The sequence below is a fragment of the Triticum urartu genome, chromosome 2A (assembly GCF_056163025.1).
Source record: "Triticum urartu cultivar PI428250 chromosome 2A, HENAU_Tu73, whole genome shotgun sequence".
In the NCBI taxonomy this organism is placed as follows: domain Eukaryota; kingdom Viridiplantae; phylum Streptophyta; class Magnoliopsida; order Poales; family Poaceae; genus Triticum; species Triticum urartu.
In genome coordinates, this window is record NC_141874.1 from 664227002 (window position 1) to 664299090 (window position 72089).

A 72089-nucleotide genomic window follows, 5' to 3' on the forward strand; every position below is an offset into this window, starting at 1 on the left:
CGCGGGAGGCCGCGGCCTATTTTCCCTTTTGTTCTGTTCTTGTTTTCTTGTTTTCTGTACTTTCTTTATACTTTAAAGTATTCTACATATATGTATATATTACAAAAAACACTCTTCAAACAATACATTTTAAAAATATTGAACAAGTAATTTTAAAAGTTGAATAAGTATTAAAAATGTTGACAAGTATTTGGAAATGTTGATTATGGGTCTATTTGGTTGGAGACTAGTGTGGCCAAGTCAAAGTGTGGCCAGCCACACATGTATAGGAAACCACACAAGTGTGGCTGAGAAATTGGACGTTAAACTTTGGTAAAAATTAGTAAAAAAAATTGTCTCTATGACAAGTGGGCCATAGGAACAATAAAGTGTGACAAACCAAAGTGTGGTAAAAAATAAACACATGCCAACTAAATTGTGGCTGCCAAATATTGGCTTGGCAAACTATGGTTGGGAACCAAACAACCTCTAAGTATTTAAAATGTTAAACGAGTATTTGAAAAATGTTGAATAACTATTTGAATTTTTTTGAATAAGTTTAAAGTGTCAAACAAGTATTTGAGAAAAATGTTGAATAAGCGTCTGGACAATGTTGAATATGTATACAAAAAATGTTGATCACTTAAAAGAATGTTCATGACATATACGAAAATGTAGAGTGAAAACGAAAACAATCATAAAAAAACAAATAAAATGGAGAAGAAGAAAATGGAAAAGAAATAAAAAAGGAAACAAAAAAGGAAAAAGAGAAAAGGGGGGAAACAGAAAAACCTGTTGTTCTCCCTCAAGTAGATATGGGAGACCCCCGACCCCCGACCCCCGCGTCGCCCTTCTCCCCTGGCGACACGGGGGAACCAGCCGCCGCCCAGCAGCCCTCCTCCCGCTCGCCGTCGCCGGAGGGTCGGCCGGCGAAGCCGCGCCGGACCCCAGGATGGCGGCGGCCGGGCGGATCTGACGCACTGCTCGGCGGGGCGCCTCGTCAAGCTTCGGCTCCCCTGCCGGCCGCCCTCCGCCAGCCGTGCCCTGCGCCAGCGTGTCCCCGGCGGCCTCGTACACCCCAGCCCTCGGCCGACCTCCTTGCCATCGGCCGCTGCGAGCTCCTGCCGCCGGCAAGGTGCCTCCGCCTTCCCCGTCTCCGCGTCAGATCTATCCGTCCTGTCGCCGGCATCCTCTCTGCTGACGGCGCCGGACCCGGGATTGGGGATGGTGTGCTCCTTTGCTGGTCTCGGGCAGTCCTTGCGGTGCCCGCGACGGCGCTCTTCTCCTTCCAAGCGGCGGCCATGGCTTCAAGGTGCGGCTTTTTGATGTGCTTCCGGTGGTGCCTCCCCAGCATCGGCCGGCCCTTGCGGCGTGCCTGCTGGTGTTCTGCGGACGCTCGTGCCCTTGCGTTGGAACCCTCGCTGGTGTTGCTCCGGACCCGGCGGCCCTCGACCTGCGTTTTCCAGTGTCCTTGGGTTGTCGGTGCCTCTTCCAACGCGACGCCGGCCCCGGAGCTAGTGAGGTTGCGTCTCCTCCAGCCTCTATAGCTTGCTGGTGTCTTGACGGCCTCGGCCCCGGCGGCCCGGATCTGCATCTCCTCCAGTTCCTGGCTTGTCGGCGTCGTCGGGTGCCGTCGCGTCGTCGGGTGCCGTCGCGTCCACTGCATCGACCCCCTTTGCCCTGCCAACTACCCCAACCCCGGCCACCTCGCTGCCCCACCCCTCGTCATGTCCAAGGTTCGCGTGTCCAGTGTGGCTCCCCTCTGGTGATGGTGGTTCTTCGATCTACGTGTGGCTTCCGACTCCCGGTTCCGGTCCGGTGGCTCTGGGATTGCTCAAATATAGGCCAGGGAGAAATCCCTGCTCGGCTTGCCAATGCTGGCAACGGCAACACTCGCGAGTGTCGTCCCCTCCCTGGAGGCGTTGTCATGGCCCCTCTTCATGCCCATCTTCGAGCACTATGGGAAACCGTAGGTCTGATTCTTCAGATCGGATGACGATGGCGCCACGGCGTTGTTCACCTTCCTGAAGGCGTCGTCTTGTGTGCTCGCGGCGCCCCCGGTGCTGATTCGTGGTTGTCTTACTTCACGTTGGTTTGGACTTGCCTCTCTAGTTAGTGGGCTTAGCTGTGTCGTTTGCTTGTTAGGGCCAAGCACCTTGTCTCTCTTTTCTATTTTTAGGCACCATGTTCACGCCTTGCGTTTGTGGATGTGTTATAACTTATTTGTACTCATTCTCTCTTCTTCTATCAATGAAAAAATACGCATGCTTTGTGTATTCGCGAAAATATACTAACACGAAGCCAACCCTACCGCAGTGGCTAGAGGCACACGGCACCATCGTAGAGACCCGGAGGCTTCAGCGACAACAAGCTATCGTCTCGCTTAAAGCGAGGAATAGCTCTCGCGGCTCCCGGAAACTTCACAGCAATGTTTCTGGGAATCTTTCCTAAGCTTTTGGTCCGTTTATATATATATATATATATATAGGAAAATGGTTGTGTACTCCCGCTCCTCATATACCACATAGATGAATTTTTTATACCTTTTTATTATTTTAATATACTTCATTAGTAATTATTAGATACCCCAAAATGAGTTTAATGAAAAAATTCATGTGAGTCTATGTATTTTTAAATATTTACGTATATACTGATGTGTTTATACGTGAAAAGATATATTACAAAAAGTACGTCGCAGATAATATTTTTTGAACTAAACTCATGTTGGGGTATCTTAGAATATTTAATAAAATATATTGAGAATAATAAAGAAGTATAATTAATGCGTATATGAGGTATATTGAGGATGGGAGTACATACTCCCAAGAATACAGAAGAGAAGTTATGAAAATGGTTGTGTACTCCTAGGAGTATGTACTCCCGCTTCTCATATACCACATAGATGAATCTTTTATATCACTTTATTATTTTTAATATACTTTATTAGTAATTATTACATACCCAAAATGAGTTCCATGAAAAAATTCATGTGAGTCTACATATTTTTAAATGTTTACGTATATACTGATATGTTTGTACGTGAAAAAGGTATATTACAAAAAATACGTCACAGATGATATTTTTTCAACAAAACTCGTATTGGGGTATCTTAGAATATTTAATGAAGTATATTGAGAATAATAAAGATGTATAATTAATGCGTATATGAGGTATATTAAGAATGGGAGTACATACTCCCAGGAGTATAGAAGAGGAGCTCTATATATATATATATATATATATATATATATATATATATATGTTTATTTTCTAGGTTTTCATTTTTCCAAATGCACATTTTTTTAAATTCTGCATTTTTCTTAAATTCCTGAACATATTAAAAAAATTAAACTCATGGACTTAAAAAAGAAAATATTTTCTAAAATTAGTGATTTTTTCAAAATTATGTTTTCCATTTTTTCCTATTTTATCATAATTACGTTTTCTCACAAGTCAACGGTCAACCAGTCACAAGAGAAAAAAAAACAGGCGAGAACAACACCAAGCGCTAAATCGGCCAGCCCATACAGGCGGTTTCAGGCCCTATAGAGGCAAACTGCCACCTGAAGCGCTGTATAAGAGCTCTCAATAAGCAGCAGAGTCACGCAACAACAGCCGTTCCTATATGGGGTGACAATGTACGGCTCATTAAGGAGTACTTTTTTATTTTCTTATATAAACTTGAAATTATAAAGGTCAAAATCTTGTTCACGTGCTGCAAAATGGAAAATGTTCATGCACTTTTTTGTAATGTCTATATACAAAAAAAAACTATGTTGACATCTTGTGAGAACATCCTTGTGTACCTAAAAATGTCCATGCAATGTTTTTAAAACATAATGGATTAAAAAACCACTTCTGTAGTTGGAACTTGGAACACATTCTTTAGATATTGAAAGAAGATATAAAAATAACTACTTTTTAGAAAATGTTTATTTTCATCAAAAGGATTATTGTATATAAAGTTAAATGTGCATATACATCAATTTACCCAAGAGAAGAAAGAAATAGAACCAAAGGAAAAAAAATATAAAAATAACTATAAGAAAATAACAGAAAAGGTGAGCAACGAAATGGGAAACAAATCTATATGTATATCTATACCCCTACTCATAAAGTAAGGTGCGTTTCACCAATTTTTTCATCCGTTTACCGCTGAAAAGAATTTTTTTATCCGAGGTGGTACTAAATTCTTATGCATTTGTCTCCTAGAAAAAAAAGGATTTTCCAGAATTTTGTACGTGCGCCGCGTGCTGTGGCCTAGCGAAGTCAGCCCACTTTTTTTCTGCCCAGGCAGCTGCAAAAATTCTATTTTCCGCACGAGACGGCAAATAGGAGGAGATCGCACAGGACGGCCAATTATGGGTTGGCCCACTTTTCTTTGTTTCTTTGTTTCTGTGTTTTAGTTCTATTTTTATTCTGTTTCCCCTATCTCTTCTTTCCCTTCCAAGTTTCTTTTTCTTACCGAATTTATTTCATAAATGCAAAATCCTCAAAAAAAGTTCAGACTTTCAAAAAGAATCAAATTTTGGAAAATGTTCAGAATTCCAAACTTTTGTTGCTATTTTGAAAAATATTCAGAACTTGAAAAAAGTTTTCCATTTTTTTAAAAAAATTATTGTTTTCAAAATCGTTTGAGATTTCTAAAAAATATGGTATGTTAAAAAATGCTTCAAATTCGAAATATATTGTCTGTTTAGTGAAAGAATTCAAAATAATGTTCGTGTATAAAAGATAAACTTTTTTCGAAAAATGTTATGAATTTTCAATACATGTTCCTATTTTAAAAAGATGCTCACAAATTCAAATGGTGTTCATGTTTTTATAAAAAAAGTTGGTGTTATAAAAAATGTTTGTGAATTTTAAAAGATGTTCCTGTTTCAAATTTTGTTCGCGTTTTTCTGAAAGTCTACATAATTTTCAAAAACTTGTTCAGGATTAAAAAAATTGTTCATGTTTCCTACAATATTAAGAAAATTCATACCTTAAAATCTCCTCGGTTCAAAGGAAAATTAGATTGAATAATTCATGGGCCTTCTCTGAGGTACAATGACGTAACAAAACTCTTAAATTCCCTCGATCAATGAATGGAAAATAGCGGATTGATTACTTAACAGCCCGCGAAACTGAGAAACTAAATGTTCTTTTTCACGTGCACACAGGGTTTTGCTTGTATAGATAATTCTCACTAACTTTAAATGTATATTGTCTTTTCTCCCATTGCAACACACGGGCATATGTGCTAGTAAGAATATAAAGAAAGTAAATATAAAATAAAAGATAAAAACCTTTCTTAAAATAAGTAGAAAAATAAAGAGGGAATAAACTACAACATCAACAAAAGAAAATGGTAAAAAAATGGGAAAAAGGCAAACAAATCGGTGCTACAAGGCCAACCAGTGTAATAATGCATGGGAGCGATATATACTGTTTCCAATTTCGGTTGCCATACTTGGTGGTATTTGATATTTTTTATGCTAAAAATAAATATTTGATTTTTTTCAGGTTACAAATAGACCATATATCTACCATGTGATTCATGTGAGCAAAATTTAAAACTGCACACACAACATAACATGAGAAACAAACAAAGTAGCAAAATGGTCAAAATTCACATGTCAATTTAAATTGGCTACTATTCACTTTGAGAAATGTCTTTTTTATGGACTTGTGTTTTGGGTTTAATTTTTCTTTTCTTTTTTTCCGCAAAAAAATTGAAACCTTGTGCCTCCTCATTTCCAGATTATTGGAAGTATCTGGCTTTGTCATGGGTCAAACTGCTCTATATTTGAGCAAGTTTACATAAACTTGCCTCTATATTCGACCAAGTTTATAGGTAATGCGCGAATATTTACAACATCATTATATATAGTATGAAGATATAGTTTATGACGAAATAATGAAACAAATTGAGTAATATAGATGTTGATATGCCTTTCTGTACACTTCTTGGTCAAACGCTAAAAGATTTGACTTAGGATAAAACTAAAAATTCAAATAATTTGGAACGAAAGAAGTAACATGGTACATATATGTTGTGTCTACATCGATTTTTTTCTTTGGATTTTTTTGAACATTTCTAAATAGGGTACGTTGTCGGGTACAATCGGTGCACCACGGTCCCAATTCACACACATTGCTAGCCCAATGAGCCTAGAGCTGGTTTGGATAATTTTCTTGTGTTGCCTGAGATAGCAGTCAAGATGGCGATATCCAAAAATCTAGTTTCTGGCATCAACCCACATTTTTAATAACGAAAAAACACTACCTAATGACTTTATAAAAGAAATTGTACATACAAAATTCACATGTTTTTGAGCAAAACCTATCCAGAGAAAGTTATAAAGAAAAACAATCCCTATCCTCCTAGAAGATAGTTCTGGGCCAAATCTTCATAAGCCAAATTGGCCACCTCCTGGTAATATAAATATCAGAGGAATACGATAGTTTCGTTTCCATCCAAATATTCTGAAACAACCTAGAGAAGCCACCCATTTTGCTGGAGCTTGAAGGGTCCATTCTGATAGTAAGAAGCATGTCGACAACATCAACTTACTACCTGGCATCCAGTTGATGAGATACACCCATGTTTCTCGATCATCAATTTGACCAACAAGATGAAAATTACATGCTACAAGAAGTAGACCACTTAATTCGAATTTGACCGAAGTTTTTAGTGAATATGTTTTGTGGCATATAACTAATATTTCATTTATCAAATTGAGTGAACGATTCATATCACTTAAAGAATAAACATGCACATATACAAGATTGTTTGTTGTTGCTTCGGCAAACAAGTGTGATTGTGTTTCATGAGAGATATACAAGCTTAGTTAACTATCTGAAATGGTGTCCTGCTTCATTTGTTCAAGGTGTCGCCTTACTAAAAAGTGCACCTTGAGAGATATACAACCTTAGTTAACTCTATCTGAAATGGTGTCCTACTTTTTAGTAAGTGTTGAGGTTAGATTTAAACCTTCCAGAAAACAACTACATATATATAGGTTGGGTGATTAGTGGAGATAATTGATAATTGTATCTCTGCTCCACAGGAATCAAACACCATATTTGACGACCTATATATCGTCTCGGCAGGACAGTTTACCAATTTACTGTAAGTGTTCTACATACTCGTCGATAATGAGACATGTATGATGAATTCTTTAATCTTAAAGCTGCATGCCTTGCATCCCTATATTCTTGCTCTTTTCATAAGAAAAATGTGAAGCTTCAAACATCCAAAAATATCAAAGCATGTGGCGTAGAGCCCTAGCTAGAGCACTAGATTTTTTGGGCTAGCCAACCAATAAAAAACGGTTTACGTTCGCCACAAGTTGACCCTATACAGGAAACCAGAAAAACCCTAGAAAGGAACAGATATATGCTCCATGGTAACACAACCACGTCGGCAGCCGTCCAGAACCCAGCCACCACCAGCAGCCGGTCGCGGCAGTTTTCAAAACTCAATTTGACAAAGCAAGCGCGACCAACCAGGAGCATGCATGTATATGTATACCTGACGATACATTCTTCTAGACTCCAAGGAAATTACATACTCTAGTATGGCTCATGACTAGAACTTCTGACCGCGACGCAGTCACCTGCGTCCAATTAGCAGACATGGAGCTGAGAGTGACTAAGCGAGACCCGCCAAGACATGGAGATAAGATGGACACGCACGCGACGTGCACGACGCGTGCAATCCAGCGCAAACCTATTACGTACCGGCTAAGTATTACAATACGGCTAGTTATCTAGCTGCATCAGCCGGCCATGGATGCTGGGTCTCAGAAACTTATCCTTAATTACATGTGTAAGATTTAACAGCGACGTGTAAGCAATACATATCTGTCCGCTAATCCGACATCGAACATGGACAAGTAACACACAAAAGGGGCTACACAGAGCCACGTACGAATACGTAATTGGCAGTATGAATTAAGGAACTGCAGCGAAGTCGACTGCAGTTGCACCAGGACCAGGCGTTTCAGTCGACAGGTTGCCCTTCCATACGCGCCACCCCAACCATATCTGTTCATTTTTTTGTATATTTATTTATAATTTCTCTAGACTAAGGAGGAGCTAGCTAGATCTTCTCATCATTTCAGAGAGAGGATCTACGGCGCTCCTAATTAAGGAGCTCGTTTCTATGTATGTAGAACACAAGTGAAAGACTTAATTACAAATTTGAATTAAAACCACGGCCAGTATTTTGGAATGGAGGTCGTACCCCCTATTTGATCGATTAAAGTTCGTTAATTTTCTGTTGGTGTGGAGCTCTATGAGTATACAGAAGAAAGACAACTTATCCAGTGACAGAACGAGTCTTCTACCGGTGGTATACAAGGATTGGACTCTTGAGAGTGCCGTGCAGATAATTCTCTCGTGAATTCAAGAAGAGATAATTCTCTCGTGAATTCAAGAAGAGACAATATCATACGCTCTCTTGTGGAATAAACTTACGTAAAACAGAAGAGGTGAACATGTGATGAGAGTTTGGGTGTTTATTTCTGTCCGTTCAACTTCCATACTTAGCTAGGTTTGACCACGGCTAGAGAGTGGATTATGTGAGCTTTAGACTCTTATTCCTCCCAATTTAATTGCATTTTCTATCAAGTTATGTGGGATTTTGGTCCTAGCCTCCTAGGCCAGGGCTCCTGCAGGCTGCACCTCTGTCTTTTATTCCTATATATATAGATATAGACTAGTATGGTACAGAGACATACTCTTCTTATACTTGAGAAAAGAAAAGGTCCATATGTTGCACTCCATCCTCGCTCCAACCTGCTGTTTATTTTTGGTCTCTAATTTATTGAAGATGTTACCATTTATGGATTGAGATATTGATTCTCTCTCCTTTAAATATTGAACTTAGGACTAACACCGTGTTTGGGATGCACCGATGCAGAAGACTACCAGAAGATGGTGAGGTTGCAACTTATACCAAACACACACACGTGGATGTAAAGAACGTACCTAAACAACACTAAACTACGTGCTCACCGTCCTCGTGCACCCACGTAGCAGCAGGCAAGTATCCAAGCAGGTCAGGAGCCTCTGGCTGGCAGCCGACCGGCCTCCGGTCTGAGAATTCAACTTGACGTCCGGGAGGAAGAATCAGGTGACCATGAGCATATACTTCCAAGTGAATCACGCCAAGCAAAAGCAATAGTCCCATTGTGATTGCAACGTACGCCCGCCACTTAGCATAGATCGACTTGAAAAGTGAGAACGGGACGGCCCAGATATTTGAAAGATGTGTCGAAATAATATCGATAGGATCGACATGCACGCGGCGTAACTGACGCGTCCAATACAGTACAAGTCGGTCGGTTACTCCATTGATGTTATGCATGAAGCTGTCCGTCGCAGTATGGACGAATTTCTGATTTTCAAACCGCCCAGTGTTGATTTACCACGGGATTATTCAAAATCGCCGAAATTTGCACCGTCCAACTACAAAACATGGCGTTGCTTTTGCCCTCAGATTGTCTTGACGCTGATTTTCGCTGATGCAGTGGTTTTTCTCGTCACCGTCCAACTAATATGTGCTCGCATGCCATGCTAGTACAGCCACGTAGGGAAATTATTCGAAGCAGGGAGGAGCTTCCAAGCCTCCAAGGTCTAAGGTCACGGCCGACTGGCCGAATTTAGATTTGAACTTGACAACCAGGAAGGAAGAATCCTCCGGCCGGTGACCGGCCACCGGCCGTGAGCATACTCCGTGTGAACCATGACAAGTAGTAGCCCCATCTAGATTGCGACGTACTCCCCGTTTAGCATACGTCGATATATACGGAAAGATATAACATATGAGCCTCTTTATTCCTAGAGCTTTTTTGCCGAGTTATTACGTTTTTGTGACGTGGTAGACGAGTGGAGTTGATGTGTCAGTCACATAGAGCTCCACAAAAGTACAATTGCAAGATCTAACTGGATCAAAGCAAGTCAGACCTAGGCATTACTATGAGAGATACTGTGTGAACACGCAGAAGTGAAAAGTACTCGTTGGTTTGGAGAACCTCGTCGAAAATCATATATATGGCCAATAGTTGAAGATTTTCTCTAGAATATATGTGCATCCATACATCTCTAATTTGTACGGTTAAATACAAAATCGCTAGCTAATCTATTAGGAAAATTAATATCATGACATATCACAGAACTTTTTTCATGATCATCTTACGGTTCGGCACTAACATATTTATCTCTACTTCTAATGGACAAATTGATGAATAGTCTCCGCGGTTTATTTCCGTTGGTTTTTTTCGTCTCTCCTCCCACCACCCCCTCCCACCCTAGTTCATCGGTTTATTTTCCTCTCCACTCTTTATTACAACCAGAACTTTCCTAACGTATAACAAATCACAGATCTAACTTCCTTAAATTATGCAAATCAATCGATTCCTTTTATTGATTCAATTTGTCTTAGGAAACAAATAACAGATTTTCAGGAAACAAATAATACATTTTAATCTAACTTTCCTAACTTATCTAAATCAATCGATTTCTCTTATTAGTGAAATTTGTTTTAGGAAACAAATAACAGACACGTCACAAATTTCCTCCCAATAAATAGTTTCTTAACATTTGCAAACTTTCCTAATCAGACACGTCACAAACGAGTAGGTACTGATATTACGTACTAAACAATAAAACCCCATTTGCATAGAAATCAGTTCAAAAATCCTAACTTTCCTAAATTTTTACCTTTCCTTTATAGCAACCAATATTTCCTATGTTTCCACCTATTGAAGGAAATCACCCCTCCATCGATATTAGCATTTTTTGGAATGAGATCTCCGGGTTATGATTTTTTTTGCGATTCTTTCCAATTGTGACCTCTCCTTTCACTCCGGCTGCTTCTCGCATAAACACCTCCACCACAGCCAGGTGACACCATCTCAGACCTCCTGCCTCTCCACATCTTCTCCGCCACCTCCTTCTCGTACTCCATTAACAATCCCTTCGCCACATTTGTCCACGGCGGTGTTGAGGGCATGTCGCAGTAGCATACCAGCGATAGACCAGCGCATAGCAGCAGGAAGCCGCACGCAGTAGGCGAGGCGAGCGGACGACGATGGAGGGCAGAGATGCGGCCGGCATGGCTGGGGGGCGGCCGGCAGAAGATGGCCACGACTGGAGGCGGCGCGAGGCAGGGGCGCGACAGCGGAGCGAGCGAAGGGATAGGCGGTAGCAGACGGGGCGAGCGCAGCCAGCGAGAGTGTGGCGCACGGCCAGGGTGTGTGTCACGCGGGGCACAGTGGTGCGGTGGCTGCGGTGAGCGCGACGGCAGCGGCGGGCGCGACCTACGCGGTGTAGCACGGGCGTGGGCATGGAGAGGGAGTGGCCCCGCGGGCGCGGAAGAAAAGCGGCAGGCTCGGGGATGGGCGTGCATAGGAGCGGGCATGTGCCACGGGGTCAATCCGAGGAGCTCGGTGGGTACCCCTGCAATGGCCATGGTGGACGGCGGTTCTCGGCCACGGCGAAATACCTAATGAGAGCAAACGAGAGGGGAAACAGGGGAAAGGCAAGAGAAGATCATGGCGGTGTCAATGGTGCCCTAGGGGAAGACATGGGAGCTTGGGGCGGCGCGGATCGAACGGCAATGTCGCGGTGGCCCAAGGTTGAGGAAGACGGCAGCGACGTCGATGCGGGGGTGCTGGACTTGATCTAAATATATCGACTAAATAGGCTATGCTGATTGGCACTAAAGTTGAGCTAGCACCGCTTGATTATGTTACATATAATCGCCAAGATCTCATCAGCGGCGTCATCTCTTTCATGTGCTTTACTGCATCACATATGTGAGAATTTAATGGTAAAAAAGGTCGTCAATGTTACTTAATATGTATGAGAATATTAAATGTAATATTAACATAATTGATATTGAACTCTTAAAGTTAATGTGGCCCCGTTGCAACGCATGGGCGTTCTTCTAGTATTCTACAAAGTACAAGCTGTCAAGCCACAAAATCAATTGTGTGAAGGGTACCTTGGCTCCTGCTCTCTATGAACTCATCTAGGGTTTCCCTGCCTCTCGTCGGCGCCGCCACCGGTCCGCCTTGTCTCCTATGATCCTTGGACCATGGAGGCGTGGTGGATCCCGATCTTTGCTGGCGGGAGGACTCCATTTTTAGGTTCTTTTCTGAGTTTTGTTAGGGTTTGTGATATGCTCAAGAAGACGAGACGGTGGCAGCTTCTTGAAGTTTGAATAAGGTCCTCCCCGTCTAGCCCCCGTCCCGGTGATGTTTCAAGCACCGTCGGAAGGCACGTGGAGGTTTGTCTTCGGCGGATCTCGTGGGATCCGGTTGGGGTTTGTCTTCGGTGGATCCGATTGGATCCGATCTTCGTTTGTCTATGTTTGTGTGTCTGCAGGTTGGATCTTTTCAATCTGCGCTTCTCTTCATCGGCGTCAGTTACTATTCTGGTGCGCTGGTCCTACGGGGCCTTAACACGGCGACTTACCGACTGTCTACCACAACAATGTTTGCTCAACTCCGACGAAGGAGGGCGATGACGGCGGCGCGCTTCGGCTCGCTCTAGTACTTGTAGTCGTCACTAAAGGAAATATGCCCTAGAGGCAATAATAAAGTTATTATATATTTCCTTATATCATGATAAATTTTTATTATTCATGCTAGAATTGTATTAACCGGAAACATAATACTTGTGTGAATACATAGACAAACAGAGTGTCACTAGTATGCCTCTACTTGACTAGCTCGTTGATCAAAGATGGTTATGTTTCCTAGCCATAGACATGAGTTGTCATTTGATTAACGGGATCACATCATTAGGAGAATGATGTGATTGACTTGACCCATTCTGTTAGCTTAGCACTCGATCGTTTAGTATGTTGCTATTGCTTTCTTCATGACTTATACATGTTCCTATGACTATGAGATTATGCAACTCCCGTTTACCGGAGGAACACTTTGTGTGCTACCAAACGTCAAAACGTAACTGAGTGATTATAAAGGTGCTCTACAGGTGTCTCCGAAGGTACTTGTTGGGTTGGCGTATTTCGAGATTAGGATTTTTCACTCCGATTGTCGGAGAGGTATCTCTGGGCCCACTCGGTAATGCACATTACTTAAGCCTTGCAAGCATTGCAACTAATTAGTTAGTTACGGGATGATGTATTACGGAACGAGTAAAGAGACTTGCCTGTAACGAGATTGAACTAGGTATTGAGATACCAACGACCGAATCTCGGGCAAGTAACATACCGATGACAAAGGGAACAACATATGTTGTTATGCGGTCTGACCGATAAAGATCTTCGTAGAATATGTGGGAGCCAATATGAGCATCCAGGTTCCGCTATTGGTTATTTACCGGAGACGTGTCTCGGTCATGTCTACATAGTTCTCGAACCCGTAGGGTCCGCACGCTTAAAGTTTCAATGACGGTTATATTATGAGTTTATGAGTTTTGATGTACCGAAGGTTGTTCGGAGTCCCGGATGTGTTCACGGACATGACGAAGAGTCTCGAAATGGTCGAGACATGAAGATTGATATATTGGAAGCCTATATTTGGATATCGGAAATGTTCCGGATGAAATCGGGATTTTATCGGAGTACCGAGGGGTTATCGGAACCCCTCGGGGGCTTAATGGGCCATAGTGGGCCTTAGTGGAGAAGAGGAGAGGCGGCTAGGGCAGGGCCGCGCGCCCCTCCCCCTCTAGTCCGAATAGGACAAGGAGAGGGGGGCGCCCCCCCCCTTTCCTTCCTCTCTCCCTCCTCTTTCCCCCCTTCTCCTAATCCAACAAGGAAGGGAGGGAGTCCTACTCCCAGTGGGAGTAGGACTCCTCCTGGAGCGCCTCCTCCTGGCCGGCCGCACCTCCCCCCTTGCTCCTTTATATACGGGGGTAGGGGGCACCCCATAGACACAACAATTCATTTGATCTTTTAGCCGTGTGCGGTGCCCCCCTCCACCATAGTCCACCTCGATAATACTATAGCGGTGCTTAGGCGAAGCCCTGCGTCGGTAGAACATCATCATCGTCACCACGCCGTCGTGCTGACGAAACTCTCCCTCAACACTCGGCTGGATCAGAGTTCGAGGGACGTCATCGGGCTGAACATGTGCTGAACTCAGAGGTGTCGTGCGTTCGGTACTTGATCGGTCGGATCGTGAAGACGTACGACTACATCAACCGCGTTGTGCTAACGCTTCTGCTTTCGGTCTACGAGGGTACGTGGACAACACTCTCCCCTCTCGTTGCTATGCATCACCATGATCTTGCGTGTGCATAGGATTTTTTTTGAAATTACTACGTTCCCCAACAGTCGCTAGGTGGTCTACGGACCTGGATGTAAATTTTACTTCTAGTATTCTATGTACTACCTTGAAAGTTGATGAATAGATCAGAAGTTTTCTCGGAAAAAAAGAAAGAAATACAAGCTGTCAAAGTTAGACGCTCAAGACTCTGTTTATGCTCCAAAGTGACACATATATTTACTCACCAAGAGCTGGAGTAACAAAATACATACTGTCTCAAAGTGAGAACTAAAAAAGTACAGCCTACGTAGCTAGCCATTAGGCGTGATGTGAGGAACTTCTCAAAGTCCTCCGGCCCTTGCTTACAGGTGTAAGGAATAACAGCGACCCCTGCTCTAATTAAGCTCCACTGGTAAACCTAACACAATGATTAAACTAGACGCACGATAGGGGCATCTTCAATGTCGACCCGCAAACCTCCCGCAACCGTTCGGACCACGCGGTCCGGAACGCGGGGAGCCATCCAACACCGATCTGTATCGGTCCGTGGAGTGGTCCGGACGGGATTTCTCCTGTAAACTGGAGACAAAAGTGGGGGAGGTTTGCAGGAGTCCAGATCGATCCCAACGATGCTTCTAACCGTCTTGACCCACCAAAACCCCTTCCCCCCTCCCACGCATTTTCGGTGAGCGCCACCCGAGGCATCTCGTCTGACGCCACCCGTACGTCCCTCTGCCGCCCACTGGTGCTATATAAACCGCTGCCCTGGTCATAGCCATAGCCATCCCTCTCTGCGCCACTCCCCACCATGGATCCCTCCGCCGCCAAAGCTCTCTGGGACGAGCTGACGTCGAAGCAGAAGAAAACCATGGCTGCCATTGCTGCCGACTAGCAGGCCGGTAGGCACCCGGACGACGCGCAAATGGAGGACGCCTCCGACGACGAGCCAGCGCCACCCTCCTCTTCCTCGGTGGCACCCTCCTCCTCCACTCCATCCTCGCCGATGCATTGTGAAAGGATCGAGAAGAGGTGTCTAGAGGGGGGGGGGGTGATTAGACACTAAGTGCCAAAAGTTGCAGTTTTTAATATTCTTAAGTTTAAGTGGAGTTTAAGCACAAGTTTAACAAACACAATACATATCAAGCAAGCATGCAATGAGTATATGAGCAGCGGAAAGTAAAGCATGCAACTTGCAAGAATGTAAAGAGAAGGGTTTGGAGTATTCAAACGCAATTGGAGACACGGATGTTTTTGTCGTGGTTCCGATAGGTGGTGCTATCGTACATCCACGTTGATGGAGAATTCAACCCACGGAGGGTAACGGTTGCGCGAGTCCACGGAGGGCTCCACCCACGAAGGGTCCACGAAGAAGCAACCTTGTCTATTCCATCACGGCCGTCGCCCATGAAGGACTTGCCTCGCTAGCGGTAGATCTTCACGAAGTAGGCGATCTCCTTACCCTTACAAACTCCTTGGTTCAACTCCACAATCTTGTCGGAGGCTCCCAAGTGACACCTAGCCAATCTAGGAGACACCACTCTCCAAGAGGTAACAAATGGTGTGTTGATGATGAACCCCTTGCTCTTGTGCTTCAAATGATAGTTTCCCCAACACTCAACTCTCTCTCACAGGATTTGGATTTGGTGGAAAGAAGATTTGAGTGGAAAACAACTTGGGAAAGGCTAGAGATCAAGATTCATATGGTTGGAATAGAATATCTTGACCTCAACACAAGTGTAGGTGGTTCTCTCTCAGAAAATGTGTATTGGAAGTGTAGGTATGTTCTGATGGCTCTCTCCACGAATGAAGAGTGGGTGGAGGAGTATATATAGCCTCCACACTAAATCTAACCGTTACACACAATTTGCCAAACTCGGTGGGACCGGATGGTTAAACTCGGTCGGACCGATTCAGCAAACTTACACTACAAGAAATATGTCAACTTATGACCTTCTGTCAGTGACCCTCGAAGAATTGGTCATAAATTTATGACCATTTTAGACCAATTGGTCAAAAGCTGCCTGGGGGGCTCTAAACTCTAAACCATAACGACCATTTTGGTCAGAAAGGTCATAATTTCATTAGAGGAAATGGTCATAAAGCAAATAGCGCTAGTCCACTGCCTTATTTCTAGTTGTTAACGACCAATATAGATGGTCATAGCCTTGTAAATTGTGGTGGGTTGCTATGACTAGGCGCCACCTCATCAGTTTTGCCTATGTGTCATGTCCATGTGGCAGTTTTTGCCCTAGGTTGTGAAGCAACCTATATTTCTGTCATTCCCAAAATTCCCAAAAAAATCTCATAAATTCTTTGGGTCATATCTTCGTCAAATATGTGAAAACCTTCCTTGCCTAGTTCAAAAATAATTCAAAAATATTCATTTTCCTATTCTGTTCAAAACAACAGTTTGTGAAGGAAGTACCACTTTGGCATGTCCAAATAGTATCCATTTTCTACAGTGCTTTCCTATGCCCAAATAACCATCCTCCACCAAATGCCAGCTCAATCCATTCATTATTTTGAGCCGAGCTTCAACATTCGTATTTATGTCCAGTGTGGTAGTTTGCAAAGCAAGTACCACCTAGGACTCTCCTTTTGAGCTGAAAATTTGTGAAGGCGGTCTTCTTAGTAACTGTTCATCCTCAGCCAAAACTCACTCCCATTAGCCATGTACATTTCCCGTACCGCTAATCAAACACTTGGCTACTAATTCATGTTTGAGCATCGATCGGTCTCCTCGTGAGAATCTTATGTTGTAATTTTCTTCCTAGCACCTACCTGGGGAGTGCCCAACCCACTAGACATGCCTAGGCCGCCCAGAACACATGGAAACACCACGGTCACGCGGTGACCACGTGGCGGGCATGCGAGTTTACGCGCTCTAGAGTTGGGGCCCTCGGCCACCGCCCAAACCTCGACGTATCGCCACCAAACCATGTATTTATGATTAAATAGGTACTTATGTAACTAGAAATGATTTTTGGAAAAAATAAATAACAAACTATGAGGCAGCTGCAGTTCAAATTTGACCCGCTTCCAACTGAATCGGCGGAAATTTGTCTTTTTCATGAGAGGTGGATCAAAAATTTTTACACCCAACAATTTTGTCAATTGTGCATTAAATATGTCCTAGTATTTTATAAAATTTATTTGGTACAATTTTGCAACAATTATTTGGGAGGTCCTTCACAAAAAAACCTCCTTTTGGGCACTCAAAAAATGGAAAATGGTTTTTTCGTCCAAAGAAAATGAAAACTTCCTTAGGCAACATTGTTTGGAATTCCAAGATGTACCCTTGTGCACAATATGAGATCATTTTAACAAACCATGCCATGAACGTGGCCATAAGATTGATCATTTGGCTTGAAAGCCATGAATCTTCACGCATGATAGCTCGTTTCTGAGAACACTTTTTTAAAATAATTGCCGTATTACAAGTTTGTTATTTTTCTTGGGAACTTGGCCACATATAATGAAACAATGCGAAGGTTTTCCATTTTTTTTGATTTTTTTTGAATTTTTATGCCCGTTTCAAAATGCGGTCAAAATGGCGGGAATAACCGTTCCTAGCTAGTGGTTGAATCTTGAATTTTTTTGGTGTTTCTTTGATTAAATAGATACTTATGTACCTAGAAATGATTTTTGGAAAAAATAAAGAGCAAACTACGAGGTAGCTACAGTTCAAATTTGACCCGCTTCCAACTGAATCGGTGGAAATTTGTCTTTTTCACGAGAGGTGGATCAAATTTTTTTACACCCAACCATTTGGTCAATTTTGCATTAAATATGTCCTAGTATTTTAGAAAATTGATTTGGTACAATTTTGCAACAAATATATGGTAGGTCCTTCACAAAAAACCTCTTTTCGGGCACTTGAAAAATGGAAAATGAACTTTCCGTGCAAAGAAAATGAAAACTCCCTTAGGCAACATTGTTTGAAATTCCAAGATGCACCATTGTGCACAATATGAGATCATTTGAACAAACTATGCCATGAATGTGGCCATAAGATTGATCATTTGGCTTGAAAGCCATGAATCTTCACGCTTGATAGCTCGTTTCTGAGAATATTTTTTTAAAATAATTGCCGTATTACAAGTTTATTATTTTTCCTGGGAACTTGGCCACATATAATGACACAATGCGAAGGTTTTCCAATTTTTTGATTTTTTTGAATTTTTTATGCCCGTTTCAAAATGCGGTCAAAATGGCGGGCTTGACCGTTCCTAGCTAGTGGTTGAATCTTGGAAAATTTTTGATGTTTCTCTGATTAAATAGATACTTATGTACCTAGAAATGATTTTTGGAAAAAATAAAGAGCAAACTATGAGGCAGCTACAGTTAAAATTTGACCCACTTCCAGCTGAATCGGTGGAAATTTGTCTTTTTCACCAGAGGTGGACCAAAACTTCTCACACCCAACAATTTGGTAAATTGTGGTTTAAATATGTCCTATTATTTTAGAAAATTGTTTTTGTACAATTTTGCAACAATTATTTGGTAGGCCCTTCAAAAAAACTCATTTCAGGCACTCGGAAAATGGAAAATGAATTTTCCGTGCAAAGAATAAGAAAACTTCATTAGTCAACATTGTTTGCCATTCCAATATGCACCCTTGTGAACAATATTAGATCATTTAAACAAACTATGCCATGAATGTGGCCATAAGATTGAGCATTCGGGTTGAAAGTCATGAATCTTCACACAAGATAGCTCATTTCTGAGAACACTTTTTTAAAATAATTGTCGTATTACAAGTTTATTATTTTTCCTGATAACTTGATCACATATAATGACTCAATGCGAAGGTTTTCCAATTTTTTGATTTTTTTTAATTTTTATGCCTGTTTCAAAATGCGGTCAAAACGGCGGGCATGACTGTTCCTAGCTAGTTGTTGAATCTTGGAAAACTTTTTGTGTTTCTCTAATTAAATAGATACTCATGTACCTAGAAATAATTTTTTGAAAAAATAAAGTGCAAACTATGAGGGAGCTGTAGTTCAAATTTGAACCGCTTCCAGTTGAATCGGCGGAAATTTGTCTTTTTCACCAGAGGTGGATCAAAACTTCTGACACCCAACAATTTGGTAAATTGTGGTTTAAATATGTCCTAGTATTTTAGAAAAATGATTTGGTACAATTTTTTAACAATTATTTGGTATGCCCTTCACAAAAAAACTCATTTTGGGCACTCGAATAATGATTAAAAATAGCTACAAAGATAAAAAAAATTGCATGCAAACTGGCTATCATCCATAAAATATGCTCTAAATTGATAGAAAATTTTAGTTGTGCCATTTTGCAAAATATTTTTGATGGTTGCTTCACAAAACCCTCCTAGTTTTAGTACATAGAAACTATTCTAAATCATAATTTTTCTGAACCAATCAGAGCTCTTCACGCGGATCACCCCCCTTAGCCGATCTGGACCGTCCACATCCGACGGATCCAACGTCTCTCAGGTCCCCTCTCAACCCAACCCAACCCAAACCCTAGTAGCCCCCCTCTCCTCGCTCGATCCAGATCTCGCTCCCCTCGTCTCCCACAACGCCGCCGCCACCCACCCCGATCCCATCCCCCCTCGCCTCCCTCCCAAACCTTGCCGCCGGCGGCCTCTCCCCCTCCTCTCTGCTTCCCTCCCACCTCGTCCCCATCTCCTCTAGTGCTATCTACCTCTAGTGCAAAACCACCGCCCGCCCGCCGCAACCAGCCCACAGATTTCCTCCCACCTTTCCCCTCCTCCCCTTCTCCGGCCAAGAACCTCGCCGCCGCCTCCGCCCCTTCCTCGTCGGCCCGCCATGGCGCTGTACCATTATCCCCTTCGCCGCTGCCGCTCATGCTCCCTTCTCCCCATCGCCGTCGCCACCTCTGCTCGCTACACCATAGCCACACGGCCATCCCCATCCAGATCCAACCGCCGCTGCACGTAGACGAGGCGGCGGGCGGGCGAGGCGCACCGGCGCGACCCTCCGTGCGCGCGCACCGGCAGGCCCTCGAGGTGGCGCCGTCGGGGATCGTCTCCGGGCTCGACCTCTGCCGCCTCAACTCCTCCCGCGCCGGTGGCTCGCTCCGCAAGGTCGCTGCCGAGGCCGGCGCCGCTGGGGCCTGCGTCTTCGCCGACCTATATGCCCTCGGGGGCGCGTCCCTGCCGGACCCGCTGGATGAGGAGGACAGGGCCAAGTGCCTGCACTCCATCGTGCTCGCCGGCGACGAGTTCCCTCCACGACCATGGCCTCGGCCTCCCTTCCCCGACCGCCAAGACGCCGGCGCGGAGGCTGCTCTCCGCCACCGTCAGGGCCATGGCGCCGGCTAGCCCCAACAAAGGTACTGCGCAGTCACGGCGGCGGATGGCAAGTTCATGCCGGTCATCGACAAGAAGGCCGACTACTCCTTCGTCTACCCATTCGGATGGCAGGTACTCCTCCATGAATCCTCTCCTCTGCTCTGCTCCATACGCATGCATACACTTGGTGATGCTGCTGAATGAATGAATGTGTGTGTGGGTGGGTGCAGGAGGTGTATGTGCAAGGGCAGGACAAGGTGTACAAGGACGTGATCGACCCCGCCGTCCGCGAGTGGACCTCAAGGGCAAGAGCTTCCAGAAGAACATGCAAGCAGCTCCGCTGCCAAGCCATCAGCCCAACCAGATGGAGTTGGCTGTGCTAACCTCTTTAGAGCCATAACAATAAGTTTACTCGAATCAGGGAAGATTCTGCATAAGTAACTAAATTCAGCAGCCCAATGCTGTACAACATAGCAAATGCCAAACTGCCCATTTATGCTCTGTTTTTCTAATCCTGGTTATGTACCTCCAGCTAAATGCCTTGCCTGTGTATTATATACTTTATTCTTCTTGCTGGAGTACTAGAAGAGTAGTGCTATCTTGCTGCTGGTGACACTCCATCGACTACTCACTGTTAATTTATTCTAAGTGGCCATAATTCCCTTCCTAGCAGCACCACAGAGTACCACCTGCTCTCTTGTCTCACCCATAACAACAATTTACTCGTAGTATGTGTCTTGGGTACTGATTCATTAGTCAAGCAAAGACCGAAGTCATCTTTTGCTACTGTTAGCTCTATGGATGTGTATTTACCTGCAACTTCTGCCAGCTCTAACTTGGTTATATACCAGTTCAATTCAGTCAATCTGTTGGAACTAGTTTGTCTATTACTTGTATTCGATTTCATATCCTGCCATATGCCATTGTCGACTTTCTTAGGTACATAATTGTTATGTCTTGCAATCTGGTATTGATGATTGTCAATGTATTCATTTATACCTTTCTAGTGTACCTTGTATGTGACCCAGCTGATCTGTATATCAATGCTCTGTTTCCAATAGATGTATGCTGATGCCTGATGGCTGATTCCTTAAAACTTCATTGTTGCAACAGTAGCATTTTTCCTTAGTGCATAGATGTATGAGCGATCACTTATGCTTGAAACCTTGCTCTCTTTCCCAGGAACCATCGTGGTCTGCATCACTACTGGGGCGGGAGAGGAAAGATTGTTGGTGTCTCCAAGAAGCAATAAATTGCTTCACAAAGATCCCCGCATAGCTTCACTACTACTGTGTTGGTCCATTTCCAGAATCTTAAGCAGTGTTCTTGTTTAGACGATTACCTTGGATGATGCTTTTGCTTAAGGAGAGGCTCAAGAAGATCAAGTATAAACTCCTCCCCCTCTTGTTTGTTTTTGCTTCATACTGTTTGGTGGTTGATACATTACTGTGCAAGTTCTATGGTATGTGAGTTCTTTCTGTTGCTGCAAGCATTGACACAATATGTCATGTGCAGGGAGCTCCGCATCCGAGTTTCAGCCATCCTCTACAGCAAGGAGCTTTGGGCCAAAGGAGCAAGCAGCGCTGCTAGTTCCTTGAGGCCAGATCGAGTAAGATGGTGCACCATGGCGTGTGGTGGTGTATTTTGCTTCCGAGAACAATACTGTTTATTTGAAGTGAGATGTACTCGTCTAGTGCCTGGCAAAAACTTGAAGGATGAAGTGTCATGTACTGTGTATGTTGTAGTGAGCTGTAGTAGGAGTGAAACGAAAATTTATCTGCTATTGTATGTGTTATTTCCATGTAATGTCTTGTGTACATTTTACTTGAACATTAAATTCTCCAGAAAAATGTTCTTACTAGACCTGGTAGTGGCCACGGCCCAAATATACTCGTACTATTAAGATGCCATGGCCCAAAATAACCTGGGCTGAAAAGCTATTCAGAAGTATTATAAGCAGGCCTCGACTCAAATAGAAAATAGAAACAAAAAGGAAACAAACTATGTGGAAGGTAAAAGCCCATTATAGAAAAGGCCCAAAAACATCAAGAAAAAAATCCTAAAAGGCTGAATTAATGGGCTCGGCCCATGTAAAACGCCGAATCGGACCAGGCTGAATCTTGTGCCACATCAGCTTACCACGGTGGATGCCTACGTGGCCTGGGGAGGTTGCTAGTGACCAAAACGCCACAGTAGACGTATTTTGGTCATAAACGTCTTCGACCATTCCAGAAGAAAGGTCGCTATAGTCAGTTTATGACCGCCAGCTTTTGACCTTCTGTTTTTGGTCACAAAAAGGTCGCAAATGAAAAACCATGACCTTTCAGTGACCAATAGTGGTGGTCACAAGTTGACATATTTCTTTTAGTGTTAGTGACCGTTAGGATTTTCGGTGGGACTGAGATGCAACTCGGTAGGACCGATATGGTTAGGGTTAGGGCATAACGTAATCTCGGTGTGACCGATTACACAAACTCGGTGGGACCGATTTTGGTAATAAGCTAACCAAAGAGTTGGTCAGGCAAACTCGGTGAGACCGATTACACAAACTCGGTGGGACCGATTTTGGTAATAAGCTAACCAGAGGGTTTGCATTGTAATCTCGGTAGTACCGATTGCTCAAACTCGGTGAGACCGATTTTGGTAATGGACATACACAGAGAGATTACAATCCCATCTCGGTGAGACCGAGATCCCTATCGGTGAAACCGATTTGCTAGGGTTTGTGGCAGTGGCTATGACATCTGAAACTTGGTGGCGCCGGATAGATAGAATCGGTGGGGCCGAGTTTGACTTTTGGTTTAGGTCATATGTGGATGTGGGAAGGTAGTTGAGGGTTTTGGAGCATATCACTAAGCACTTTGAGCAAGCAAGCCATTAAGCAACACCTCATCCCCTCTTGATAGTATTGGCTTTTCCTACAGACTCAATGTGATCTTGGATCACTAAAATAGAAAATGTAGAGTCTTGATCTTGAAGCTTGAGCCAATCCTTTGTCCTTAGCATCTTGAAGGGGTTCCACATCCTCTAGTCCATGCCACTCCATTGTTGAACTATTCTGAAGCATACTAGGTAAAAGTGTTAGTCCAACAAGAGATATGTTGACATTAATTACCAAAACCACCCAGGGAGCACTTGTGCTTTCATGTTGCACCATGACCATTGGCGAGGCCTGTGCCCATTATATGGACATGGTGTGGGAGGAGCAGCTCTGGGAGGCACTGGCCGACGCCAACTACAACCACAACCTCCTCTAGGAGCATCTGCAGGAGGAGGAGCAGTTCGCCACCAGCATGGCGGTTGCGCCGGATGCGAACTTGGCGAAGCAAGAGGCGCAGCTCGAGTCCTACCTCTTCACCCGTGAGATCCGCCTCGCCGATTGGCGGTACCGACAGCGGGTGGCGGTCGCGAACAACGAGCGCGGTGACGACGCTGGCGTGGCGTTGTTCGGCGACACCGAGGAGGTGGACATCGTCGAGGCTGCGCCCCGGTGACAAGACGACAAAGAAGATGGCAGGTCTGCGGGCGCCGCCGGATGCGAGGAAGAGTAGTGCACGGTAGGTCGCGCCGCTCGGGTTCTAGGAAGGCCACCGCTCCTCCCCCCCCCCCCCCGTCAACGGTAAGCTTGCTGGGATGAGCATCTTCGACCGATTAGTCACTTGGCGGTGACGTCAAGGCGAACAGCTTCAGTTCCCGGGGCTCCGAATGCGGTGGTCAAGGAGGCAGAGCTGGAGAGCACCGAGGTGGAACTGGAGATGGTGAAGCTTCAGTTCTCAGGGCTGATGGTCGGAGACGGGGACTGGACACCATCGATTATTTAGATTAGGTATTAATTATACTCTAGAGCCCACCTAGGGCCGCATTGATGTATTCGTAACGAAATCCGTCATATTTATATAAAATACGGTATGTTTATATGAAATCTGGTCTTGTTTATATGAATTCCGAACTTGTTTGAACGAATTTCGTCTGGTTGGTTCGAGTTGTTGTGAAAATGTATACGACTACGGTTCAATGTCGATCTCCAGCATCCATGTCCACGAATTGATCTCCTCAGTCCGCAGACAAATGTGGGAGATTTTTTTTCGAGAGTATGCCAATAGCGTACCATATTTTTATAGAAGGGAGAAAAAATTTACAAGATTCGTGCGATCAATGCGAACATCGATCACCCGAGCACCCACACACACCTACAGGAAGATCAAACGGGACCTCTCACAAAATGATCTAAGGCACCCACTCCACCTGCACTATGCCAGTCTCGGATTTCGTCAAGGATGGCTCTAGCTAACTCATTGTAGTCCTTGACTTGTTCCGGTCGGTTGAACACCTTAGCGTTCCTCTGCTTCCACAACAACCAAGCCGCAGCAATGACGAGCGAGTCAAAGCCTCTCTTTTGCTTCCCTTGAAAGCCAGCTCGTTCCCTTAACCACCATTCGGCAAAAGTGTCCGTGTTGTTGGGGGGTAGAATGTTGATTTGCAGGGAGTCGAAACATGTGTGCCACACCTGTCTTGCGTAGACACATTGCACCACGATATGCTCAACCGTGTCCTCGTCCTGCAGACAAGTGTAACAAGGCGAGGGGTTGTCCTGCAGACCATGTCGTGCCCATCTGTCAAATGTTCATAAGCGGTGCTGCACCGCGAGTGAGGGAGTCCTGGATTAGGGGGTGTCCGGACAGCCGGACTATATCCTTTGGCCGGACTGTTGGATTATGAAGATACAAGATTGAAGACTCCGTCCCGTGTCCGGAAGGGACTTTCCTTGGCGTGGAAGGCAAGCTTGGCGATACGGATATGCAAAACTCCTACCATTGTAACCGACTTTGTGTAACCCTAACCCTCTCCGGTGTCTATATAAACCGGAGGGTTTTAGTTCGTAGGACAACGTACACATCAAGAATCATACCATAGGCTAGCTTCTAGGGTTTAGCCTCTTCGATCTCGTGGTAGATCTACTCTTGTACTACCCATATCATCAATATTAATCAAGCAGGACGTAGGGTTTTACCTCCATCGAGAGGGCCCGAACCTGGGTAAAACTTTGTGTCCCTTGCCTCCTGTTACCATCCGTCCTAGACGCACAGTTCGGGACCCCCTACCCGAGATCCGCCGGTTTTGACACCGACATTGGTGCTTTCATTGAGAGTTCCTCTGTGTCGTCGCCATCAGGAAGGATGCCTCGCCCTGTCTTTAAAGACGCCACCGTTGCTAAGGGAGCTTTGGCCGTCGGCCAAACCCTCCGGCTAGGTGGTTTTCTTATGACCGCCCGTTCGGCTTCTGCGCCGACGATGACCTCTCGAGCCATCAAAAACAATCTTCATGTCAGCTCGGAACTCGCCGAGCAGTTAGATCCAATGGAGCTCTCCTCCATAAACGAGCTCTTGGATCGCTTCGCCGCCCTGGGAGTCACCACAGATTACGACCAGATTGGGCCTAAACCCGATCTGAGAGAGATTAACTCTCCCCAAGTCACCCATCACGTTGCCGTGGTAGAGGGACAGTGCGGCGACCCTTCATCTATCTTAAGGACTCGCTACATCCGGATTCCCGATCCCTCCAAGCCGGATACCCGCGGAGGGGAGGATATCACTCAAGACCTGAATTTAGAGTCAGGCGACGAGCTGGATTCATTGGACAACATCCAGGAATCCAAATTTTCGAGTTCGGAAATTCCTCGGCCTCTGAGCCTTAGATGGGGCGAGGCTTCGGATTTAATTCCACCCACCCACCCCAACATAAGCGATCTATCCAAAATCAGGCAAGAACCCGATGAAACAGTACATCATTACTGGGCCAGATTCCTCCTGGTTAAGAACAGGCTAAGGGACTGCCGCGAGGAAGACGCAATCTCAATCTTCTGCAATAATTGCACGGACAAGGGAATACTCAACGCCATAAGTCGCCGTGATATTACACGCTTCGCTGACTTGGCGTCCATTGTACGAAAGTACTGTGCGATGGAAAGCGCCTGGAAAACCGAAACAAAATTTTGGGACAATCCGGCCCTGAATACAAACCCAGTCCGAAATAAAAGGGTGCATCATCACCAGTCACCCAGGTCAAGCATTAAAAAGCAAAAACCCTCTACAAAGCATGGAACCGTACTGGAAGGATGGCTTAATGGACCATGTAAAATTCACAGTACAGAGGACGCCACACCAACTCACAGCCTCAGAGCATGTTGGATACTCCGGCAAGTGGCCAAAATTGGCGAAAAAATCCTAATTCCGGAGGCCACAGAAAGCCACCCCAGAGACACCAATACGGTATTAACAGTCTTCGAGACTTCCGCATCAAATAATATGCGAAAAAGGACACTCCGGAGCCTTGCCGAAGTCTACCAAGTAGCAACAATAAACCCATGGAGTGACACGGCTATTACCTTTAATGCCAGTGATGAACCTAAATCCCGAACAGCCCGAGCACCAGCCGCATTGGTCCTCAGTCCAATAGTGGACGGCTTTCGTCTTACCAAGGTACTCATGGACGGCGGCAGCGGATTGAACCTCATTTATGAGGAGACCCTTGAAAAATGGAAATAGACTGGAACCGCATTGAGCGAAGCAGCACAACCTTTAGAGGAATAATCCCCAGTCGGGAAGCGCGCTGTAGAGGAAAAATCACACTAGATGTGGTGTTCAGCATGCCGGATAATTACAGGTCCGAAGAGGTCACGTTCCAGGTGGCTCCATTCAGCAGCGGTTATCACGCTCTGCTAGGGCGGGAAGCGTTTACAATCTTCCAAGCAATACCCCATTACGGGTACATGAAGCTCAAGATGCCCGGGCCTAACGGGATCATCACTCTCGCTAGTGATCCGGACATAGCACTCCGCGCCGAAAACAAGACAGCCGCACTGGCCCTCGAGGCACTATCCGAAGCCCTAGCGGCTGAGGAGCTAACTACGCTACGCTCTACGGTGAATAGGGACGATGTGGTACTCGACAAAAGATCCAAGTCCACCTCCTTTAAACCGGCAGATGAAATAGTCAAATTCCAAGTCCATCCAACGGACCCCAATAAAACAGCTTCCATCGGGGCACAGTTAAACCCTGATGTCGACGCCGCATTGCGAGAGTTCCTACGAGAGAACTGGGACATTTTCGCCTGGCACCCTTCAGACATGCCAGCAATCCCACGCAGGCTGGCCGAGCATATCTTAAATATCCAAGCAGGATTCAAACCTGTCAAACAGGCTCTTCGGTGTTTTTCCGAACCTAAGAGACAGGCCATGAGAGAGGAGCTAGCAAAGCTATTGGAGGCCGGATTCATCAGAGATATAAAACATCCGGACTGGCTAGCAAACCTGGTGATGGTACCAAAGAAGGACAAATCCTGGCGCCTGTGTGTTGATTTTAAAGACCTTAACAAGGCTTGCCCAAAGGATCCCTTCCCCCTCCCCTGCATCGATCAAATTATCGATGCTACCGCAGGACACGATTCATTGTGTTTCCTCGACGCATATTCTGGCTACCATCAAATCAAGATGGCAGAACCAGACCAAGCCGCAACGGCATTTATCACACCATACGGGCATTCTGCTTCAACACAATGCCCTTCGGGCTCAAAAACGCCGGCGCAACATATCAACGCATGATTCAGACATGTTTGGCAAGCCAGATCGGCAAAACAGTGGAGGCATATGTAGATGATGTGGTCGTCAAAACAAGACATGTTGAATCTCTAGTAGACGACTTGAGGCTCACATTTGATAACCTCCGAACATACGACATCAAGCTCAACCCGGAAAAATGCGTTTTCGGCGTTCCAGCCGGAAAGCTCTTGGGCTTCATAGTATCCGGTAGAGGAATTGAAGCAAATCCAGCCAATATCCGAGCTCTGTCGCAACTGGATATCCCAAAGGACCTCAAACAAATACAAAAGTTAACCGGATGCGTGGCGGCTCTAAGCCGCTTTATCTCCCGCTTGGGAGAAAAGGCCCTACCCCTTTACCGCCTCCTTCAGCGCACCGAACACTTCAAATGGACGGATGCAGCCACGGTCGGACTCAACGAAATAAAAGCCATACTGGCAACAAACCCAGTCCTGGCCGCACCAAACATTGGCGAACCAATGCTATTATACATTGCAGCAACACATCAGGTTGTAAGCGCAGTGCTCGTCGTCGAACGAGAAGCGGACGGACACAAATTCCCCCTTCAAAAGCCGGTCTATTACGTGTCCACTGTCCTCACTCCCTGCAAATCACGGTACCCGCATTATCAAAAGATTGCGTACGCGGTATTCATGGCATCCCGAAAGCTACGACACTACTTTCAAGAGTATTCAATAACAGTAGCCTCGGAAGTACCACTTAACACGAGTGGGCGGACACCTATTCGGGGTACCGGGACTTCGATCTCAGGTACCTGGGGGGTCAGGATTAGCCCTGGGTAATCGGCCGTAATGGCCACCAAGGCGTTGTCCTTGCTCAATTGATGGAACACTCTATCAATCAGCTCCACAGATATGTCCGGATCCTCTTGAGAGTCCGGGTCGAGGGACCGTCCTGGGTCCTCGGGTTGTGGAGGAGGGCTGCTTATTTCCTTAACAACCCGGCGCAGTTCCTGTGTTGAAGTCATCAGACTGAATATTTAACAATGGGAATACAAAATGGATGGACAAGTAAATACGGCCGCTTACCCAGCTTGGGGGATTGTGCATGGAGAATCCACCCTGAGGGTTGACGCGGAGAAATTCCTTATCTTCTCCCTTATACAAAGTGGACAAGATCTTTAGTAGAGCGGCAGCTGAATCCGGCCCCTTACGGCCGTAGCGGGTGGCGTCGTCCTCCCCGTTGAAGTCCCACATGGGGTGGCTTCTATACTGAAGCGGTTGCACCCCCGCATAATGCATTCGGCCATAACCCCGATCATGGTTAGTCCGGAATGGGCTAACAATCTTATTCGGCCCATCAGGTAAATGATGTCCCTGTCACCTCCCCTCTGAGGGCTCCGTGGGCGCCAGCTTAGGCGCTTCTTTAAGGGAGCACTGTTGAATTCAGGGAGGCCGATCCGGACAGGATCCGGCAGCGGGACGTCTTCTATATAAAACCATTCCGAGGGCCATTCTTCGAACGCCTTCTTTGGGGTTCCGGACAGATATCCGGTCCCGGCGATGCACCACACTTCGGCTCTGCCCACTTGATACATTGACCTTCTTGGAACGGGGCACGAGGCAAAATAGCTCCTTCCACAGTCCGAAATGAGCTTCAACACCCAAGAACAGCTCGCAGAGGGCTACGAAGCCCGCGATATGCAATACTGAGGCAGGCGTGAGATTATGTAGCTGGAGGCCGTAGAACTCCAGCAGCCCTCGGAGAAATGGATGGATTGGAAATCCAAGCCCCCTTATTAAGTAAGGGACGAGGCACACCCGCTCTCCTTTGGAGGGATTAGGTGCATTCTCTGATTGCTCTCCGCCGTTGTAGACGGCAAGACCGGCTCGAACCGGGACCATATAGGCCGGGGGGAGAAATCCCTTGGTCTGGAGCGTCACTAGCTCGCTATGCGGGATGGAACATCTCTCCCAATATCCAGGCTTAGGGATGGAAGGGCGAGGGGAGGAGTTGCGATGGCTGGCCATGGTGGAATGGACCTTTGTCGGATGCGCTTTGATGAACACTCGCAGAGGGGAGAAGGTGTGGATTGGATCTAAATCCTCGTCCCCTTAAATAGGGCATCTCATTTACGCGGCTAGGGGTGTGAATGTAAAAACACTCAGACTTTTCATATTCGTTTGACACGTGGGAAGCGGCCATTATTGAGCGTAGAAGCCAAGGAGCGTAAACATCTACAAGAAACCGGACTTTATTCAACAGGTACACGGAATTTGGAGGAGAACCCGCCTTGCAATGCCGAAGACAATCTGCGCGCCGGACTCATCGTCATTGAAGCCTGGTTCGGGGGCTACTGAGGGAGTCCTGGATTAGGGGGTGTCCGGACAGCCGGACTATATCCTTTGGCCGGACTGTTGGATTATGAAGATACAAGATTGAAGACTCCGTCCCATGTCCGGAAGGGACTTTTCTTGGTGTGGAAGGCAAGCTTGGCGATACGGATATGCAGATCTCCTACCATTGTAACCGACTTTGTGTAACCCTAACCCTCTCCGGTGTCTATATAAACCGGAGGGTTTTAGTCTGTAGGACAACGTACACATCAACAATCATACCATAGGCTAGCTTCTAGGGTTTAGCCTCTTCGATCTCGTGGTAGATCTACTCTTGTACTACCCATATCATCAATATTAATCAAGCAGGACGTAGGGTTTTACCTCCATCGAGAGGGCCCGAACTTGGGTAAAACTTCGTGTCCCTTGCCTCCTGTTACCATCCGGCCTAGACGCACAGTTCGGGACCCCCTACCCGAGATCCGCCGGTTTTGACACCGACAGCGAGCCAGACAAAGATCTTGCACTTCAACGGCGCCCAACTACGCCATATCGCCACAGCTGTAGACGATCCGATCGCTCCTTGGTTGAGCCTCATATAGGTGGATCTTGCCGTGTATAAACCCGATGGATCATGCAACCAAAAGAATGAGTCCTCCATTTGCGCGTCTCTAGGCACTGTCGCGATCGCATGCCTCAAATGATCTGTTTGTAGCAGCGCTCCGAAGGATGTCTGTGGTTGAACGTCGAGTGCCCACCTTTCACCAGTTAAGGCCTGGGCCACCGTGCGGGAGTTTCTGATCCTTTTTTCCACTCCAGCCACCAGCATTGGCGCAATGTCCCTGACAGAAAATCCATGGATCCACCTATCCCTCCAAAACAGAACCTTGTCTCATTTGCCCACTGTGATCTGCACCAAGCTGTCGAATACTTGCCTGGCGTCGTCATCCACCATAAGCCCTAGCCCGTGCCATGCATGGCCTTTGCGGGTCTGTGTGCCGCATCCACTCCCATCGCACCCTAAGTGCTAGTGCTTGCAGACTTAGATTTTTCACTCCCAGGCCTCCGAAGCAAGTCGGCTTGCAAATCGCTCTCCATGCCACTAGACATTGACCTCCGTTCATTTGATCTTTCCCAGCCCAAAAAAACGCACGCATCCAACCATCAATATCCTCAAGAACCCAGCCATGGGCCTTCATCACGAGCAATTGGTGTACAGGTCACGCTGCTAGCACCAATTTCACAAGCACAAGCCGGCTTGATCTCTGCAATAGACCTTTTTGCCAAGCCGGGAGGCAATGCCGAACTTGGTCCAAAAGAGGTTGCCAATGTGCCTTAGTGAGGTGCTTTATGGCCAGCTGCAACCCGAGATATTTGCACGGGAATTCTCCGATGGGGCATTGCAGCAAATTCTGAACTCTCTCTTTGTCGTCCTGGTCCTCGGAGATCAGGATCGCCGATGATTTTCTGTAATTGACCCTTAGTCCCGAAGCTTCTCCAAATAGCTGCAGCGCGAATCTGACAAACAAAAGATCCTGATTTGTCGGTTTGACGAATAGAGCCATGTCATCGCGTAGATATATAGTCGTTGGGTCGCCGAGATTCCGGTGTAAGAGCTCAGAACTCCGTCTGTCATGGCCTTGGAGACCATGGCCGTGAGAGCCTCCATGGCAATGACAAAAAGCAGCGGGGAGACCGGGTCCCCTTGTCGCAGTCCTTTAGCATGCCAAATCCTCTTTCCCGGAGCCTTGTGGGAGATTTTTTACGGATTGCGGTTGAAGATACCCTAAGTTCTATGAATGGCCACTTAGCGACTAAATGGGCTTAAAGGGAAAAGGAACTCCACGGGGCTTGACGAGATCGAGCTCGAGCCGGCCAGTTGCGCGTTGTTATGCGCCAACCCAACCAGAGCTGTGCACGTATGCTATACCATGCGTTCGTCAGTCGACATGCACGGGCCGACACCAGTATTATCTCTATACCAAAATTTTAGACGTTTCTACGGTTCAATTGGTACGGAAGGAGTATAAAGCAGGCCTGAACACTAGTATAAAGCAGGCACAATTGCCCGTACAGTTTCAACTCATGCCAACATACAAGGCCAAACACTCAAAACGTATAGAAAACATGTCGAGGCCTCTGTTAGCAAACACGACCAACCAGGAGCTAGCATATGTATACCTGATGATATATACATACTTCCATGTTAGACTCCAAGGAAATTACGTACTCTGGTATGGCTCATAACTGGAACTTCTGATCAACATTGAATTTTTTTATTTTTTAACAACAACATTCAAAAAAAAAACTGGAACTTCTGATCGCGACAGTCACGTGCGTCCAATTAGCAGACATGGACCTGAGAGTGACTAAGCGGGACCTGCCAAGACCAAGACACGGAGATAAGATGGACACGCACGCGACGTGCACGACGCGCGCAATCCAGCGCAAATCTATTACGTACCGGCTAAGTATTACAACACGGCTGGTTATCTATAGCTGCATCAGCCGGCCATGGATGCTGGGTCTCAGAAACTTCCCCTGACACTTATCCTTACGTGTGTAAGATTTAACCGCAACGTCCTGTGCGGGCAATACATATCTGTCTGCCAATCCGACACCGAACGTGGACAAGTAACACACACAAGGGGCTACACAGGGCCAGGTACAAATACGTAACTGGAGTATGAATTAAGGAACTGCAGAGAAGTCGACAGCAGTTGCACCAGGACCAGTGGTTTCAGTCGACAGGTTGCGCTTCCATACGTGACACCTCAACCATCTGTGCATTTTAGCTGTTTAATACTCATCAGTTCTCTCTAGAACACAAGTAAAAGTCTTAATTGCTACCCTCTATTTGGTTGATTAAGTCCGTTAATATTTTGTTAGTGGGACACTGGGATTCTATTGAGTATATACAGAAGGAACATTTGAAGTCTGCTTGATGCAATTTCTCCATTGAGTATTCAGAAAGGCACCTCATGCAGTGACAAGTAAGGAATGAGTCTTCTACCAATGGTGTAGAAGGATTAGACTCTTGAGAGCGGCGTGCAGATAACTCTCTCCGAAATTTAAATTTAAGAAGAGGTACTGTAGTTATTACTCCCTCCGTCCCAAAAATTTTGTCTTAAATTTGTCTTGATACGGATGTATCTAATACTAAAACGTGACTTGATACATCCGTATTTAGATAAATTTAAGACAAGAATTTTGAGATGGGTGGAGTAGTTAACAGTGAGCGTTGTACACAATATCCATAGGCTCTCGTGGAATAAAATTACGAGTTAAAACAGAAGAAGGTGAAGAGTGTTCAATTCTGTCAGATCGAACTTGCATACCTAACTACTCTCTCCGTTCGGAATTATTTGTCTCGGAAATAGATGTATCTAGAACTAAAATACATCTAGATCCATCCATTTCTGCGACAAGTAATTCCGAACGGAGGGAGTAGGTTTGACCACGGCTAGAGTGAATTGATCTGTGGGTTAGGCTCCCATTCCTCCCAATTTGATTGCATTTCCTATCATGTTTATGTGGGATTTTAGTCCTGGCCAGCCTCCAAAGCCGTTGCTTCAGCATTACCAGGACATGCATGTCCGTGGATGTCCTCGCCGTCCCTGTACAGCCACGTACAGTACATGGCAGGCAACTACCGAAGCAGGTCAGGAGCCTCTGGCAGTCTGGCTGGCAGCCGACCGGCCGCCGGTCTGAGAACTCAACTTGACATCCGGGAGGAAGAATCCGGTGACCATGAACATATACTTCCGAGTGAATCACGCCAAGCAAAAGCAATAGTCCCATTACGATTGCAACGTACGCCCACTTATCATAGATCGACCTGAAAAGTGAGAACAGGACGGCCCAGATATTATTTAAAAGACGTGTCAAAATAATATCAATAGGATCGACATGCACGCGGCGTACCTGACGCATCCAGTACAGTTCCAGTCGGCCGGTTACTCCATTGATGTTAATGTTATGCATGAAGTTGTCGGTCGGAGTATGGACGAAGTTCTGATTTTCAAACCGCCTGATGTTGATTTGCCACCGGATTCTACAAAATCACCGAAATTTGCACCGTCCAACTACAGAACATGACGTAATAACATTTGCCCTCATGTTGTTTTAATGCTGATTTTCGCTGATGCAGTGGTTTTTCTCGTGAATGTGGATCCTTATAAAGTTATGATCACCCCTCAATCAACATGGAAAGAACCTACTCAAGTACTACATAAAATAATAATAATAATGTTTTGAAGAAGATTGGGAAGATATAGCACACAAGCTTTTTTTTGAATCTTACTATTACTAAAATAAAACTCATATGGTGTGCTTCACTCTTACACTCCAACATGTTATTACTTTTGTGGTCTCAGCCACAATTTATTCTAGTTGTTATTAGTACTAACTTTATACTAAAGTTAGTATAAAGTTGAGTCATCTATTTTAAAACGGAGGGAGTATAAATTATACATACTCTCGTTTAATTTATAGGGAGTCCCCATAGCACGAGAGTCTACCACATCATGCAGTATGTGCCATGAGACCACGCACGCTCAGCCGCTCGTTGGGGTATTCCGTTCAATGTTTGTCATACACTCCAATTCTTGATGAACTTTTAACAACACACTTGGATCCACCGTTGCAGGATGCTACCAAAGATGGCGTGGTTTCAGCCTATATCAAAAACCCCACATATATATACGTGGATGTGAGATCGAGCGCACGTAAGTAATAAGAACACTAATATGTGCTCACCATGCCATGCTAGTACAACTGACAGCCACGTAGAGAAAATTTTCGAAGCAGGGCAAGAGTTTAATAAGGTCACGGCCGACTGGCCGGTTTTAGAATTCAACTTGACAACCTGCAGGAAGGAAGAATCCGGCCGGTCGGCCGGTGACCGGCCGTGAGCATACTTCCGTGTGAACCATGACAAGTAGTAGCCCCATCTGGATTGCGACGTACTCCACATTTAGCATATGTGCCTCTTTATTCTTACACCCCTTTTTCCGAGTTATTACGTTTTTGTGACGTGGTAGACGAGTGGAGTTGATGTGTCAGTCACATAGAGCTCCACAAAAGTACAATTGCAAGATCTAACTAGATCGAAGCAAGTCGCAGAGGTGAAAAGCAGTCGTTGGTTTGGAGAATCTCGTCGAAAATCATATATGTGGCCAATAGCTGAAGATTTTCTCTAGAATATGTGCATCCATACATCTCTAATTTGCACGGTAAATATAAAAGTATTAGCTAATGTGTTTTTAGTGAAATTAGTACGTATCATCATATATGTCAAGAAACAGTTTTCATGATCATATTACAGTTTGGCGCCAACATATTATATACCACTACAAAGTACTACCTCTGTACCAAAATATAAGAAGTTTTTGTTGAATTACAAAAAACGTCTTATATTTAGGTAAGGAGTAGCTGTCAAAGTTAGACGTCCAATACTCGCCCAAAGATAATAATCAGGCGTTCAAGACTCTGTCTATGTTCCAGAATTGACTCATATATTTACTTACGAACTGATGGAGTAAAAGATTACATTCTAACTTCTGCAAGAATTAAAAAGCACAGCTTAGGCAGCTAGCCATTGGGCGTGATGTCAGAAACTTCTCAAAGTCCTCCTGCCCTATCCTTACATGTGTGGTTTAACAGCGACCCATGTAATTAAGCATCCGCCAGTTAACCGATTAATAGTACAATCATTACATCGCATGCACGTAAGTTCTATAGACGGCCACGTAACGACTTAATTGGCTCGAATGGAAAAAAGAACTCCACGGGGCTTGACGAGGTCGAGCTCGAGCCGGCCAGTTGCGCCAACCCAACCAGAGTTGTGCACGTATGCTACGTTTCCACGCGTGACTCGTCAGTCGACATGCGTGGGTGGCGTACCCAACTCGACGGCCTGAACACTATAAAACAGGCACAATGCTCTGGTACAGTTCCATCCATCTCGTGCAAACATACATAGCCAAAGCACTCGAACACGTATAGAAAACATGTCGAGTCCTCTGCTTGTTGCAATGGCCGCGGCGGCGATCGTCGTGGCCTGCTGTTTAGCGGCGTGTCCGGTCGGCGCGGGCGCGAGCGCTGGTGGCTTCTACGACAACTTCGTGGTGAAGTGGGGCACGGACCCGGACCCCGACCGGCGGGTCGAGATCGTCGACGGCGGCCGGCTGGTGACGCTCACCCTCAACAACGTCTCCGGCGCCGGGTTCCAGTCCCGGGACGCCTTCCTCTTCGGCGAGTTCACCATGGAGATGAAGCTCGTGCCCGGCGACTCCGCCGGCACGGTCACCACCTTCTACGTAAGCCCGTCTCGCCTAACCACCAATACTTTTCATGCATACTTCTCTCCCAGATATCGTCCGATCATGCGTTGAATGCATGCACCAACATACTTTCCTTCCAATTTGATGTACGTACACGTACGGGCGTATATTGGGCTTGTGTTTTGATTGTGCATGCACGATGATGTTGATGATGCAGCTGACATCCAAGGACCCGACGGCGGCGGGGGACGGGCACGACGAGATCGACTTCGAGTTCCTGGGCAACGTCAGCGGGGAGCCGTACCTGATGCAGACCAACGTGTTCGCCCAGGGGGTCGGGGGCAGGGAGCAGCGGTCCTACCTGTGGTTCGACCCGACAGAGGACTTCCACAACTACACCATCCTCTGGAACCCTCTGAACATCATGTACGTGCTCATCGACGTGTCCCCCATGCACGCATCTAATCATTCATTCATTTCTTGCATATTTAAATATGTCATTCGGATCTTGCAAATATGTGCCGTTTCTAACGTTGTGTTGTCTCGGCCAAGCTAGCTAGTAGCTGAAAATTAAGCAGGCATGAACCCGGCGATAAGTTTACATGAAGACCAAACACGAGAGGACAAATGTTTGTGTTTGGAGACGACTCTTTCAACGCGTGTTCACGCATGAAAATATGACCGTTTAACTGAACTTGCCGGCCCAAAATATCATATACGTATGGGCTTGCGCGCACCAAGTTTTTGGGCCTTCCTCCCTGGTTTGTCCTAGGCCCGTTTACTCACAAGATATTTTTTCCAGTTCTCAGAAAAAAATATCCCTTCTTCTCAAAAAGAAAAAAAGAAAAAATATATCCCAAAAAATTACACGGTCATTCCTTTTTTTTCCTTTGCGAACCTCCTCCTCTGTCCTCTCAAATTCATTTTTTTTTGAAACAACGAGCCTCCTCCTCTGTCCTCTCAAAAAAGATAGAGCGATGATTTTTCTCAAATAAAAGTATGCAAAAATGGAAGGCGACTAGTATGTTTCGTTTTGATCAGAAGTTAGGAAAGCTAGTAGGATTCAAAAAATTCGTCCAAATTAAACAACCATTGTATAAGAACCTTTCACTGTCGGTTTGGAGCCGAGGAAGGTAGAAAAGACTTGAACAGCAACTTGATACTCCGGCCATCTTTTTTTTTTGTGGGATAATGTGGGTTTTATTCCTCAGAAACAGAATTACAGTTTGCTAGTACATCATGAGTAACTATGTCTGGCACACGGCGCAACCAACAAGCGGTGCTACCACCAGATCTTCCAATACTAGCTAAACTCCGGCCATCTGTGAAACGATATCTCGAGACTCAACGGTCAAAATCATTCTAAACCCTCTCGGGAAGAGGGCTTAATTTAGCCGCGTCGGCATATTTGGAAGCACGAGAACACCACCTGTCCCAGCCAGCTGCTCTTTCAAACGAAGAAGCGATCGAGGAAAACGTGAGGAGGCACATGAGGTGCCTGCGCAGGTAACATGCACGTCAACTTAGCCCCTAAACAAACCAGCTAATGATGCGATAATCGTACTGGTACGCGGAGTCAAATGCTAGATTCTGCCAAAACAGAATTTTTTTACCCGGCATCTGAATCAAAATCTCGGCAAATTCAATAGCACCCAAGGCCAGTTGGCCCATCCATGCATCCAGGCATCTTCTCACCACTGCGCTGATCGAATTAATGCATCGGATCTCCTGCATCTGTCTGACAATTTGTTTCCGTCGATGCTCTGTTTTCCAGCTTCTCTGTGGACGGCGTGCCGGTGCGCGTGTTCCGGAACCACGACGCGAACGGCGTGCCGTACCTGAGCAGGCAGGCGATGAAGGTGCACGCCACCATCTGGGACGGCGACACCTGGGCCACCCGCGGCGGACGGGTCAAGATCGACTGGGCGCACGCGCCCTTCGTCGCCTCCTACGGGACCTACGCCTCCAGCGCCTGCGTCTCCGCGGTCGGCAACGGCGATCAGGACGGAGCGCCGTCGGCCTTCTGCTGCCCGGGCGACGCCTCGTCGTGGATGGCCCGGCGGCTGGGGCCCGACGGCGAGCGCGCGGTGGCGTGGGCGCGGGACACGTACATGGTGATGGACTACTGCGACGACCCCTGGAACCTGGGCCGCCCCGCCGAGTGCGACATGGACCGGCTCGCCTCTGCCGTCTGATTGTTCGGCTCCGTCGGCCATACTACCGAACACGTGTCGTCGTGTTATTAGACGAGACAGACGTACGGTGTTTGTGTTGGTGCTTCTAGCGTAGCCTGCTAGGTCGTCTCACTCAAGATGTGACGTGTAGCCGTGTAGGCGTAGCGTATATAATACAGGATCTAACTAGGAGTTTCTCTAGCGGATCGTAGCAAGGAGTCATTTGATTCCTGCAGAAACCTGCTCCTGCTGTAACCTGTAGCCGAGTAATTCATGCATATACAGACGCTGAGATAAGATTAACTCATTTCTCGACATTTTGAGCCTGGAAGAAGAGCAAACTGGCCAAAAAAATTGCTCTGTGTGTCATATAAATGTTGATACAAGTGGAGGAAAGGGGAGGACGTTCAGAAACCCAATGAAAGAATCAAGCCCGCTGCGCCGCACGTACCTGTTTCTTCAGATGTACAAAAATAATCAGGGTACGACACCGTATATCGAACCCAAACAATATGAATCGGTCGCTCAACCCCCTCGCTCAGCCAAACCCAATGAGATCATATTCTTCACGGGCGGGGCGGGAGCGAGCACTCCTTGGGCCTGGTGGCGTCGGTGTACCGGTTGCTCCTGTCGGTGCAGTAGTCGTAGAGGACGTAGCCCATGTAGCGCACCCACTGCAGGTCGGCCCGCGCCTTGGGGGAGAGGTTGAAGAGCGGGGACCCGGCGGGCTCGGCGCCGCACCACGACACGCCGGGCGACGGCCGGCAGTAGGTGATGTTGTAGTTGCGGTAGTAGGAGACGAAGGGCGCCAGCGACCAGTCCGTCTTGACGCGCCCGCCCTGCGTCGCCCAGTCGTCGGCGTTCCACAGGCTCCCGTACACCCGCTGCTGCTGCCACGACGGGAACGGCACGCCCTGGTCCTCGTTGTTGTCGAACGTCCGGATCGTCACGCCGTCCACCTCGATCCTGCACAAATTCAGTTCACGTCGCTCTATATGTTCAGAAACATCGGTACGGTCGACCCACATGCTATACGTACATATCACGCAAGAAAAGAGATTAATTACGTGATGCGCTTGGGGTTCCAGACGATGGAGTAGGTGTGGTAGTCGGCGCTGGGGTCGAACCAGAGCTTGAACTGCTGCTCCCGCCCGCCGACGCCGTAGGCGAACACGTTGGTGTGGAGGGTGTAGGGCTCGCCGGTGGAGTTGCCCAGGAACTCCAGGTCGATCTCGTCGTGGATGTCCCACGGCCCCTCCGAGATGGTCTGTATGCACGTGCACCGAGATATTCACCCATGTCAAAAGTCAACTCGACCGACGCACACACAGCCACTGGTACGGTGCACTAATGCAAACTAATTACGGATCGAGATCTTACGTAGACGGTGCAGACGGTGCCGGCGGAGTTGCCTTCGACGAGCTTGATGTCGATGTCGATGCGGGCGAAGAGGTACATGTCGTTGGACTTGAAGGCGGAGCCCCGGTTGAAGTCCAGCGAGAGCGCCAGCGCCTCGCTGTCGCCGTCCATGAAGTAGTAGGTGTGGTCCGCGCTCCATATGATCTGGATGTCCTTGTAGATGTCCGCCCTGCCCACGTCCACGGCCAGGACGAAGGCCAGGGCCACGCACAGGAGCCGCAGCTTTGGCCTGCAATGCAATGGCGAAGCCATGGCTAACTAGCTAGCCCTGCTGCTGCTGTGTGCAGTGCCGGGACACTAGCTAGCTAGCCTCTGTCTTGCTGCTTCCCACGCGGACAGGGAGAGAGGTCAGCGGCTCCTGTATATATATTGGAGAGTGGAGTGTGGAGACGAAGGTGATGAGGAAATGGGGGAGAGATGGAGGAATTTGCTGCAGAGGGCGGCAAGGCAAGTGAGGAATCGAATGCCAGCCTTGCCGCAGGGAGGGAGAACCTGCTGCTGGTCTGGGAAGACAAGCTTGCTAGGTTGCTAAGCGAGTAGGTGCTCGTATATAAGCGTTTCGGGAGCACTGGCCGGCCGTCCCAGCGGACGCCGTGCACATGCAATGCACGAGAGGTCTCTTTGCTAGACGGAGAGCTGGGCATCAACGCATGGGAGCCGTAGGTTTGCTGGGCTGGTTAGATCTCAGTAAACTGCTATCTTATCAGAGGCACGCTGACCTATCCTCACACCACACGTCGACTCAGATTCGCTATTTGTCAAACGAATTAAGTGGAGTGCTCATAGTTTAGTGTTGGCATAACGCTATTTGTCAAACGAATTAAGTCGATCTGTAACTGTTTTGACTTTTACTGGTGTGTGGAGAGCGATCGGCGGGAGACAGATTTGGACGGCTGGCTTGCCAAGATGTTCAAGCAATGCCCACCGCACGCGACCGACGCCAGGTTAATTTCCAATTGGGCGTTCCTCGCATCGGGGAGCGCGCATTACGACTTCCAGTAACTAGGCTTATTGAGAAGCACTAGTGTACTGGTGAAGTTAGTGTCGGGGACAGCAAAGATGCTATGCACAACTTTAGCAAATACGCACACTAAACAACCCCTTCACTTGTTGTGAGCTCTGAGGACAACATCAATCAACAAGCAGTGGAATAACACAAACAGTATGCATATATGACAAGAGACTTGACGTGAAAAAACCTTCTCAACTTGAGAAGTAAAAATGGTTGTGAACCGACCGGTCCACACAACTTCATTATGAAAATAGTCAGTACAAAGTATTCTCTAAAAACCTCTAAGAGATTTACAACACACTCTTCATATTGCCAACCGGCAATAGCAATAAGAACCACAAAAGACAAGATTTCTGCAAAACAGGCTTTACACAACATCTATCCTTTAAGTATTTTACAAACTACTCTCAAACCACTGAACCAAACAACACAACATTTGGCAGTAGTTAGAAACTTCCACCCCCTTAATATTTCATCTCAGTCGAACATTGTTTGCCTACCCAATTTGTTCGTCTTCCAAAACTAATATGTCCTAAAACAGCAGCAGTTCGAGCTGGCAAAACCACTCTCAAATCTGATGCTCCACTGACCCAATCCTCAAACCAGCTAACCAGATCAAAGTACTCAAAAGGAACGAGCTCACCAGGTTCAGGGCCAATCTAAGCAAGTTCCAGCCTCGAATAACCAGCTTGAACAATGTCTAGTCAGGTGCAACAGATCTGGATAGAACCTCCACTTCTTTCTCTCACACACAAGTTGTGTTCTTGTTGTGTGCTCTATCATTCTCATAATGGCAGCCACCACCAACAGGGGTGGAGTGGCTAGGTTTTCTCCTTCTTGCTCCTTTCACTAGGAAGCACTCATAGTTGTTGGATTCAATAAAGATCAATGGCTCATATGTGTTGGACTTATGTGGGCTGATGTTGGGCTACAAACACACCTCCATGCGGAGGGACTTAGCTAAAAAAAACTCTCGTCCCAACATCATGGAGGGTCTCATTGCCTTTCGGCAGCCATGCCATCGAGCCGACGACATAATTCGAGCTTCTTCCTTGTCACCCCCTTGGTCAATATATCAACCCCATTATCATCGGTGTGAACTTTCTCAGTCTGCATTTGCCTGAAATATAGCACATCTTGAATCCAATGATTGTGGACTTCGATATGCTTAGACTTGAAACGAGAAATTGCATTCTTACTCAAGTGGATGCCACTTTGGTTGCCACAAAACAACACATACTTGTCTTGCTTAAATCCAAGCTCAGAAGCCAACCGTTTAAGCCACAATAGCTCTTTGCTCGTCTATGTTACTATAATAAATTCAGCTTCAATCGTATTCAATGCCACACACTTTTGCAACCTTATTTGCCATGACACCGCCCCCCTACATAGGTAACCAAGTAACCTAAAGTAGACTTCCTTCTGTCAAACATCTCCCGCCATGTTAGAATCTGAAAGGGCAGTCAACTTGGGCTCACCACCACCAAAGCAAAGCTTCATATTAGTGCTACCCCGGAGACATTTCAAAATTCACTTCACAACTTCTCAATGAGGTCTTCCCAGATTAGACATAAATATGCTCACATTACTAACTGCATGAGCAATGTCAAGCCTTGTGCACACCACAACATATGCCAACTGCATGAGCAATGTCAAGCATAAGGAACATTATGCATTTCCTTTTTCTTCTCATCAGTGGTAGACGCTACTTGGTGCTCAACTTTAAATGGGCTACTAGTGGCAACTCACAACTTTAACACTATCCATTCTGAACCTTTGAAATACCTTCCCAATATACTTCTCACGAGACAAATACAACTTATTGAAATTTTTGTCTCTCTCAATTGTCATCCCAAGAATATTCTTTGGTGGACCTATGTCTTTCATATAAAAACATTTGCTTAACTCTTTCTTCAACTTAGCAATCCTAGAGACATTCTTGGCAACAATCAGGATATCATCAGTATGGAGCAACAATATGCTAAAGTCATCACCTGAGAACCTCTGAATAAGCACACAATGATCTGAGCTACACTTCTTGCAGCCTTGCTCCCCCATGACAGTTTCAAATTTCATGTACCATTGTCTTGGTGCTTGTTTCAGGCCATAGATACTTTTCTTCAGCTTGCACACATAGTCTTCTTTGCCTTTCACATGAAACGACTCAAGCTGCTCCACGTAGATTTCTTCCTCCAACTCACCATGAAGGAATGTAGTCTTCACATCCATTTGCTCAACCTCCAAGTTGAGATTTGCTAGCATGCCAAGGATTACTCTATGTTGGAAATATGACCTAGAGGCAATAATATTTGTATTATTTATTTCCAAGTTTATAGTTAATGTTTATTATTCTATGCTATAACTGCTATGGTTCATGAATATGTGATTCAAAGGAAAGCTCATTAGCACCTGTAGAAGTATAAATGGTAAAACCAGATTTCTAGTCTTGCCTCTAGGACTAGCTCAAGTGTTTATTTGATGATTCCATTTTCCTGATCATGTGGATATGCTAGTAACGTTCGAGGGCATAATGTTGGTAGAACACTCGTGTTGAATTGACCCAAGTTGTTTGTTACACTTAGATATTATATTGTCTAAAGCCTATAGTTCATAACACAGGAGTTAACATATGTTTGATTCCATAGACCATGAGAGTGTCAAATCACTCCACACCGGACGTTGCACTTTGGGGTTGTTCCAATGTCATCCGTAATAGGGTGATCATATCAGTAGCTTACGGGTTCATCAGAAACATATGACGAGAGACTAGATAGCTCGAGACTGGGATTTGCTCCTCTGACAATGGAGATATATTCTTTGGTCCCTCTCGGTGTGACTACATCTATCATCGTCTGGCCAGATAAAGAGTGAATTGATCACGGAGATGCCGGAACACGAGAATGAGAAAAGAAAACAAAACCGATGATGAGGACGACCGGTATAGTGAGCATCTGTTGATCTCACAAGGATACATATATATATATATATATATATATATATCACCTTAGGTTTTATAACATATTGTGAAAGCAAAAGGAACGACATATGATAACCAATGGCTCACTCGAATATAATTTGTGTAAGTATAGTGATCAATATGGATGTCCATGGTTTTGCCGTTGACCAATTAACGAAAGGAGTTTTCATTCATGTCTATATTTTATCGAACCTACAGGGTCACGCACTTAGGGGATTACTAACTTTTGAGTTCTATAGGAGTTAGGAATATGAGAAAATATTACCAGAAAAGTTTTGGAAATAAAATAAATTGTGTCGAGAGAAACCGAAAGCCTTTCGGGGTTACCAGAAAGTTTCAAAGAAAACCAAGTAATAATGGGTAATGATAGGAGGAAAATGTTTCAAAGGACCTAATATATAATATAGGACTTTTGCAATGATCTAGGAGTCTCTAATTTTAGTTCGAGTCAATATGATAAGAGAAATATCAATTGGCCCATTAGTGGAGAGTTAACGGGCCATATAATGGAGCCCTTCCTCCCTTGGGCTTATTGGACAAGCTAAGGGGGGAGGGGAGTTGGACTCCCCTCCCCTAGGAAGCACAAGGGAGGAGGAGATCCCCTCCTCCAAGTCGGCCTCCCCTCCCCTCCACCTATATATATACTATAGGTGTTGTCCCTTTTGCAACACACAAGTTCTACTGATTGGAGCCTCCTCTAGTTCTCTCTTGTTCTCGGGCATCAAAATCTATAGAGATATATCAAGATGTCTGATAGTGCTTAGCCAAAGCTTGTACATTTAAATAGCACTTAGCCAGAATCAATGTCCTCGGACTCTTGACGAGCGAGTACATATGAATGATGTTCCATATGCTTCCACAGTTGGTTCCATCATGTATGCCATGCTATGTACAAGAGTAGATGTTTCCTATGCGCTAAGTGTTAGCATTAGGTACCAAAGTGATATAGGATTGGAACACTGGGCCATAGTTAATAACATCTCAAGTAGCTCAGAAGGACCAATGACTTGCTTCTTGTGTTCGGAGGTGATGAAGACCTCATTGTAAGTGGTGACACTGATGCAGGCTTCATGACTGACCCAGATGACTTCAAATCTCAATTAGGCAATGTTTGCATTTTGAACGGTAGCGGAGTGGTCTGGAAAAGTTCCAAGCAAAACACTTTGGCGGATTCTACGATGGAGGCGAAATATTTCACGGCTTTAGAAGCCTCCAAGGAGGCAGTATGGATCAAGAAGTTTCTTGAAGAGATTGGTGTGGTTGCAAGTGTGCTGGACCTGGTGGAGATCTATTATGATAATAGTGGTGTAGTGGCTCAGGCAAAGGAGCCAGGTCCCACCATAATACAAGACATATTGCCCACAAATATCACATCATCCGACATCATGTCGAGGGAGGATCTTGTGAGAGTACGCAAAGTTCACACGAATCTAAATGTGACAGTCCTGATGTACAAGCCTATACCATGAGCAAAACACGAGCAACACAGGTTAGCTATTGGTGTTAATTAAACTATGTAAACTGGGTTGCTGACTCTAGTGCAAGTGGGAGTCTGTAGGAGATATGCCCTAGAGGTAGTAATAACAATTGTTATGTATATCCAAGTTTGTAATTAATGTTTATGTTCTATGCTATAACAGGAATGGTCCTTGAGCTTGTATATCCATAAAGGATCGTTGGAAAACCCATGTGCATGTGTTGAATAATAAATGGTAAAATATATTCCTATTTGTGCCTCGCTCTAATACTAACTCAAGTGTTGCATGATATTCATGTTTTCCTGATCATGGGCATGATTATGTCGGTAACTTTCACGACACAATGTTGGAATAAAACTTGTGTTGAATTGACCCAATTGATGTTATGCTATGAGATACATTCGTCATGAGTTAATGGTTTTATAACATAGAGAAAGTTACACGTTTGCACAATTCATTAGACCATGATACTATCGAGTTCCTTCATACTTGCTTCATGAAATTTTGGGTTTGTTAAACTTCATCTATTATAGGGTGTCTATTACGGCAGCTTACGAGTTCACGGAAAAGTATGACAAGGAATTATATAGCTCAAGATTGGGATTTGCTCTTTCGACAATGGAGATATTGTTGGAAATATGCCCTAGAGGCAATAATAAAAGCATTATTATTATATTTCCTTGTTCATGATAATTGTCTTTATTCATGCTATAATTGTGTTATCCGGAAATCGTAATACATGTGTGAATAACAGACACCAACATGTCCCTAGTAAGCCTCTAGTTGACTAGCTCGTTGATCAACAGATAGTCATGGTTTCCTGACTATGGACATTGGATGTCATTGATAACGAGATCACATCATTAGGAGAATGATGTGATGGACAAGACCCAATCCTAAACATAGCACAAGATCGTATAGTTCGTTTGCTAGAGTTTTCCAATGTCAAAGTATCTTTTCCTTAGACCATGAGATCGTGTAACTCCCGGATACCGTAGGAGTGCTTTGGGTCTACCAAACGTCACAAGTAACTGGGTGACTATAAAGGTAGACTACGGGTATCTCCGAAAGTGTCTGTTGGGTTGACATGGATCAAGACTGGGATTTGTCACTCCGTATGACGGAGAGGTATCACTGGGCCCACTCGGTAATGCATCATCATAATGAGCTCAAAGTGACCAAGTGTCTGGTCACGGGATCATGCATTATGGTACGAGTAAAGTGACTTGCCGGTAACGAGATTGAACGAGGTATTGGGATACCGACGATCGAATCTCGGGCAAGTAACATATCGATTGACAAAGGGAATTGCATACGGGGTTGATTGAATCCTCGACATCGTGGTTCATCCGATGAGATCATCGTGGAGCATGTGGGAGCCAACATGGGTATCCAGATCCCGCTGTTGGTTATTGACCGGAGAGTCGTCTCGGTCATGTCTGCTTGTCTCCCGAACCCGTAGGGTCTACACACTTAAGGTTCGGTGACGCTGGGGTTGTGAAGATATGTATATGCAGTAACCCGAATATTGTTCGGAGTCCCGGATGAGATCCCGGACGTCACGAGGAGTTCCGGAATGGTCCGGAGGTAAAGAATTATATATAGGAAGTGCTGTTTCGGCCATCGGGACAAGTTTCGGGGTCGCCGGTATTGTACCGGGACCACCGGAAGGGTCCCGGGGGTCCACCGGGTGGGGCCACCTATCCCGGAGGGCCCCATGGGCTGAAGTGGGAGGGAACCCAGCCCATAGTGGGCTGGGGCGCCACCCCCCCAAGGGCCCATGCGGCTAGGGTTGGGGGAAACCCTAAGAGGGGCGCCCCCTTGCTTGGGGGGCAAGCCCCCCACCCCTTGGCCGCCGCCCCCCCTAGTAGATCCATCTACTAGGGCCGGCGCCCCCCCTTGGCACCCCTATATATAGTTGAGGAGAGGGAGGGACTTCATACCTCAGCCTTGGCGCCTCCCTCTCTCCCCGTTACGTCTCTCCCTCGTAGTATAGGCGAAGCCCTACTACTGTGACGCCCTGCATCCACCACCACACCGTCGTGCTGCTGGATCTTCATCAACCTCTCCTCCTCCCCTTGCTGGATCAAGAAGGAGGAGACGTCTCCCGTCCCGTACGTGTGTTGAACGCGGAGGTGCCGTCCGTTCGGCGCTTGGTCATCGGTGATTTGGATCACGTCGTGTTCGACTACACCATCACCTTTCTTTGAACGCTTCCGTGCGCAATCTACAAAGGTATGTAGATGCATCCAATGACTCGTTGCTAGATGAACTCCTAGATGGATCTTGGTGAAACGAGTAGGAAAATTTTTGTTTTCTGCAACGTTCCCCAACAGTGGCATCATGAGCTAGGTCTATGCGTAGTTCTTCTTGCGCGAGTAGAACACAATTTGTTGTGGGCGTAGATTTGTCAACTTTCTTGCCGCTACTAGTTTTATCTTGCTTCAGCGGTATTGTGGGATGAAGCGGCCCGGACCAACCTTACACGTACGCTTACGTGAGACCGGTTCCACCGACTAACATGCACTAGTTGCATAAGGTGGCTGGCGGGTGTCTGTCTCTCCCACTTTAGTTGGAGCGGATTCGATGAACAGGGTCCTTATGAAGGGTAAATAGAAGTTGACAAATCACGTTGTGGCTTTAACGTAGGTAAGAAGACGTTCTTGCTAGAACCCTAATTCAGCCACGTAAAACTTGCAACAACAATTAGAGGACGTCTAACTTGTTTTTGCAGCAAGTGGTTTGTGATATGATATGGCCAAAGTTGTTATGAATTATGAATGATCTATATGTGATGTATGAGATGTTCATGCTATTGTAATAGGATTCACGACTTGCATGTCGATGAGTATGACAACCGGCAGGAGCCATAGGAGTTGTCTTTATTCTTTTATATGACCTGCGTGTCATTGAGAAACGCCATGTAAATTACTTTACTTTATTGCTAAACGCGTTAGCCATAGTAGTAGAAGTAATAGTTGGCGAGCAACTTCATGGAGACACAATGATGGAGATCATGGTGTCATGCCGGTGACAAGATGATCATGGAGCCCCAAGATGGAGATCAAAGGAGCTATGTGATATTGGCCATATCATGTCACGTTTATTATTTGATTGCATGTGATGTTTATCATGTTTTTGCATCTTGTTTACTTAGAACGACGGTAGTAAATAAGATGATCCCTCATAACAATTTCAAGAAGTGTTCTCCCCTAACTGTGCACCGTTGCTAAAGTTCGTCGTTTCTAAGCACGCCGTGATGATCGGGTGTGATGGATCCTTACGTTCACATACAACGGGTGTTGACGAGCCTAGCATGTACAGACATGGCCTCGGAACACATGCAAAACACTTAGGGTTAACTTGACGAGCCTAGCATGTACAGACATGGCCTCGGAACACAGAATACCGAAAGGTCGAGCATGAGTCGTATAGAAGATACGATCAACATGAAGATGTTCACCGACGTTGACTAGTCCGTCTCACGTGATGATCGGACACGGTCTAGTTAACTCGGATCATGTAATACTTAGATGACTAGAGGGATGTCTAATCTAAGTGGGAGTTCATTAATAATTTGATTAGATGAACTTAATTATCATGAACTTAGTCTAAAATCTTTGCAATATGTCTTGTAGATCAAATGGCCAACGTAGTCCTCAACTTCAACGCGTTCCTAGAGAAAACCAAGCTGAAAGACGATGGCAGCAACTATACGGACTGGGTCCGGAACCTGAGGATCATCCTCATAGCTGCCAAGAAAGATTATGTCCTACAAGCACCGCTAGGTGATCCACCCGTCCCACAGAACCAAGACGTTATGAACGCTTGGCAGACACGTGTTGACGACTACTCCCTCGTTCAGTGCGGCATGCTTTACAGCCTAGAGCCGGGGCTCCAAAAACGTTTTGAGAGACATGGAGCATACGAGATGTTCGAAGAGCTGAAAATGGTTTTTCAAGCTCATGCCCGGATCGAGAGATATGAAGTCTCCGATAAGTTCTTCAGCTGTAACATGGAAGAAAATAGTTCTGTCAGTGAGCACATACTCACTATGTCTGGGTTACATAACCGCTTGTCTCAGCTGGGAGTTAATCTCCCGGATGATGCGGTCATTGACAGAATCCTCCAGTCGCTTCCACCAAGCTACAAGAGCTTTGTGATGAACTTCAACATGCAGGGGATGCAAAAGACCATTCCTGAGTTGTTCTCAATGCTGAAATCAGCGGAGGTAGAAGTCAAGAAGGAACATCAAGTGTTGATGGTCAATAAAGCCACTAAGTTCAAGAAAGGCAAGGGTAAAAAGAATTTCAAGAAGGACGGCAAGGAGGTTGCCGCGCCCGGCAAGCAAGCTGCCGGGAAGAAGCCAAAGAATGGACCCAAGCCCGAGACTGAGTGCTTTTATTGCAAGGGAAGCGGTCACTGGAAGCGGAACTGCCCTAAATACTTAGCAGACAAGAAGGCCGGTAAAACAAAAGGTATATTTGATATACATGTAATTGATGTGTACCTTACCAGTACTCGTAGTGACTCCTGGGTATTTGATACCGGTGCCGTTGCTCATATTTGTAACTCACAGCAGGAGCTGCGGAATAAACGGAGACTGGCAAAGGACGAGGTGACGATGTGCGTCGGGAATGGTTCCAAGGTCGATGTGATCGCCGTCGGCACGCTACCTCTGCATTTGCCTACGGGATTAGTTATAAACCTCAATAATTGTTATTTAGTGCCAAGTTTGAGCATGAACATTGTATCAGGATCTTGTTTAATTCGAGATGGCTACTCATTTAAATCTGAGAATAATGGTTGTTCTATTTATATGAGAGATATATTTTAGGTCATGCTCCGATGGTGAATGGTTTATTCTTTATGAATCACGAGCGTAATGCTACACATGTTCATAATGTGAGTACCAAAAGATGTAAAGTTGATAATGATAGTACCACATACTTGTGGCACTGCCGCCTTGGTCACATAGGTGTCAAACGCATGAAGAAGCTCCATGCAGATGGACTTTTGGAGTCTCTTGATTATGAATCATTTGACACGTGCGAACCATGCCTCATGGGTAAAATGACCAAGACTCCGTTCTCAGGAACAATGGAGCGAGCAACCAACTTATTGGAAATCATACATACTGATGTGTGCGGTCCAATGAGTGTTGAGGCTCGCGGTGGCTGTCGTTATGTTCTCACCCTCACTGATGACTTGAGTAGATATGGGTATGTCTAATTAATGAAACACAAGTCTGAAACCTTTGAAAAGTTCAAGGAATTTCAGAGTGAGGTTGAAAATCAACGTGACAGGAAAATCAAGTTTCTACGATCAGATCGTGGAGGAGAATACTTGAGTCACGACTTTGGCACACACTTAAGAAAATGTGGAATAGTTTCACAACTCATGCCGCCTGGAACACCTCAGCGTAACGGTGTGTCCGAACGTCGTAATCGCACTCTATTGGATATGGTGCAGTCTATGATGTCTCTTACTGATTTACCGCTATCTTTTTGGGGCTATGCTTTAGAGACTGCTGCATTCACTTTAAATAGGGCTCCGTCGAAATCCGTTGAGACGACACCGTATGAATTATGGTTTGGGAAGAAACCTAAGCTGTCGTTTCTAAAAGTTTGGGGATGCGATGCTTATGTCAAGAAACTTCAACCTGAGAAGCTCGAACCCAAGTCGGAAAAATGCGTCTTCATAGGATACCCTAAAGAAACTATTGGGTATACCTTGTACCTAAGATCCGAAGGCAAGATCTTTGTTGCCAAGAACGGACTCTTTCTGGAGAAAGAGTTTCTCTCGAAAGAAGTAAGTGGGAGGAAAGTAGAGCTTGATGAAGTATTACCTCTTGAACCGGAAAATGGCGCAACTCAAGAAAATGTTCCTGAGGTGCCTGCACTGACTAGAGAGGAAGTTAATGATAATGATCAAGATACTTCTGATAAAGCTCCTACTGAAATTCGAAGGTCCACAAGGACACGTTCCGCACCAGAGTGGTACGGCAACCCTGTCTTGGAAATCATGTTGTTAGACAACGGTGAACCTTCGAACTATGAGGAAGCGATGGCGGGCCCAGATTCCGAAAAATGGCTAGAAGCCATGAAATCCGAGATAGGATCCATGTATGAAAACGAAGTATGGACTTTGACTGACTTGCCCGTTGAACGGTGAGCCATAGAAAATAAATGGATCTTTAAGAAGAAGACAGACGCGGATGGTAATGTGACCATCTATAAAGCTCGGCTTGTCGCTAAGGGTTATCGACAAGTTCAAGGGGTTGACTACGATGAGACCTTCTCACCGGTAGCGAAGCTGAAGTCCGTCTGAATCATGTTAGCGATTGCCGCATTCTATGATTATGAAATATGGCAAATGGACGTCAAAACAGCATTCCTTAATGGTTTCCTTAAGGAAGAATTGTATATGATGCAGCCGGAAGATTTTGTCGATCCTAAGAATGCTGACAAGGTGTGCAAGCTCCAACGCTCGATTTATGGGCTGGTGCAAGCATCTCGGAGTTGGAACATTCGCTTTGATGAGATGATCAAAGCGTTTGGGTTTACACAGACTTATGGAGAAGCCTGCGTTTACAAGAAAGTGAGTGGGAGCTCTGTAGCATTTCTCATATTATATGTAGATGACATACTGTTGATGGGAAATGATATAGAACTCTTGGACAGCATCAAGGCCTACTTGAATAAGAGTTTTTCAATGAAGGACCTTGGAGAAGCTGCTTATATATTAGGCATCAAGATCTATAGAGATAGATCGAGACGCCTCATAGGTCTTTCACAAAGCACATACCTTGATAAGATATTGAAGAAGTTCAATATGGATCAGTCTAAGAAGGGGTTCTTGCCTGTGTTACAAGGTATGAAATTGAGCTCAGCTCAATGTCCGACCACGGCAGAAGATATAGAAGAGATGAGCGTCATCCCCTATGCATCAGCCATAGGTTCTATTATGTATGCCATGCTGTGTACCAGACCTGATGTAAACCTTGCCGTAAGTTTGGTAGGAAGGTACCAAAGTAATCCCGGCAAGGAACACTGGACAGCGGTCAAGAATATCCTGAAGTACCTGAAAAGGACTAAGGAAATGTTTCTCCTTTATGGAGGTGACGAAGAGCTCGTCGTAAAGGGTTACGTCGACGCTAGCTTCGACACAGATCTGGATGACTCTAAGTCACAGACCGGATACGTGTATATTTTGAATGGTGGGGCAGTAAGCTGGTGTAGTTGCAAGCAAAGCGTCGTGGCGGGATCTACATGTGAAGCGGAGTACATGGCAGCCTCAGAGGCAGCACATGAAGCAATATGGGTGAAGGAGTTCATCACCGACCTAGGAGTCATACCAATGCGTCGGGGCCAATCAAACTCTTTTGTGACAACACTGGAGCTAGTGCACTTGCCAAGGAGCCCAGGTTTCACAAGAAGACAAGGCACATCAAGTGTCGCTTCAACTCCATTCGTGAAAATGTTCAAGATGGAGACATAGAGATTTGTAAAGTACATACGGACCTGAATGTAGCGGATCCGTTGACTAAACCTCTCCCTAGAGCAAAACATGATCAACACCAGAATTCCATGGGTGTTCGATTCATCACAATGTAACTAGATTATTGACTCTAGTGCAAGTGGGAGACTGTTGGAAATATGCCCTAGAGGCAATAATAAAAGCATTATTATTATATTTCCTTGTTCATGATAATTGTCTTTATTCATGCTATAATTGTGTTATCCGGAAATCGTAATACATGTGTGAATAACAGACACCAACATGTCCCTAGTAAGCCTCTAGTTGACTAGCTCGTTGATCAACAGATAGTCATGGTTTCCTGACTATGGACATTGGATGTCATTGATAACGAGATCACATCATTAGGAGAATGATGTGATGGACAAGACCCAATCCTAAACATAGCACAAGATCGTATAGTTCGTTTGCTAGAGTTTTCCAATGTCAAAGTATCTTTTCCTTAGACCATGAGATCGTGTAACTCCCGGATACCGTAGGAGTGCTTTGGGTCTACCAAACGTCACAAGTAACTGGGTGACTATAAAGGTAGACTACGGGTATCTCCGAAAGTGTCTGTTGGGTTGACATGGATCAAGACTGGGATTTGTCACTCCGTATGACGGAGAGGTATCACTGGGCCCACTCGGTAATGCATCATCATAATGAGCTCAAAGTGACCAAGTGTCTGGTCACGGGATCATGCATTACGGTACGAGTAAAGTGACTTGCCGGTAACGAGATTGAACGAGGTATTGGGATACCGACGATCGAATCTCGGGCAAGTAACATATCGATTGACAAAGGGAATTGCATACGGGGTTGATTGAATCCTCGACATCGTGGTTCATCCGATGAGATCATCGTGGAGCATGTGGGAGCCAACATGGGTATCCAGATCCCGCTGTTGGTTATTGACCGGAGAGTCGTCTCGATCATGTCTGCTTGTCTCCCGAACCCGTAGGGTCTACACACTTAAGGTTCAGTGACGCTGGGGTTGTGAAGATATGTATATGCAGTAACCCGAATATTGTTCGGAGTCCCGGATGAGATCCCGGACGTCACGAGGAGTTCCGGAATGGTCCGGAGGTAAAGAATTATATATAGGAAGTGCTGTTTCGGCCATCGGGACAAGTTTCGGGGTCGCCGGTATTGTACCGGGACCACCGGAAGGGTCCCGGGGGTCCACCGGGTGGGGCCACCTATCCCGGAGGGCCCCATGGGCTGAAGTGGGAGGGAACCCAGCCCATAGTGTGCTGGGGCGCCACCCCCCCAAGGGCCCATGCGGCTAGGGTTGGGGGAAACCCTAAGAGGGGCGCCCCCTTGCTTGGGGGGCAAGCCCCCCACCCCTTGGCCGCCGCCCCCCCTAGTAGATCCATCTACTAGGGCCGCCGCCCCCCCCTTGGCACCCCTATATATAGTTGAGGAGAGGGAGGGACTTCATACCTCAGCCTTGGCGCCTCCCTCTCTCCCCGTTACGTCTCTCCCTCGTAGTATAGGCGAAGCCCTGCTACTGTGACGCCCTGCATCCACCACCACGCCGTCGTGTTGCTGGATCTTCATCAACCTCTCCTCCTCCCCTTGCTGGATCAAGAAGGAGGAGACGTCTCCCGTCCCGTACGTGTGTTGAACGCGGAGGTGCCGTCCGTTCGGCGCTTGGTCATCGGTGATTTGGATCACGTCGTGTTCGACTACATCATCACCGTTCTTTGAACGCTTCCGTGCGCGATCTACAAAGGTATGTAGATGCATCCAATGACTCGTTGCTAGATGAACTCCTAGATGGATCTTGGTGAAACGAGTAGGAATTTTTTTGTTTTCTGCAACGTTCCCCAACAGATATATTCTTAGGGCCCTCTCGGTGTTACTGTATCCATTATCATCTGGACAAACTGAAGGAAATATGCCCTAGAGGCAATAATAAATTTATTATTTATTTCCTTATATCATGATAAATGTTTATTATTCATGCTAGAATTGTATTAACCGGAAACATAATACATGTGTGAATACATAGACAAACGGAGTGTCACTAGTATGCCTCTACTTGACTAGCTCGTTAATCAAAGATGGTTATGTTTCCTAACCATGAACAAAGAGTTGTTATTTGATTAACGGGATCACATCATTAGGTGAATGATCTGATTGACATGACCCATTCCATTAGCTTAGCACCCGATCGTTTAGTATGTTGCTATTGCTTTCTTCATAACTTATACATGTTCCTATGACTATGAGATTATGCAACTCCCGTTTGCCGGAGGAACACTTTGTGTGCTACCAAACATCACAATGTAAATGGGTGATTATAAAGGTACTCTACAGGTGTCTCCAAAGGTACATGTTGGGTTGGCGTATTTCGAGATTAGGATTTGTCACTCCGATTGTCGGAGAGGTATCTCTGGGCCCTCTCGGTAATGCACATCACATAAGCCTTGCAAGCATTGCAACTAATGAGTTAGTTGCGAGATGATGTATTACGGAACGAGTAAAGAGACTTGCCAGTAACGAGATCGAACTAGGTATTGAGATACCGACGATCGAATCTCGGGCAAGTAACATACCGATGACAAAGGGAACAACGTATGTTGTTATGCGGTCTGACCGATAAAGATCTTTGTAGAATATGTAGGAACCAATATGAGCATCCAGGTTCCGCTATTGGTGATTGACCAGAGACGTGTCTCGGTCATGTCTACATTTTTCTCGAACCCGTAGGGTCCGCACGCTTAAGGTTTCGATGACAGTTATATTATGAGTTTATGAGTTTTTGATGTACCGAAGTTAGTTCGGAGTCCCGGATGTGATCACGGACATGACGAGGAGTCTCGAAATGGTCGAGACATAAAGATTGATATATTGGACGGCTATATTCGGACACCGGAAGTGTTCTAGGTGATTTCGGAGAAAACCGGAGAGCCGGAGGGTTACCGGAACCCCCCCGGGAGAAGTAATGGGCCAAATGGGCCTTAGTGGAGAGAGAGAGAGGGGCAGCCAAAGGTGGGCCGTGCGCCTCCTCCCCCCTGGTCCGAATTGGACTAGGAGAGGGGGGCGGTGCCCCCCTTTCCTTGTCTCTCCCCACTTCTTTCCCCCTCCTAGTAGGAGTCCTACTCCTACTAGGAGGAGGACTCCCCCTTGGCGCGCCATAGGGGCCGGCCGGCCTCCTCCCCTTGATCCTTTATATACGGGGGCAGGGGGCACCCCTAGACACACAAGTTGATCCACGTGATCATATTCTTAGCCGTGTGCGGTGCCCCCTTCGACCATAATCCTCGATAATATTGTAGCGGTGCTTAGGCGAAGCCCCGCGACGATAGTACATCAAGATCGTCACCACGCCGTCGTGCTGACGGAACTCTTCCCCGACACTTTGCTGGATCGGAGTCCGGGGATCGTCATCGAGCTGAACGTGTGCTAAAACTCGGAGGTGCCGTAGTTTCGATGCTTGATCGGTCGGGCCGTGAAGACGTACGACTACATCAACCGCATTGTGCTAACGCTTCCGCTGTCGGTCTACAAGGGTACGTAGATCACACTCTCCCCTCTCGTTGCTATGCATCACCATGATCTTGCGTGTGCGTAGGAATTTTTTTGAAATTACTACGTTCCCCAACAGTGGCATCAGAGCCTAGGTTTTATGTGTTGATGTTATATGCACGAGTAGAACACAAGTGAGTTGTGGGCGATATAAGTCATACTGCTTACCAGCATGTCATACTTTGGTTCGGCGGTATTGTTGGACGAAGCGGCCCGGACCGACATTACGCATACGCTTACGCGAGACCGGCTCTCCCGACGTGCTTTGCACAAAGATGGCTAGCGGGTGACAGTTTCTCCAACTTTAGTTGAACCGGGCTACGCCCGGTCCTTGCGAAGGTTAAAACAGCACCAACTTGACAAACTATCATTGTGGTTTTGATGCGTAGGTAAGATTGGTTCTTGCTTAAGACCGTAGCAGCCACGTAAAACTTGCAACAACAAAGTAGAGGACGTCTAACTTGTTTTTGCAGGGCATGTTGTGATGTGATATGGTCAAGACATGATGCTAAATTTTATTGTATGAGATGATCATGTTTTGTAACCGAGTTATCGACAACTGGCAGGAGCCATATGGTTGTCGCTTTATTGTATGCAATGCAATCGCACTGTAATGCTTTACTTTATCACTAAGCGGTAGCGATAGTCGTGGAAGCATAAGATTGGCGAGACGACAACGATGCTATGATGGAGATCAAGGTGTCACGCCGGTGGCGATGGTGATCACGACGGTGCTTCGGAGATGGAGATCACAAGCACAAGATGATGATGGCCATATCATATCACTTATATTGATTGCATGTGATGTTTATCTTTTATGCATCTTATCTTGCTTTGATTGACGGTAGCATTATAAGATGATCTCTCACTAATTATCAAGAAGTGTTCTCCCTGAGTATGCACCGTTGCGAAAGTTCTTCGTGCTGAGACACCACATGATGATCGGGTGTGATAGGCTCTACGTTCAAATACAACGGGTGCAAAACAGTTGCACACGCGGAATACTCAGCTTATACTTGACGAGCCAAGCATATACAGATATGGCCTCGGAACACGGAGACCGAAAGGTCGAGCGTGAATCATATAGTAGATATGATCAACATAGCGATGTTCACCAATGAAACTACTCCATCTCACGTGATGATCGGACATGGTTTAGTTGATTTGGATCACGTAATCACTTAGAGGATTAGAGGGATGTCTATCTAAGTGGGAGTTCTTAAGTAATATGATTAAATTGAACTTAAATTTATCATGAACTTAGTCATGGTAGTATTTTGCAAATTATGTTATAGATCAATAGCTCGCGTTGTTGCTTCCCTATGTTTATTTTGATATGTTCCTAGAGAAAATTGTGTTGAAAGATGTTAGTAGCAATGATGCGGATTGGATCCGTGATCTAAGGTTTATCCTCATTGCTGCACAGAAGAATTATGTCCTTGATGCACCGCTAGGTGACAGACCTATTGCAGGAGTAGATGCAGACGTTATGAACGTTTGGCTAGCTCAATATGATGACTACTTGATAGTTTAGTGCACCATACTTAAATGGCTTAGAATCGGGACTTCAAAGACGTTTTGAACGTCATGGACCATATGAGATGTTCCAGGAGTTGAAGTTAATATTTCAAGCAAATACCCGAGTTGAGAGATATGAAGTCTCCAACAAGTTCTATAGCTAAAAGATGGAGGAGAATCGCTCAACTAGTGAGCATGTGCTCAGATTGTCTGGGTACTACAATCTCTTGAATCAAGTGGGAGTTAATCTTCCAGATAAGATAGTGATTGACAGAATTCTCTAGTCACCATCACCAAGTTAGTAGAACTTTGTGATGAACTATAATATGCAAGGGATAACGGAAACAACTCCCAAGCTCTTCGTGATGCTGAAATCAACGAAGGTAGAAATCAAGAAAAACATCAAGTGTTGATGGTTGACAAGACCACTAGTTTCAAGAAAAGGGCAAAGGGAAGAAGGGGAACTTCAAGAAGAACGGCAAGCAAGTTGCTGCTCAAGTGAAGAAGCCCAAGTCTGATCCTAAGCCTGAGACTAAGTGCTTCTACTGCAAAGGGACTGGTCACTGGAAGCAGAACTACCCCAAGTGATTGGCGGATAAGAAGGATGGCAAAGTGAACATAAGTATATTTGATATACATGTTATTGATGTGTACTTTACTAGTGTTTATAGCAACCCCTCAGTAATAGATACTAGTTCAGTTGCTAAGATTAGTAACTCGAAACGGGAGTTGCAGAATAAACAGAGACTAGTTAAGGGTGAAGTGACGATGTGTGTTGGAAGTGGTTCCAAGATTGATATGATCATCATCGCACACTCCCTATACTTTTGGGATTAGTGTTGAACCTAAATAAGTGTTATTTGGTGTTTGCGTTGAGCATGAATATGATTTGATCATGTTTATTGTAATACGGTTATTCATTTAAGTAAGAGAATAAATTGTTGTGCTGTTTACATGAATAAAACCTTATATGGTTACACACCCAATGAAAATAGTTCGTTGGATCTCGATCGTAGTAATACACATAATCATAATATTGAAACCAAAAGATGCAAAGTTAATAATGATAGTGCAACTTATTTGTGGCACTGCTGTTTAGGTCATATTGGTGTAAAGCGCATGAAGAAACTCCATGCTGATGGGCTTTTGGAATCACTTGATTATGAATCAGTTGATGCTTGCGAACCATGCCTCATGGGCAAGATGACTAAGACTCCATTCTTCGGAACAATGGAGCGAGCAACAAATTTGTTGGAAATCATACATACTGATGTATGTGGTCCGATGAATATTGAGACCCGCGACAGGTATCATTATTTTCTGATCTTCGCAGATGATTTGAGCAGATATGAGTATATCTACTTGATGAAACATAAAGTCTGAAACATTTGAAAAGTTCAGAGTGAAGTGGAAAATCATCGTAACAAGAAAATAAAGTTTCTACGATCTGATCGTGGAGAAGAGTATTTGAGTTATGAGTTTGGTCTTCAGTTAAAACAATGTGAAATAGTTTCACTACTCACGCCACCTGGAACACCACAGCATAATGGTGTGTCCGAACGTCATAACCGTACTTTATTAGATATGGTGCGACCTATGATGTCTCTTACCGATCTACCACTATCGTTTTGGGGTTATGCATTAAAGACAGCTACATTCACGTTTAAAAGGGCACCATCTAAGTCCATTGAGACGACACAATCTAAACTGTGGTTTGGCAAGAAACCAAAGTTGTCGTTTCTTAAAGTTTGGGATTGTGATGCTTATATGAAAAAAAAATCATCCTGATAAGCTCAAACCCAAATCGGAGAAATATGTCTTCATAGGATACCCAAAGGAGACTATTGGGTACACCTTCTATCACAGATCCGAAGGCAAGACATTCGTTGCTAAGAATGGATCCTTTCCAGAGAAGGAGTTTCTCTCGAAAGAAGTGAGTGGGAGGAAAGTAGAAAACTTGATAAGGTAATTGTACCATCTCCCTTATTGGAGAGTAGTTCATCACAGAAATCTGTTCTTGTGACTACTACACCAATTAGTGAGGAAGCTAATGATGATGATCATGTAACTTTAGATCAAGTTACTACCGAATCTCGTAGGTAAACTAGAGTGAGATCCGCACCAGAGTGGTACAGTAATCCTGTTCTGGAAGTCATGTTACTAACCATGACGAACTTGCGAACTATGAAGAAGCGATGGTGAGCCCAGATTCCGCAAAATGGCTTGAGGCCATGAAATCTGAGATGGGATCCATGTATGAGCACAAAGTATGGACTTTGGTTGACTTGCCCGATGATCGGCAAGCCATAGAAAATAAATGGATCTTCAAGAGGAAGACGGACGCTGATAGTAGTGTTACTATCTACAAAGCTAGAATTGTCGCAAAAGGTTTTCGACAAAGTTCAAGGTGTTGACTACGATGAGATTTTCTCACTCGTATCGATGCTTAAAAGTCTGTCCAAATCATGTTAGCAATTGCCGCATTTTATGAAATCTGGCAAATGGATAACAAAACTGCAATCCTTAATGGATTTCTTAAAGAAAGAGTTGTATATGATGCAACCAGAAGGTTTTGTCAATCCTAAAGGTGCTAACAAAATAAGCAAGCTCCAGCGATCCATCTATGGACTGGTGCAAGCATCTCGGAGTTGAAATAAACGCTTTGATAGTATGATCAAAGCATATAGATTTATACAGACTTGCGGTGAAGCCTGTATTTACAAGAAAGTGAGTAGGAGCACTACAACATTTCTGATAAGTATATGTGAATGACATATTGTTGATCGGAAATAATGTAGAATTATTCTGCAAAGCATAAAGGAGTGTTTGAAAGGAGTTTTTCAAAGAAAGACCTCGGTGAAGCTGCTTACATATTGAGCATCAAGATCTATAGAGATAGATCAAGACGCTTGATAAGTTTTTTTCAACGAGTACATACCTTGACAAGATTTTAAAGTAGTTCAAAATGGAACAGTCATAGAAAGGGTTCTTACCTGTGTTACAAGGTATGAAATTGAGTAAGACTCAAAGCCCGACCACGGCAGAAGATAGAAAGAGAATGAAAGTCATTCCATATGCCTCAGCCATAGGTTCTATAAAGTATGCCATGCTGTGTACCAGATCTATTGTATACCCTACACTGATTTTGGCAAGGGAATACAATAGTGATCTAGGAGTAGATCACTGGACAACGGTCAAAATTATCCTTAGTGGAATAAGGATATGTTTCTCGATTATGGAGGTGACAAAAGGTTCGTCGTAAAGAGTTACATCGATGCAAGTTTTGACACTGATCTAGATAACTTTAAGTCTCAATCTCGATACATATTGAAAGTGGGAGCAATTAGCTAGAGTAGCTCCGTGCAGAGCATTGTTGACATAGATATTTGCAAAATACATACGGATCTGAATATGGCAGACCCGTTGACTAAAATTCTCTCACAAGCAAAACATGATCACACCTTAGTACTCTTTGGGTGTTAATCACATAGCGATGTGAACTAGATTACTGAATCTAGTAAACCCTTTGGGTGTTGGTCACATGGTGATGTGAACTATGGGTGTTAATCACATGATGATGTGAACTATCGATGTTAATCACATGGTGATGTGATCTAGATTATTGACTCTAGTGCAAGTGGGAGACTGAAGGAAATATGCCCTAGAGGCAATAATAAAGTTATTATTTATTTCCTTATATCATGATAAATTTTTATTATTCATGCTAGAATTGTATTAACCGGAAACATAATACATGTGTGAATACATAGACAAACGGAGTGTCACTAGTATGCCTCTACTTGACTAGCTCGTTAATCAAAGATGGTTATGTTTCCTAACCATGAACAAAGAGTTGTTATTTGATTAACGGGATCACATCATTAGGTGAATGATCTGATTGACATGACCCATTCAATTAGCTTAGCACCCGATCGTTTAGTATGTTGCTATTGCTTTCTTCATAACTTATACATGTTCCTATGACTATGAGATTATGCAACTCCCGTTTGCCGGAGGAACACTTTGTGTGCTACCAAACGTCACAACGTAAATGGGTGATTATAAAGGTACTCTACAGGTGTCTCCAAAGGTACATGTTGGGTTGGCGTATTTCGAGATTAGGATTTGTCACTCCGATTGTCGGAGAGGTATCTCTGGGCCCTCTCGGTAATGCACATCACATAAGCCTTGCAAGCATTGCAACTAATGAGTTAGTTGCGAGATGATGTATTACGAAACGAGTAAAGAGACTTGCCGGTAACGAGATTGAACTAGGTATTGAGATACCGACGATCGAATCTCGGGCAAGTAACATACCGATGACAAAGGGAACAACGTATGTTGTTATGTAGTCTGACCGATAAAGATCTTCGTAGAATATGTAGGAACCAATATGAGCATCCAGGTTCCGCTATTGGTTATTGACCGGAGACGTGTCTCGGTCATGTCTACATTGTTCTCGAACCCGTAGGGTCCGCACGCTTAAGGTTTCGATGACAGTTATATTATGAGTTTATGAGTTTTTGATGTACCGAAGTTAGTTCGAAGTCCCGGATGTGATCACGGACATGACGAGGAGTCTCGAAATGGTCGAGACATAAAGATTGATATATTGGACGGCTATATTCGGACACCGGAAGTGTTCTGGGTGATTTCGGAGAAAACCGGAGAGCCGGAGGGTTACCGGAACCCCCCGGGAGAAGTAACGGGCCAAATGGGCCTTAGTGGAGAGAGAGAGGGGCAGCCAAAGGTGGGCCGCGCGCCTCCTCCCCCTGGTGCGAATTGGACTAGGAGAGGGGGGCGGCGCCCCCCTTTCCTTATCCCTCCCCACTTCTTTCCCCCTCCTAGTAGGAGTCCTACTCCTACTAGGAGGAGGACTCCTTGGCGCGCCATAGGGGCCGGCCGGCCTCCTCCCCTTGATCCTTTATATACGGGGGCAGGGGGCACCCCTAGACACACAAGTTGATCCACATGATCATATTCTTAGCCGTGTGCGGTGCCCACTTCCACCATAATCCTCGATAATATTGTAGCGGTGCTTAGGCGAAGCCCTACGACGATAGTACATCAAGATCGTCACCACGCCGTCGTGCTGACGGAACTCTTCCCCGACACTTTGCTGGATCGGAGTCCGGGGATCATCATCGAGCTGATCGTGTGCTAAAACTCGGAGGTGCCGTAGTTTCGGTGCTTGATCGGTCGGGCCGTGAAGACGTACGACTACATCAACCGTGTTGTGCTAACGCTTCCGCTGTCGGTCTACAAGGGTACGTAGATCACACTCTCCCCTCTCGTTGCTATGCATCACCATGATCTTGCGTGTGCGTAGGAATTTTTTTGAAATTACTACGTATAACGCCCCCGATGCGGCTATAGCTCCCACGTGTCGAGGCACGACTTAGAGACATAACCGCATTGAAAGCAATGTCGCAAGTCAGGCAATCATTACAACATCCCATGTATAATATAATAAAAGGGGAAGATACATAGTTGGCTTACACTCGCCACGTCACATCAAAGTACATAAATAACATCCATCAGACAGACACTCATGGCCCGACTACGGAGCCAAAATAGAAAGGAACCCAACATGCGACAAGGCCCTGAATCAAACCCCAACTAGGCACCACTACTGATCATCGGGAAAGGAAACATAATAACACTGAGAGTCCTCGTCGAACTCCCACTTGAGCTCGTACTCGTCACCTGGAGCGGAATCACCTGGACCTGCATCTGGGGTTATAGTATCTGTGAGCCACAGGGACTCAGCAATCTCGCACCGTCGCGATCAAGACTATTTAAGCTTGTAGGAAGGGTAAGGCAATTATAAGTGGAGCTGCAGCAAGCGACTGGCAAAAATGGTGGTTAACTTATCCGCAAAAGAGAGCGAGAAGAGGAGGCAAAGCACGAGCGGGAATCTAAAGGAACAACCTGCGCAAGCATAACTCCAACACCGTGTCCACTTCCCGGACTCCGCCGAGAAGAGACCATCACGGTAACACACTCAGTTGATTCATTTTAATTAATTAAGGTTCAAGTTATCTACAACCGGACATTAACAAATTCCCATCTGCCCATAACCGCGGGTACGGCTTTCGAAAGTTCAAACCCTGCAGGGGAGTCCCAACTTAGCCCATGACAAGCTCTCACGGTCAACGAAGGAATAGACCTCCTCCCAAGACGTTCCGATCAGACTCGGTATCTCGGTAACTCAAGACACTTCGACAGGTTAAAACAAGACCAGCAACACCGCCCGAATGTGCTGACAAATCCCGATAGGAGCTGCACATATCTCTTTCTCAGGGAACACTCAGATTGTCCTAGGTACGGGTAGGCCAGCCCAGAGTTGCCCCTGGTGGCCACCGGTAGCTGACAGGTGGACCAACACTCAGAGGAGCACTGGCCCGGGGGGGGGGGGGTAAAATAAGATGACCCTTGAGTCTGCAGAACCCAAGGGAAAGAAAAAGCTAGGTGGCGAATGGTAAAACCAAGGTTGGGCATTGCTGGAAAAGCTTTAATCAAGGAGAAATATCAAGGGGTTCCCATTATAACCCAACCGCGTAAGGAACGCAAAATCCGGGAACATAACACTGATATGACGGAAACTAGGGCGGCAAGAGTGGAACAAAACACTAGGCGAGAGGCCGAGCCTTCCACCCTTTACCAAGTATATAGATGCATTAAGATAACATAGAAATATAATGATATCCCAACAAGTAAATAAAAGATGTTCCAACAAGGAACGGCCTCCAATCTTCACCTGCAACTAGCAACGCTATAAGAGGGGCTGAGCAAAGCGGTAACATAGCCAATCAATGGTTTGCTAGGACAAGGTGGGTTAGAGGTTGACATGGCAATTGGGAGGCTGACAAGCAAAAGGTAGGCATCGTAGCATTGGCATAGCAAGAGCGAGCAAACTAGCATAGCAAAGATATTAGTAATTTCGAGGGTATGATCATCTTGCCTGCACAGTTGTCAGAGTTGACTGGATCCTCACAAGCAAACTCAACGGGCTCCTCGGTAGCGAACTCGTCTCCCGGCTCTACCCAAACAAGACAAACAAGCAACAAGGATACAATCAACCACGTGTAAGACCAAGCAATATGATGAAATGATGATATGCTATGCGGGATGCGATGCGGGATGCAAAACGCAAGATATGACAGGAAAATGCATGAACCTGGCCTCAATTTGGAATTCCAAGTATGCCACTGGATAGAGGGGATGAAATCGCTTGAAAACGATATAAAGATCATCGGATTCGGAGTTACGGTTTGGAAATGGCAAGCGTTTTAAGAATGACACCGGTCTGCGATTTACAGCAAGTAGGCATCTAAATGCAACGAAATGAACATGCTACAGCCACCAAACATGACAACAAAATACATGGCAGGGATGCACACAAGATGTTTAACAAAAGATTAGCACTGAGCCACGGCCAATTCATCCATTATGAGGTTCAAACAAGCATGGCAAAAACGCAAATGCAAAACAGATTCCAGACTTAGTGAAATTAACACTTGTCTGGAATTTCAGAGCACAATGCTCTCTTCGGAGCAGCAAAACAATATGATACAAGACCTGAACATGACAAGTAAGAACATGGCATGGAGCTACTCAACAAGATTAACAAAAGACCCAAAGTGACCTGGGGCCAAAATGGTTCACAAAATATATTAACGGGCACACGAACATAGCTAAAACACAATCAGTTTTCAGACTTTGTGAAAACTGAGACATGCTGTAATATAACTCACGAAGGCATGTAAACGAGCTCGATGCACTCACCACGGTGCAAGTCATGGCAAGTAAAGCATACATCCATTAAGAAGGCACAAAATGCTAGCTATACATGGCAAGAACAATGGCATAGCATGCACAGATCAACTACAACAACGCCGGCAAAATCGCAAACGAGTTGACGATCTGCCCAGATTCACCATGAAGCAAAAGTAGAGCTCGATTGACTCAAGCTATGTTGCTCCATAATTGCAAACAAAGATATGGATGGATAGATCATAACATGATTAACAAAACTCCTTTACTGATCATCCTCAAAAGAGGCACGGATCACTAGGAAACAAGCCGAACATATGGCATCATGAACTAAAATATCCCAGACTTAGTGAAAACAACTAAGTCCCTGAAAACAGATTTCCCGGGTGCCTCTCTTTGCAAGCTTGCACAAGTCACCACACACATCATAAAAATGCATGGGTTGCACCTCTGGAAAGAAGACAAAATGCTTAACAGAACATATGAAGGACTCACAGGCATAGCATGCACACAATAATCATGGCAAAAAAGACAAAAGTCTAAGATGAACTAGCAGATCTGACAATTAACTCACGAAGCCTCCTTCTAACAGCATTTTGGGCATCAAGATGAGCTCAAATGAAAATGATGCAATGGATTGAAATGATGTACTCGTCGAGGCGAACATTTTGATATATAATATGTATGCATAAAAAACTAGGGTTAGGGACGAAAAAGTCAACCGAGATGACCCAGATCCAGATCTGGCGCGTTCTTCGATGTTCGCCGGAAACACCGTAGCTCGAATCGCCGGAGAGGAGAGGGACGGCCGGAGCTCGGGGAAGAGGCCGGGGCTCACCGACCGGAGCAAGGCGGCGCCGGCGGTGGTGGACGGGGGCGGCGCCGGCTCGGGCGGCGACCCACGGCGAGACAGGCGGCGGCGGGGCGCGGCTCGCGAGCCGGCGAGGTGCGGCGGTCGCCGGCCGGTGATGGTGGTCGCGGGCGGTGGTCGGGCGCGGGGGAGAAGACAGGCGGCGGCGGGTGCGGAGATGGGCTCGCGGGGGCTTCCCGCGGGCCTAGCGGGCCTCGGGCGTCGGCGGCGAAGCGGTTCCGCGGGCGCTGACGTGGCGGCGGCGGGTGGCGAATTTTGTCCGGCCGGGTCGGACGTGTCCGGCTCGGCGCGGAGATCTGTTTTTTTCCTAGGGTTTCGTGGGAAGAGATGATCCGAGAATGGAGGGGGCTATATATAGGCATAAGTGGAGCTAGGAGAGTCCAAATAAGGTGCGGTTTTCGGCCACGCGATCGTGATCGAACGCTCTAGGACATGGAGCAGAGTTTGGTGGGTTTTGGGCCAAAATGGAGGGGTGTTGGGCTGCAACACACACGGGGCCTTTTCGGTCCCTCGGTTAACCGTTGGAGTATCAAACGAAGTCCAAATGGTACGAAACTTGACAGGCAGTCTACCGTTAGTAAACCAAGGCCGCATGACAAGTCTCGGTCCAATCCGGAAATGTTTAATCCCCACACATGAAAGAAAGCTAGAAATGACCACCGGAGGAGAACGAAGCGCCGGAATGCAAAACGGACAACGGGGAAAGAGCTCGGATGCATGAGATGAACACGTAGGCAAATGCAATGCACCTGATGACATGATATGAGATGCATGAAAACAAAAACAACACACGGAGACAAAGACCCGAACCCGAGAAATAAATATAACTTAACGCCGGAAACGGCAAGAGTTGGAGTACAAATTGGGAAAGTTACATCCGGGGTGTTACAACACTCCACCACTACAAAAAGATCTCGTCCCGAGATCTAGAACTGAAAGAACTCCGGGTACTCAGAACGGAGATGATCCTCGCGTTCCCAGGTAGCTTCACGGTCGGAATGGTGAGACCACTTGACTTTGAGGAATTTGATTAACTTGTTGCGAGTCTTGCGTTCAGTCTCTTCGAGAATAGCAACTGGGTGCTCACGATAAGAGAGATCTTCTTGGAGCTCAATGTCCTCGAAGTTGACGGTGCGGTCAGGAGTCTTGAAGCACTTTCGAAGCTGAGAGACGTGGAACACATCATGAACATTTGCAAAGTTTGAAGGAAGCTCGAGTTGATAGGCGAGGTCGCCTCTCTTGCTGACAATCTTGAAAGGTCCCACGTATCTAGGGGCAAGATTCCCTTTGATACCGAAGGGACAAGTACCTTTCATAGGAGAGACACGGAGGTAAACATGATCTCCGATCTCGAAGGCCAAATCATGGTGCTTACTATCATAGTAGCTCTTCTGGCGGGATTGGGCTGCTTTGAGGTTATCACGAATGACTTTGCACATTTCTTTTGCTTATGTGATTAAGTCATTACCCAGCAGCTGACGTTCACCGGTTTCAGACCAGTTGAGAGGGGTACGACACTTCCTGCCATACAGAATTTCGAATGGGGCCTTGCCCGAACTTGCTTGAAAACTGTTGTTGTATGAGAATTCAGCATAAGGAAGACAATCCTCCCACTTCATGCCGAAGGAGATCACACAAGCCCTGAGCATATCTTCAAGAATCTGGTTGACACGCTCGACTTGACCGCTTGTTTGAGGATGGAAAGCTGTGCTGAAGCGGATGTTAGTGCCCATGGCCTTCTGGAAAGAATCCCAAAACTTGGAGGTAAAGATGCTGCCACGGTCTGAAGAGATCACTTGAGGAATACCGTGCAGAGAGACAATGCGAGAGGTATAGAGTTCCGCCAATTGAGCTGCAGTGATCGACTCTTTGATAGGCAGAAAGTGAGCCACTTTGGTGAGCTTGTCGATGACAACAAATATAGCATCATTGCCACGCTTGGACTTTGGAAACCCAGTCACGAAGTCCATTTCAATGTGGTCAAACTTCCATTCTGGAATGGCAAGAGGTTGGAGGAGACCAGCTGGCCTTTGGTGTTCTGCCTTCACTCTTCTGCAGACATCACATTCATTCACGAATTGAGCGATCTCGCGCTTCATTCGAGTCCACCAATAAACTTGCTTAAGGTCCTGATACATCTTCGTGCTCCTAGGGTGGATGGAGAGGAGAGAATTGTGAGCCTCGTTCATGATCACTTTACGAAGTTCACCTTTGGGCACAACAATACGATCCTCAAAGAAGAGAGTGTCCTTGTCATCAAGGCGGTAGCACTTGTACTTGGACTGACTCTTGGCAATCCCAATTTTCACCTTTTTCACCATAGCATCAAGAAGCTGGGCTTGGCGAATCTGGTCTTCTAGGGTAGGAGAGACTTGAAGGTTGGCGAGGAAACCTTGATGAACAACTTGCAGACTAAGTTTGCGGAAAGCTTCACAAAGCTCGGGTTGATAAGGCTTAAGAATCAGACTGTTGCAGTAAGCCTTTCTGCTCAAAGCGTCAGCAATCACATTGGCCTTGCCTGGAGTATACTCAATACTCGGATTATACTCTTGAATCATTTCGACCCATCGAGTTTGCCTTAGATTGAGATTAGGCTGAGTGAAGATGTACTTGAGACTCTTGTGATCAGTGAAAATGTCCACTTTTCTTCCCAATAGAAGATGTCTCCAAGTCAAAAGAGCATGCACAACTGCCGCCAACTCGAGATCGTGAGTGGGGTAGTTCTTCTCATTAGGCTTCAACTAGCGAGATGTATAAGCAACAACTTTCTTCTCTTGCATCAAAACTGCGCCAAGACCTTGGAGAGAGGCATCACAAAAGACCTCGTACGGCTTGGATTCATCAGGCGGAGTCAAAACTGGAGCAGTGATCAACTTCTCTTTCAAAGTGTTGAAAGCAATATCACACTCCGGAGACCAAACGTACTTGACGTGCTTCTGAAGAAGATTTGAGAGAGGCTTCGCGATCTTAGAAAAGTTTTCAATGAATCTTCGGCAGTAGCTTGCGAGACCGAGAAAACTGCGAAGTTGCTTCACGTTCTGAGGAGGTTCCCCATTCACAATTGCGGATACCTTCTCGGGATTCACGGAAATGCCCTTGGCAGAGATGATATGACCAAGATAAAGAACCTCATCGAGCCAAAATTCACACTTGGAGAACTTGGCGTAGAACTGATGTTCCCTGAGCTTATCAAGAACCAAACGCAAGTGCTTGGCATGATCTTCCTTGTTCTTCGAGAAAACCAGAATGTCGTTGAGATAGACCAAAACGAAGTCATTGGTGTAGGCGTTGAAGATGAAGTTCATCATGCGAGAGAACGTCGGAGGAGCGTTGGCGAGGCCAAAAGACATGACAGTGTATTCATATGAACCAAAGCTTGTTCTGAATGCTGTCTTGGGAATATCTTCTTCACGAATGCGAATCTGGTGATAACCCATACGGAGATCAAGCTTGGAGAATACTTGAGCACCTTTGAGTTGTTCGAACAGCTCATTGATGTTGGGAAGTGGGTATTTGTTCTTGATGGTCTTCTTGTTCACTGGACGGTAATCAACACAAAGTCGGTCCGTTCCATCCTTCTTCTTCACAAAAAGAACACCACAACCCCACGGAGAAGTACTAGGCCGGATGAGACCCATTCTTTCTTGCTCATCGAGTTGCTTCTTCAGCTCCTTCAACTCTTCAGGTCCGAGCTTGTAAGGACGTTTGCACACAGGTTCCGTGCCAGGCTCAAGTTCAATAACGAATTCAACTGGCCAGTGCGGAGGCATTCCTGGGAGCTCTTCTGGAAAGACGTCTTGATATTCGCAAACGACTGGAATTTGCGAAATAGCTTCCAATTCACCCTTCTCATTGAGGGAAAACAGACGAATGGTATTATCCCGAGCGGCAAAGACAATTACATCCTCAGACGAATGAGTCAATTGAATCTGCCTAGCTGCACAATCAAGATGTGCCTTGTGCTTAGAAAGCCAATCCATTCCGAGAATAAGATCAATATCTGAGTCACCGAGAACCGTAGGAGAAGCCAAGAACTTGTAGTCACCCAAAGTGATAGAAACCTCCGGAACGATGGAGTTAGCCTGCATGCGCTTACCGGGAGAGACAACTGCTAAAGGACTAGGAAAAACTTGTGAAACCAATTCATGCCTATTTGTAAACGGTCTCGAGATGAAGCAATGCGATGCACCCGTGTCAAAAAGAACTTTTGCAGGAATATCATTAACAGGAATGTTACCCATGATCACATCTGACGAGTCCTCTGCCTGAGCTGCATTCATCAAATTCACCTTGGCATGCTTGGGGTTATGCTTGACCACAGCTGTACTTGCCGATCTGACAGGAGGAGGAGGAGGAGGAAGACGCCTCTGGTTGAAACACTTGTTGGCATAGTGACCCTTCTGTTGGCACTTGTTGCACGTGACCTCTGAAAGCGGACGGTGATACGGAGCACTCGATCTTGGAGTTTGAGACGAAGTCTTGTTCTGAAAGCCTGGGTTGGGTGGGTGGGAAGAACCACTGCCACCTTTGCTCTTCTGCTGATACGGCTGACGGAACGGAGGAGGAGGAAGCCAAAACTTCTGCTGCTTGGCCACTTGAGTAGAGGAAGAAGGAGTAACATCTCTGACTCGCTTCCTGGAAGCATCACACCTCAACTGAGCAGCCTCTTGCTTCAGTGCCATGTTGTAGAACTCATCGTATCTCAAGGGCTCAAAGAGAACAAGAGCGAGCTGAATATCTTCTCTGAGACCACCCCTGAACTGATATATCATGCTCTTATCATCAGGCACGTCCTGCTTGGCAAAGCGGGCAAGCTTCTGGAACAATTTGTTGTAGTCATAGACAGATTGTTGTAGTCATAGACAGACAAAGAGCCTTGCTTCAGATTGCGGAATTCCTCACGCTTGCTTTCAACCACGCTCTGCGGAATGTGATGAGCTCAGAAATCTCGACGGAAATCATCCCAAGTGATAACATGTCCACCTCTGGAGTCCTTGTACTGCTGGAACCATTCTGCAGCTTGATCTTTGAGTTGGAAGGAAGCGAACTTGACAAAGTCCTCAGGCCTGACGTTACTGCACTCGAAATGCTTACACAGATCCACAAGCCAATCGTCAGCATCGGTTGCCTCAACACAA

At 45.8% G+C, this 72089-nt stretch overlaps 2 protein-coding genes across 2 annotated transcripts; one reads left to right on the top strand and one right to left on the bottom strand.

The window, feature by feature from the left end:
- The first annotated feature begins 36337 nt into the window (after positions 1 to 36337).
- Positions 36338 to 39160, top strand: LOC125539553 (putative xyloglucan endotransglucosylase/hydrolase protein 13). The gene is made up of 3 exons (XM_048703039.2): positions 36338 to 36707; positions 36889 to 37097; positions 38446 to 39160. Exons 1-3 carry the CDS (start codon positions 36399 to 36401, stop codon positions 38864 to 38866), a joined length of 939 nt encoding a protein of 312 aa, XP_048558996.1. The 5' UTR covers positions 36338 to 36398; the 3' UTR covers positions 38867 to 39160.
- A 27-nt stretch (positions 39161 to 39187) lies between these two features.
- Positions 39188 to 40851, bottom strand: LOC125539554 (xyloglucan endotransglucosylase protein 7). Its single transcript, XM_048703040.2, has 3 exons — positions 40226 to 40851; positions 39913 to 40112; positions 39188 to 39811 (listed from the first exon to the last, which is right to left on the bottom strand). Exons 1-3 carry the CDS (start codon positions 40514 to 40516, stop codon positions 39412 to 39414), a joined length of 891 nt encoding a protein of 296 aa, XP_048558997.1. The 5' UTR covers positions 40517 to 40851; the 3' UTR covers positions 39188 to 39411.
- Positions 40852 to 72089: the final 31238 nt, after the last annotated feature.

What these genes read in the sequence shown, in the direction of transcription:
- LOC125539554 (XM_048703040.2), bottom strand. Translation starts at nt 40,516, where the DNA reads ATGGCTTCGCCATTGCATTGCAGGCCAAAGCTGCGGCTCCTGTGCGTG. An exon ending in GCACCGTCTGCACCGTCTAC is followed by an intron (nt 40,113 to 40,225) that starts GTAAGATCTCGA and finishes ACGTGCATACAG; the next exon opens with ACCATCTCGGAGGGGCCGTG. An exon ending in TGGAACCCCAAGCGCATCAC is followed by an intron (nt 39,812 to 39,912) that starts GTAATTAATCTC and finishes GAATTTGTGCAG; the next exon opens with GATCGAGGTGGACGGCGTGA.
- LOC125539553 (XM_048703039.2), top strand. Translation starts at nt 36,399, where the DNA reads ATGTCGAGTCCTCTGCTTGTTGCAATGGCCGCGGCGGCGATCGTCGTG. An exon ending in GCACGGTCACCACCTTCTAC is followed by an intron (nt 36,708 to 36,888) that starts GTAAGCCCGTCT and finishes TTGATGATGCAG; the next exon opens with CTGACATCCAAGGACCCGAC. An exon ending in TGGAACCCTCTGAACATCAT is followed by an intron (nt 37,098 to 38,445) that starts GTACGTGCTCAT and finishes TCTGTTTTCCAG; the next exon opens with CTTCTCTGTGGACGGCGTGC.